This window comes from Camelina sativa, chromosome 9, assembly GCF_030686135.1.
Source record: "Camelina sativa cultivar CO46 ecotype springtype chromosome 9, ASM3068613v1".
Lineage (NCBI taxonomy): Eukaryota > Viridiplantae > Streptophyta > Magnoliopsida > Brassicales > Brassicaceae > Camelina > Camelina sativa.
The window spans coordinates 24,959,774-25,031,862 of record NC_141888.1 but is presented as its reverse complement, the minus strand read 5'-3'; the positions used below and the strand labels follow the sequence as shown (position 1 = coordinate 25,031,862).

Below are 72,089 nucleotides of genomic sequence, written 5' to 3'. Positions count from 1 at the left end.
AAGGTCTGCTTGTTTTGATCCATTTAGATTACCTGTTTTCCCTCGATATGGTTTCTTCTTTCTTCTTTCTTTTTGTTGTCGTGGGGGCATTGTATGATATATTTGTTTTGTTTTTTTATATATCTCAAAGTGTACTCTCCCCCGGTTGATAGTATAGATTAGAGTTGTACTTGATTATATTATATTAAACACGTTTATATACATTACATGGTCTAAAGTTACAATAATATTTTATTTAATTGGCACTTTAATGTTTTTATGGAAAGAAAGGCCGTAAGCGAATGTTTCAAATCTTATAACTATGGCACCGGTCTGCAAATACTAGGGACATAAGGAGTTAAATCCAGGTCCGCCAAAGTAAAAATAACTTCCCCACTCCTCACTGTGTCCCTTCTGTGCGTTGTAACACGTCGGGTGTTTCGTGTACAAGGTAAACTCTTGGACTGGTTGTAGGTATGCGAGGTAGTCAATGATCTTCAGGTTGCGGAAGAAGCTTGCCTTGCCGTAGCCTTCCTCTGCAAAGTGGCCCGAACCCATATGCGTGGTAGTGTGCTGGCCGTAGCTCTGTGTGTTCACAATCTCGCCACCCCACTGTACCAACTCCGCCGGGCCATGAGCTAGATGCGTGAACAGCTTCGCCGGCCAATACCCGATCACCGATGAATCAATGATCAGCCACCAGTTCCCATCGTTAGCATCCTACGATTCCAAAACAAAACATTACAACAACAAACTAAAAACTCTCAAATAGCAAGATGGAGACTAAGTTTCAGGGGACGAGCATTTTAACCGAATAAGAGAACTAACAAAATTGATTTAAATTGGGAAAAGTCATTTACAAACCTTCCATATGAACATTGTTACGTCAAACTGGCTGCCGCCGTAAGAAGAGGTAGGAGAAAATGCACTACCTACTGCAAATTGGTTACTGACTTGTACGAATCCAGAGCATTCAAGATTGAGACACCCTGTCTTTTGATATGTGTCCCGCTGCAAGACATTTACACATTATTGTCAGTTTGTCATAATCATAACATGAGTTATTAAAGAGTCCAACAGTAGTTCCAAATATATTCTCAGACTTGTTGTTTATCAAAAAAAAAAAAAAAAAATTCATAGTTCAAACGGATATGAGATTACAATTTTAGTGTTAAGTGTTTACGGTAAACCACAATAAGTAGAAAATTTGAGTGTTCGTATATGTGAATTGTGAGCCAACTTCAAAGAAGCGTTAGGGAGAAGCTGCTGTTAGAAACAGAGGATCTCATCATAATCTCTCTTATGAAATAAAGAGACACGTGGGGTACACGTGACAAGGGGCTAGGGACAATACGATGCCGTTTCATATAAACGAAGCTTCTTCTACAGGGGAGAGGAGAACGCGACATGTGGGGTACACGTGACAAGGGGCTAGGGACAATAAGATTCTTCTTCTTCGTGAGTGAGTCTAGAGTGAGAGTAGAATGAGAGATTGAAACAGAGCTCTGGTGAGAGAGTTCTGGGTGACAGTTGAAGGAAGAAGAAGGTGGTGACAGTTGAAGGTCGAAGTCACCGGATACGGAGGAGGGAAGATCATCAGAAAGATTTGATCGATTGAGGTGATTTCAGATTGGCTCAAGTTTATGCAACGATGCAAGTTTCCGTCAAAGAACTTGCAGGCGAAGTCGTTACACGCACAGGAAGTGGTAAATTCAGATACGGAGACGAAGACGGTCGTTACAAGAAGTGTTCTTGTATATGTTAGAAGAAATCGTTTTGAGATTGATGTTGGATGAAAGATTTCATAAATTTCAGTTCGATTCAGGTTTAGACTCTGAAGTTACGAAAAGCAGAATCGGTTTAGCATCTTACAAGACTCAATTCTGGAGGAGGAAGTAGTCTATTATTCGCTGCAAATCACGTTTGTGATGTTATTGAGTTTCAAGATTAGAATACAAGAAGATTGATGATTTTAACAAAAGAAAGCTTATATACTCTTTGCTGAGTTTCAGATTGAGTGTAGCTTGTGTATATTTGTTTAAAATCGACTTCAGTTAGTGTTCAAGAGTGATTGAAAGAACTGTGTTGGAAGGTCATAGATTCTGGTTACTAGGGGACGGCTTTGGAGGATGCATCTATGTGTTATGGCATGTTAAAGCATCAGGTTTAAGGTTGAGATTCAAGTAAGGGAATTGCAGGTGGAGCAAAGTAGAAACTGTCGGGTTCAAGACCGTTCTATGACTACGAAGATTTCAGGTTATGAGAAAGATTTGAAGAGCTCTAGGCTACAAGTTTAGTCTTTGGGTTAAGTATCTGGTTTTGAGAATCTGATATGGTTTCAGGCTGTGAGGTCTACGGTTCAACAAGATCTCAGAGTTCTGTCAGTGCAAGTATTGTCAAAATGGAAATTGGCAAGTTACAGCAGTATCGGTTGTTGGGTTTATTAGTGACATTGGAAGTATTTAATTCAGATGGTTTTATGATGGAACAACAAGGGTGATGTTTTCTAAGAAACAAGCCAAGTCAAAAGGTTCCTAAACAAGAAGCATGGAAGAGTACAAGTCAATAAGGAAACTGCTAGAGAAAAGGTTGGCTCAGGCAAGAGCTGCAATATATCTAACTAAGTTCCTGGAAATGATTTAAGATGTTGGACTCTTGATAAAGCTGATAAGGAAAATCAGTTTTACATAAATCAAGCAACAAGACACAGGTTTTTGTTTCTTATGGCTCAAGGTCAGAGAGTCAAAAGAAGAAAAGTGGATCAGCTGGTTATAAAAAAAGGATCTAGACTTGAGGAATAAAGTTTAAAGGTTCTGCTCGATAAGTTACTAAGATTTGTTCGGGTGTTTCTTTGGAATTTTCAGAAATGGTACATTCAAGACAGTGTGAGAATTTCTGCAAGTAAGAAAGAATGGAGCTTTGAGATGGTTGCAGAAGACATTTATTCTGGTGGAATTAACAGTTGGTTAGTTGTTCTATAAGACTAAGGTACACAATCTTATTTCACAAAATCAGATTGGGAGCTTCTGTGGAAGCAAGTGTTTCTTGGAGAGTTTTCTAGAGATTAAAGAGACTGTTGGTGTAGCTACAAAGTGGAAAGAATTATAGATATATCAAGTGACAAGGTTTATACAGTCGAGCACAGATAGATTTATGATTGTGAATCAGAAGAGACAGTGATAAGGAGGTTGTTAGCTCAGCAAGACAGAGAGAAATGTGGAGAGATATAAGTAACGTTGAAGGATTTAAGTTTCAGGTGGAGTTACTTATGTTACGGAAAAACGTAATACATGTTCATGAAGACGGTTTGTGATTTCAGGTGGAGCTACACAGTTAAAGAGTCTCTTGGTTAGCATAAGCGAAAAGACGTGGTCTGAGTAAGTAGGTTTAGAAGCACACCACGTGTGAGTTATGGAAAGAAATCAGTTGCTGTTTGGGTATGATTCAGGTTGGTTAAGTGTGTAAAGAAGACATGGGTTCAAGAACAGGTTTAAGATGTCAGAAAGGTTCAAGCATAATCAGGTTGCAACAAAAGTTAAAAAAGGAAAGTTTTCATGTTTAAAGAATGCTTGATGTTGATGGTGGTTAAGACGTCTGGATCTCAGTTGCAGGATTTTATAAGTTCAGCAAGACCGAGGTACAAGCTTAAGATGAAAGATTATTGAAATGACTCTCTTTGGAGACGGTAAGAGACAAGTGCAAAGTTTTGCAAATTTTCTAGTTCATTCACTTCAAGTACGTGAATTGCAATGCATAAAGCGTGGTATAACAAGGTTCGTCATAAGAGCTGGTATTAGCAACTGAGTAAAGATCCAAGAAAGGATGAGAGTAAAGAAGTAGAACAAGAAGGGTTCTCGTTCACACCTATTTGCTTCATAAGAAGTAACTAAAGGCACAAGTAAGAGGTAAGTTCATGAGGTTTTAAAGATTCAGATTGATCTTTGGTGTTTATAGTGCAAGTGTCAATTTAGGTGAAGACTACAAACATGGAGACGTTTTGCAGGGTTATTTTGCAGCAAAAGGAATGACTTCAAGAATTCTAGAGTGAAGTGTTAAAAGGCTGCAAAGAGGAGTCTCGGGCTTGCTATAAGATTGTGGATGTGAGACAAGTTTAAAAGAGTTGACAGAGGTTTATGTCTGTTGGTTGAAAGGTTCTGTTGGTACATTGTTCAGTTCATTGTCCATTTGTTTAGGGTAGAAAATAAAGTCGTGACTGAAAATTCTAACACTAGTCCATATAGTTAAGATTATTTATCCTAATCCTACAATTCCTGATAACTATTAAATAATTCAAATATGTGCATATATATGTTTATAACTCTATCTGCTTCACTTTATATTAGTAAATTATGAATTTAATGGCAAGTTATAAAAGTAAACCTTACCGTCCAATAGACGAAAAGTCGTGGCTGGCTGTCATGATAATGATCCGGGAATACCTAAACAAAAGTAAAATCAAAACTTACTCACTCATTTATCCGTATTTGCAATGACTAAACAGTGGACAATGATGATATAGAAGAAAAAAAGAAAAAAAAAAAGAAAAGAAAGAATAAAAAACCTGCCAACCCGCTTCAATTGTGTTCAGATCGTCTTTGTTGTAATGTCCCGCGACTAGCCAAATCTGCGACAAGCTAAATTCGTCTGTCCCTCGTTCTACAGAGGGATCCCAAACGTTCATAGTCGCCGCTGTTCCATATATTCCATGGAGATAGCCTAGACCTCCTATGGCGTACTATATTATTTAAATTAAATTAAGTCAGACGTAAAATGTCAAATCTTTATTTTTTTTTTCAGCAAAAGAAATTTATTCAGAATAAAATTTGTCCAAGTACAAAGGTTCCATAATCCATACAGGTGGATTGGAAGAAGCTGAATAAAAATACAAATCTTTATAATAATAACAACTGCAACTAATCTCGATAATAGTCGTGATTTTTCATCGTATGTTTTCATAACATAATTTTAATCTATTATTGTTTTCTAAAAATAATTCTTACGGTGGTGTCTCTCAATCTTTTATCATTCGTATGTTTATAATTTTTTTCATCGTTCGTATGAGATTTCGCTTAAGATCACATTATTTCATAGTAATATTTTTTACTAATAATATCAGTATCAACAATTGTTTATCCTTTACCATAATTTTCATGAATTCTAATATATTTATAATCTTGAAAAATATATTTTTGCTATATTATTTCTATTATTATGATTTTTCATTTCATACTTTTTGACATAGAGTTGTTTTTTCCATAATATATTTTTATCATAAGTTTTCATTTTGATGGTTGTGTTTTTTACAAACAATCATATATGTTAAAATATTTATGTAGTTTTAACCCTTTTATTATTATTATTCTTAACATAATTTTAGTTTTATTTCTATCACATATTTTCAAACTATTTTACTATTTTTAAATTAGTTCATAATATATTAATTCTCAATTCAAATTTAATTTTAAATTCTTGTTTTTAAACTTGTATAAAATATTTTCTAAAAGTAATTAAATAACCTCGTGTCCTTGCTCGGCGGCGTACGGAACTGTTCGGCGATTGATTCGAACGTCTGTCCAGTGACTTTTCTTGAATGGTTTGGCCCCGACCACGGTACGCCGTATGGGTATGGTTTGGTCGGGACAGCTCGTGCCGTTCTGGTTCCAGACCTGCCAAACTCTTCTTTTGTCTGTTTGGTTGATCGTATAAGGTAATCGTGCGGGTGTGTCCTTAATTTGAGAAACAAAAAGAAAGAATTAGTTTCCAAGATAATAATATATGAGTACTAGAATTTGTATCCGTGCATGCGCGGGATTTTAATTTAAATTTTTTCTTATCAATAGAAATTGTTGAGCTCAAATATAATCATTCCAACTTTTGAGTATAAATCTATATAAATACTAAACTTACTTTACTCAGTGATATACAGCATATATATATCTTTGAAGATAATATTTTTTTGGTATATCTATTTGCGATTTTATGTGGTATTTTAGTTAAAAATTTTATCAATAAGAATCATTGAATATAAATATAATTTGAAAATTAAAAGATAAATCCATATAAATGCCATACTTATTTTACTAATGTACAGTATGTGTAACATATATTGTCTAGTGTCGCAATAATATTGTCGACAATCTTCTGACTTTTTATCTTTAAAACAGTTCATTCCATATTTATATCCCATGAAAACATAATTTTCAAAGTTCTAACGTTAATGTCAATCGTTGACCTAATTATAGAGACCATTTAAACGTATCGATATCCTACATTAAATGCAAATATACAAAGTTTCATGAACAGTTTTAGTGCTATGTCGCTACAATGAGGTTGTTCAAATGCATTATCTGCCAAAAAGAATTTCCAACTAAGTCAAGAATGCTTAAATGATGAAACGTTTAAACCCCACAATGAATATCTATTCACTAATCCAAGTTACATATTTTTCTAAAATCTCATATGTTATTTACAGATGTTAATTTTGTGATGCAACCCCAACTTCGTGTTCTAAAAAAAAAAATAGTGTACTTTAAATATGTTTTTTCTAATGTTTTGGGTTAAAATTTTTTTAATAATATATATATATATATATATGTTATATTTGTTATATATGTTTTATACCATGTTATAAAATTGTAGCTCTAGTTGATAATATACCCAATAATATATGCTACACAAATGACATGCCACTTTTTGTAACGGCTTACATATCATTTTTTCTATATTTCCTGACCATTGATTTTATTTTTTTAGTTAGATTATTTTTTTCAAACTTATTTTTCATAGTTTTCCCAAAAAAAAAGTGTGCCCCTTACAATGTTTTTGTTTTAGATCAAAATTTTTAAGTTAAGTTAAGTTAAGTAATTAATCTTTTCTTTCTTATAAATAAAATCTAATAATAAATCTTTATGGTATATGTTTCTTAGAAACTAATGTTTCACTTCAATTTATTTTCACATTTAGATTTTATAAATACAATTACATAACTTGTTTTTGACTCCACCATGCATTAAAATCTTACTTACATTCTAAAACTCATTAAACCATTCGAAATTTTGGAATATAATTTTTTTTGTTTATAATTTTAATAATAACATTATTAATAAAACAAATTTATAGTATTATTTTTACTATTTTAAAATTTTCATTTACTTTTCTTAATTTTTTGATATTTATTATATTTATTATTTACTAAAAATTATATTATTGTTTATACTATTTTAACATTTAATTAATTTTAGTTAATTCGTTATTTAATTATTTTTTTACTATTATTAATTATAAGTAATAAATATGTAATGAATGAATATTATAAATAGTATTTTTTATGCAAAAAAAAATTGATTAGGTGGATGCTGATGTGGAGGAATGAGAAGTGAGCAAAGTTAACTTTATATATATAGATACTAACTACAACAAATACATTTCCTACCAAAAAAAAAACTACAACAAATACATTAGCAAGTTAAGAGACGTCACTGTTTTAAAATTATTACCAAAACCGACTAGAAATACTAAACTATAATTTAAGAAGATTCTTTTTTTGGCGTCGATCGCATTGATAACTGATTTTACAATTCAATAGTAATTTATCAACTCCAGACACTCATACAAAGGAAAAATAAAGAAGATGTATACGATTTCTTCTTTCCAAAAACTTCTCCTTCTAGTGTGTTCTACATAGGTTAAGTGCATTAAGTCATAAAAGATTAATTATATATTCTCGTGGCCTATGAAACCAGGACAGCGATCCCAAAGCTCAACCACACCAATACCGAGTGTTATAGACTTATAGCCTTGATACATATATAAGTTCATAGATTATAAAAAAAAAAGACTAGGGAAGGATGATATAACGAGATCTGTAATAACGGATCAATAGTTTTCCAACTAAGATTGTTTTCCCAGATTTTATAGCGTCGGTTTCAACTATAGTTTACCTTTCTGTTATATATTGGTCACGTCATTTTCTAAATTAAAAGACGAGGATTTTGCCTATTATCTTAGGCATATGGAACTGTACATACCTTAATAACATGACTCTGCATTAGGGGATCATCAAATGCAGGCTGCTCTCTGATATGGACGCAATCAATAATATCACCATCCGGACTCTGTTTGTAAATTATTTTGAAACAAACTATCAATATATTTATCACAAAAATGTATATAAATATAAATGTCAATATAGGCTGATCAATGTGTGAGTCATATTCAACTTCATAATTTGTGTGGCACTTAAGAAATAAAAACAGACTGATTCTTCTTTTAGTTGAGCAAAGGACTATGGAAAAGCCTATAACGATGAGAAAAGATTAACACATAAAACTATAAAACCATCATATGAAATTTGTTTAACTTCTCAGTTTAATTATCACTTTCTTTTTTTTTTTTTTTTTTTTTGAAAAAGGGCTATTAATTATCACTTTCCAGTTATATGTGTTGTTTTGTTTTTTCACATTTACCTTATACATTGGCCATATAAATATACTGTATACTATATAGCATAATTTGTTTTTAACTTAAACGCTATTCACATCTTTTAGACGTTTACTACCAATTCTGTGAACCAAAACATCTTCTTTTAACAAGCAATAACTTCAACCATCTATTTTTCAGAAGCTCTCCTCTCAAAATCTGTTTGTATTTTAAAAAATAAAATATATAATTCATGTATTTTTAACACTTTTAATTGAAATCAAATACCATAATTGTATAATACGTGTATCTGATTAAAATTTAAGATGCCTTCCAAAATTAAAATGATTTTATTCTTTAACAGAGCACATGTCACATTTGTTAGATTCTCACTTTATTTCGTTTATAATGCGGTGTTATTTTATTAGTTGGTGTAGATAAGAACTTCTAATGATATAAGTATCTAGAAATATCAATATTTATTTCGTTTAAAGAAAAACGAAAACGGATTGTCTTACCACATGCTTTCACTTCTTCGTTGCTGAAATGATTATAAAATTCCTAAAATTCCCTTTAAAGTATTATCTATTATTTTCTATTTTTCTTATAAGATATATTTAGCAAAGTGTTCCATATATATGTGATTACAATAGGAATTTTTTAAAATATTAAACAAACACACACACAATGTTGTAGTTTTATTTGATTAAACAAAAAGGCTAGCTACTACAACATATATAAATGCATTGAACAAGTTAAAGAGAAAATAAAATTAGCAATTGTACTATACGTGAAATTATTTACAATACGTGAAATTACAAACTATAAGTAGAATAATACAATACGTGTAATTATTTACAAATATAATATAAGCTAAAAATATTTCTTACCCAAAATAAAGCTTTATTAGTAAATTATTATGGACGATCCTGCTGAATAATATCTATTTTATATTCTCAAATGATAATACTCTAATTAATGTTCGGTTGATTTGACGTTAGTTAATTAGTTTCTTAAACTGAACTCCCTATCAGTATACAGTCTTAAATTTCTTAAGAGTATTAAAGTATCGATTTGATTCTGATGATCTGGGTTCAGTTCCACTAAAAACACTGATGATCACAACATACGATAGGATTGAATAAACCTAAACTAATCGGGTCAAAAATCAGGATTTTATTTATTTTCGTTTGGAAATAGAGTAAAATTAAGAACCCCAGAATTAAAACAAGTTGCTCCAAGTCAATATTATACCAAAGTGGATCGGGTCAATAAAGAAAACTTCTGGATGCAAACTAATAGTTTGTTCTTAATTGGTTATCTTTCTTCTTTGTACGTATACGAAGAAACCCCAAAAATTAAAACCTAGTTAATTCCTGTTAAACAATATATGTAAACCCTAATTCCTGTTAAATAGTCAGAGAATCGTACAATACCTGGATGGTCATCACTGGAGGCTTCTTTGACGTGGAAGCTAGTCCTACGCACAGTGCTAGCGTAAGAAGGCAGAGAAACCGGGACATGTTGAAACTGGTAAAGAGTTTTAGATCTATCACAGCAGTTTTACCTGAAACTAACAAAGCAGAAGATGGCGAATCTAAAATACAAGAAAGAAAAAAAAAGAAAAAAGCAATATAGGATTCAGAAAATGATGCAAAGGAAACAACTTTTGACATGTAAACCGTCTATTTGATGCTTAGTTTTTTGGGGCACGTATCTAATCTTGTGTGTTGTATGTAGTGACTAGTGACTGACATTTAACCAGTTTATATACACCAAAGTTAGATACTTGTCCACTTTGGTCTTAACATTTTCTAGTCCTCCAACCTTTTTTTTTTTAACTGAAAAAGGTTAGAAGATTGGTCGGCTGAAACCGCAAGAACATAATGTTTTGTTTGAGAGAAACAGAGTATAAGAGAGACTGTTTATTAGTATTTCTTAATTTAACTTACGCTTTCGTTGTTTAGCAGTGGAAGATAACAATTAAAAAATATAATTGGAATTAATACGAATTAGTGATCTTTGAAGATACGTATATAAATAAATTTTTAATACAATTAAAAAAGTGAGATGGAAGATGATTAGGGTTTAGATTAATGATATGAGCTAGTACTGTAACATCCGATAAACATCAAAATCTCCGGAAAGGGTAGTTTGAAGTAGAAGCAAACCTGAGATCAAACGTATGCAATCTAGATCTTCGTTTAGTGAACGCTTCGGAACTTGATCGGGGAGAAAGAAAAAGAGGAGAGTTACGTTTGAGACGGAGGAGCAAGAAAAGATAAGGAGTCGAGTGAAAATAAAAACTCTTGGCTTGCTGGTCGAAATAGTGCATACTGCATATATATATAGATTTATTTTTGTGCATGACTAAATTAAAGAGTGTTTTTGGAAAACAAAACCTACGTTTTCTTTACTCCGAAGTCAGAAAGTTTCTATAAATGGATGAAGATATTATTCTCAAACTTTTTGAGAATATCCCAAAACGGAAACTTCGAACAAAGTTCCCACGCATGCAGTGGATGGACGACACATCACACATATGCTTTCTTTTCTCCCTCCAGACAAAATTGATCCAGGTAATGTTTTTTTTTTTTTTTTTTTTTTTTTTTTCTGGGTGTAAATGTTAAGACCATGTAATGTTATTCAGTTTTTGAAAAAAAAAAAAAAATATTCAGTTTTGCAACACCTTACCATATATTTTATCTTTCATATATCTATAATTAAGGGAATCTAGCTAGCGATATCTCTTTAATTATAAGAAAATTAGGGCAACTGATGTTGATGTATTCTGCTTTGATTTTCAAATGACTCATATAGTCAGACAATGAATTTTGATCTCACATACCAAGATAGAAGATTCTTCTCTTTTTTTCCAACACTAATTAACAGTTATTCTTTTCTTGGTTGATGTATTCTTTTCTTCTTCACCATCCATACATAATGTTTTCAACTTTTTGATTTAAATTCAACGTCAATTTCATGGTTGTATGTATCGTTTCATATTGCATTTTATTCAGTTTGGGTTTACATGATTTATATAGTTTCTATTATATATTATTACTTGAATTTTATATGAGTGACTACCAATATATATCGCGATCACTTTTCTAAGACCTATGTGAGGTTATAAATGTCTCTTGGCACATATCAATATATCTGTCTGTAGTGGAGATACAAATACAATTGGAATACGAATTAGTGATCTGTGAAGATGCATACATAAATAAAATTTTAATAAAACACAAAAAAAATTGAGATGGAAAATGATTCGGGTTCACATTTGGATTACCGAAGTTCTCAAAACTACTCAAAATTTTAGTACTCAAATAATAACTACTAGATTAAGACCCGCGGTACACCGCGGAACAAATTATTTATAATTAAAATATTTAAATTATAAATTGTATTTGTTGGTTAAATATGTTATAATTATATAATAATTGTTAATTTTATAGTCTAAAGTTTAGATCATATAATACTGCAATATAATTTTTTTACATAATATTTATTAATTAATTTAATTAAATATGTATATTCTCGGATACCGATAGTGCTAACAAAATAATGAAATGATGTTTTACTCGTTTAACACCAAATTGATGATATTTTAAATTTATATAATTATCGACAAAACATGTCTCACTATATAACTCCGTTTCAAGATATTTTAACTCGCACTATATAATCTTAATTTTAATATTTGTATTATAAATATTAGATTGAGTTAAAATGTTATTTTTTAAGATCGTAACCATTTACATTTTATAAGATTGGCGCTTCTTATAAAATTTAAATATTTATAATACTTGGAATTCTTAAAATGGTTGAGTATTTCTTATATTTGAAGTTTCGTAAAAGTTAAATTATTATTAATATTTTAAATATCTTCTAACTTTTTTAAAAAGTTGAAATATTTATAATATTTAAACTTCTTATAAAGTTTAAATATTTATAATATTTGAAACTTCATAAACGTTTAAATTTTATTAATATTTTTAACATTTTATAAAGTTTAAATTTCTAAAAAATAGAAATATTTATAATATTTATACTTTTTATAAAATAGAAATATTTATAATATTTAAAATTTTAAAAGTTTTAAATATTTATAATATTTAACTTTTTAAAAATCTTTAAAATAAAGAGCAGGAATAAACCAAATAAAAGTTTTTTAAAGTTTGAATGTCTGATAAATCAAGCTTTCTACTCAATTGTATTATGAATCATTTTGGTCTCTTTTATAGTATGACTTTGAACTATTGCCCAATTTTTTTAGGCGATGTGGGATATTGTACCTATATTTTTTTATTCTCTATTGAGTAATATGTGTCCGTTTTTAAAAATTTGTATTACATCATATGCAGTAAAAAAATCACAATTTTTATTAACTAAATGTATTATAGAATAAGTTAAGATAATTTAAATATATATTCAAATAAAAATGAAAGAGAATCAGATATTTATGTTTGGATGAGGTAGAAAGATTTCCTTATTTTTAAAAATCTTATCTATAATTAATTTTGAAAATTTTGGTAACTAATATTAAAGTCAATGCATTAAATGTAAAAACTTTCCAAAAATTATTTTTGAGCAAAAACTGCTGCAAAAATACTAGTATAGATTCAGTATTGCAACACCTTACCATATATTTTATCTTTCATATATCTATAATTAAGGGAATCTAGCTACTATACCATTAGCGATATCTCTTTAATTATAAGAAAATTAGGGCAATTGATGTTGACTCATATAGTCATACAATGAATTTTGATCTCATCATACCAAGATGAAAGATTCTTCTCTTTTTTTCCAACACTAATTAACAGTTATTCTTATCTTCTTCACCATCCATACATAATGTTTTCAACTTTTTGATATAGTTTTAACGTTAATTTCATGGTTGTATGTATCGTTTCATATTGCATTTTTTATTCAGTTTGGATTTACATGATTTATATAGTTTCTATCCCCTATATAATAAAATGGAAGTACACAACTTTTGTTTAAAACTATATAATTTTTATAAGTTGGTTACAAAATAGGTTATAGATTAAATATAGGTTGCTTAAAAAATATTATAAATTAATTGGTCAATCCGTGGGCTATATGAATACACTTAAAAATCCCAAAAATCATTTTAAAGAAAATATTCTAATGATTTATACAATTTTCAAAATAAAATCTTTGTTGTAAACTAAAGGATTCAAAGGCTGAAATCTCTTGTTCTTATTCCATAGAATTGATAGAGGTTACATATATATAGTAAAGTCTATGCCTTATCACAATAGGAAACATAATAACTTAAACCGACATAGTATAAGGAAAGAGGCCGATGGGCCTATGGCCGATGGACCGTAAACACATGGACCGTGCATGGCCTTGCATGGTCGGTTATGGAGTCCACCATCCAGTGTTTTACAACAATATTTAGTATTCCATGTTTTGTTACAAAATATATACTGTTAGGCATAAAAATATACGGTTAGGCGTAAAAAAGGAATAAAATCTTAACAATTTATCACACTTAATCGTGATTTACGAGATTTTATTGCAATTGAAAATAAAATCTTACCTAAGCACGAATCATATTAAAAAAACTTTCACCAAATATGTTCAAAAATTAAAATAAAAACAAACAACAAACATAGCCATTTCTCATACATAAAATTACAAAATTAACAATATAAAACTTACAAAATATATGTTTTTTTCAAGCCATCATATTTAGCATATGATTTTATTGCATAATGTTTTATCAAAAAATCTTTTAAAAATAATCATATTAATTATATTTTTATTCTAAAATTATAATATAAATAAAAAGAATTTCAAGCCGTGCTCTAGCACGGGTCCAAATCTAGTTATATATTATTACTTGAACTTTATATGAGTAACTACCAATATATATCGCTATCACTTTTCTAAGACCTATATGTGAGGTTATAAATGTCTCTTGACACATATCAATACCAGTGGCGTATCCAGGAATTTTTTTTACCCAGGTCAAAACATAGTAAAAAAAAGTTCTTTCATATTAAAAAAAATAAAACATCCTACAAAAGCATTCTACGATCTTTCATGTCCTGAAATCTTTTTATCACAGTCTCGTTTGTAATAGTATTGAATACATCTTTCTCCATAAAACAAACTAAGCAATCATTCAAAAATTGATCCCCCAATTCGATTACGTCGATGCGTCTTTATTATTTTCATGGCTGAAAAACATCTCTCAACAGTTGCAGTAGCAACCGGCAAAATCAAAACCAACTTCAAAAGCCTGTAAACCAAAGGATATGACATATGTTTTCGTGTTTCCACCAACAATCGAGCAAGGTCCCCTAGATTCTTCAAATTAGAAAATCTGTCATCATTTCGTACATTATCAATGTAGATAGATAATTCTTGCTCAAGAGATATGAACTCCCCTGAACTAAAGTCATCTGGATAGAACTTAGATAACCTCAATAACTTTGAGTGATCAAACTCAGAAAATGCATCAATGGGAGATAGAGAAGCAACACAAATAAGCAATTCAGTGTTCACCTCATTAAAGCGGTCGTTAAATTCTTGAAGCTGCATATCCAAGACAGCGTATAAGCAATTGAACTTGTAGTGATGCATATTGGATACTCCTGTTTTTTTTCTTCGTCTCTTTGAGTCAACAAAATCTGCCTCCATCTCAACCGTTTCAAGCTCATGTTTCTCACAAAATGCAGAAACTTTCATCATGAGAGAATTCCACCCATCATCCCTAAACAATTGAAGTTGCCTCTTAGTTGATCCTACCAATGACATAGCATTTAAAATATCTTGATCTTGTCTTTGTAGCGCCATCGATAAGTTCTCTGTCAGTCCTAATAGGTGTATCATCATTTGCAAATAAAACACAAAATCAAAGCTATGCAAATAGTTAAGGAGACCATGTGCTTGACGTCTTTTCAAGTCATCTACACCTTCATCCTCAATGTACTCAAGCACCTCGATGATAGAAGAAAATAACTCAATCAATCGCACAAGAGTTCTGTAGTGAGAATTCCAACGGGTATTTCCTGGTCTTTGAAGAGAGATCTCTTGATTCAACCCTGTTCCAGTACTTCTTTCACCTTTATCAATTTCTTCTTGAATCTTTTTTCTATGACTCTCTCGGATCAGATCTTTTCTTTTGCATGAAGCTCCCACCACATTCAACAACAGAGAAATCATATCAAAAAATTCTCCAACATTAAAATGTTTTTTTGCAACTGCTATAACAACTAATTGAAGTTGATGAGCAAAACAGTGGACATAATATGCTGACGGGCTTTCCCTCATAATTAATGCTCTTAATCCATTGAATTCGCCTTTCATATTGCTAGCTCCATCATATCCTTGCCCTCTCACTTTTTTAAAACTCAATCCATATTTAGCAAACAAATCATCAATAGCAGATTTCAAAGATGTTGCAGATGTCTCACTCACATGTGTAATACTCAAGAATCTCTCTTTGACTATCCCACTTTTATCAACAAATCTAAAAACTACTGCAATTTGTTCTTTATCAGAAACATCAGCAGATTCATCCACCAACAAAGCAAAAACATCATGATCAATCTCCTCAATAATAGATTTGACTACTTCCTCTGCAAAACAATGAACAATATCTTTCTGAATTGTAGGACACTTCATTTGATTATTTCCATGAGCATTACTTAAAATAACCTTACTCACAACTTCATTCTGATCAGCAGTGTACTTTAAAAGTTCCACAAAATTTCCTCTGTTAGCAGATTTTTCAGACTCATCATGACCACGGAAAGGTAATCCTTGTCGCAATAAGTATCTGGAAGCATCAACCGAAGCATTCAATCGAATACAATACTCATTTCTTGTAATATCGTCTTGTTTATGCAAAGCATGCTTAATAGACTGATCTTGTTTCATCAAATTGTCAACATTAAATAAATATATATGTATATGCCAAATGAATTATGATAGACACAACTTTTTTTTTTCTCTACACAATTGATTAACACCAATTTAACCAAAGTCTACACATGATCAAACAACAAATTGGTGTACGTTATCATTATGAAATTGACAACTATTAATATTGAACAGCATATACGAGTTAAATAAAAGAAAAACTTAATTCATTAACTATGATCACAAAAAGTTGGATTATAAATATATAAGAACAAATCGTTTACCTTTTATACAATCACAAATTTTATTGCAATTCTAAGACCTAACTTCTATATATTGATATATATTGAAATTTCAATACAATTTAATTAAATCATTGTAAAAACAGAATTTAGTTTTTATAAACTTACTTGATTAATCGATTGAAGAGGTGGACAACTGGACATGCGGCTGCTCTGTTCTGTTCGTGAGTTGGGAAGAAGAGAATTACAAAACTGAAACACGAATGAGACAAGTTTCTTTTTGTTCTTTTTTTTTTTAAATTCACTTTGGTTTGACAAATATTAATGATTAGGTTAAAATATTGAACAAATTTATTTCTAACTTAAAATAAAAAACTGTTTCATTGTGGGCTGGGCCTTCGATGTCATCATAAAAATTAGGAAGGTCAGATTGCTGAAATATTTTATATTACACTAGATTTAAATACACAAAATCTATGCTATTAAAGAAAATTTCAAAATTTGACCAGGTCAGCTGATCTCCCTTAGCACTACGTAGGTTCGCCACTGATCAATACTAGATTAAGACCCGTGCTAAAGCACGGGTTGAAATTCATTTTATTTATATTGTATTTTTTATATAAAATATAGTTTATGTGATTGTTTTTAAAAGTTTTTTGGATAAAATATTATACAATAAAATCATATGCTAAATATGATAACTTATAAAAAGACACTTATTTTGTAAGTTTTATATTGTTAATGATTCTAGATAAGTATCCCTGCTCTAACACTGATTAATTTTATTTTATATAAAATTTTGTATAATTTCTATTTTAAAATAAAATTTTTATATGTTGTATTAGTTTATGTATGTAAAGTTATTTCAACAATATATATTCTACATCATGACTTGAATGTCATTATAAGACATAATTTTGTGAATTTGGTTTTTAAAAAGCGAGTTACTATATTATGAATAATTTAATATATTGTTATACTTTTTGTTTTAATATACTTGGTTTTTTAAGATTCTTTCATATTATAGTGACATATTATTGACATTGCTATAACAAACAAATTTAGAGTGTTTATAGTTTCTAACTTTTTATATCAAGTTTCAATATTTTAAAAATATTTCAAATAAATTATTTAAAGTTTATAATATTATATAAAATTATAAAATTCAACAAAAAGTATGAAATTGAATTTAATGTTCCTCGTTACTCAGTTAAATTTTTAGTCCAATAGATATTATTTTTAAAGAATAATATTACTAAAACTTGAATATTTTATAGATTGAATCATTTATATTTGTTTTTAAAAATTCAACTTATGGTATATCCGTGGATAAAACTATTTTTAATTATAATAAATAATATGATAATTTATTTGTTTTACAAAATAGACTCATATATAAAAATGAGAGGTGAAATATAATGATAATTAACAAATTAATATGTTAAGTTAAATATCAAAGGATTTTGTTTTTATGAATAATTCAGTAAATGAAATTAATATGGTAAATTAGATGATATCAAATGATTCTTTAGAATATTCTCTATAAAATTTTTGGAAACAATAAATCTAGATTATACAAATAATATAAAACTTAATATATAACATATTTGTAACCAACTTATTAAAATTATATCTTATTATATAAAGTTCAATGACAAAATTTCTTATTAACGAGATCGTGACACGTGTCAAAAATATTGATAAGATGTTGACACGTGTCAAAAATAAATATAGAAACAAATTTGATTTTTACTATTTTACTAATCTACATGAATTAGAAACAAATTTTATTTTTACTATTTCACTAATCTACGTGAATTAGAAACAAAATCTTTACTAAACCTAACAAAATCAAACCTTTATTGGATTTTGCAATTTCAATATCTAACCGTAGGAGATATTTTGCAATTTCAATATCTAACCGTAGGAGATATGTAAGTCCTATTTAATTTGATATTGGCCACGTCAAAAAAATATATTATTTTAATCGTAAGAGCTCTAAATTATATAAAATATATTATTTTATGGATTAATATATTAAAATTTGTAATTTAATTAACTGTTATCCTGTTATTCACATAGATAAAAAATGAGCTGGGCGAATAAGATTAGAAGGCGTTCCTCCATGTATGCATTCTATTGTTGGAAAAACTTATTTATTCGAAATTCAAATTAAAAAGTATGATTTTGATGCATCATATCAAACTTTTATAGTCACAGAGATTATAAACCAAACAAAGGTAAATAACATATATATTATGATGTGTAAAGTTTGCTAAATTCAATAGATTATTTCACTTAACATATACAAATGGTTTGTTTTTATGTGTTTAGACAAGTGAAGACGATGTCAATTGTAGAACCAAACGTGAAACCCGTAAAGAACGTCAAGAACCAATGGATGATCAACGGAAGAAACAAAGAATTGAAGACTGAATTTGATTTTCATTTTTTAATAAGTCTATGCATAACAATAGGTTTTTAAACAATTATTTAAATTTGGTTTTAACTCATTTATAGGATAAGTTTTATTTTTAATATATCAAACATAAGTGATACAAACAATGGGATATCATGATTGTTTAGTTAATAGTTATTTAAATAATATGTTATTTGATAATTAACATTAAAAAAATTATTCTAATTTAAAGCAATAGTAACAATATGTAAAACACACATAAATTTATCTTCTACAATTATTTATAATATATAAATTAGAAACTAAACATAACCCGTGCATCGCACGGGTTCATATCTAGTAATCTATAAAACAATGTTGTGTACTTCCGTTTTATTATATAGGGGATATCTGTCTGTATTGGAGATACAAATATAATTGGAATACGAATTAGTGATCTGTGAAGATGTATACATCAGTAATATTTTGATAAAACTAAAAAAAAAAAATGAGATGGAAGATGATTCGGGTTCAGATTCGGATTACTTCAAAACTCAAAATTTTAGTACTCAAATAGTAATTATTCAGTATTGCAACACCTTATCATATATATATATATATATATATATATATATATATATATATATATATATATTATCTTTCATATATCTATAATTAAGGGAATATTCTAGTTACTATTCCATTAGCGATTTCTCTTTAATTATAAGAAAATTCGGGCAACTGAAGTTGATGTATTCTGCTTTGGTTTTCAAATGACTCATATAGTCAGACAATGAATTTTGATCTCACATACCATGATGGAAGATTATTCTCGTTTTTTTCCAACACTAATTAACAGTTATTCTTTTCTTCTTCACCATCCATACACAATGTTTTCAATTTTTTTATTTAATTTAAAGTTAATTTCATGGTTGTATGTATCGTTTCATATTACATTTTATTCAGTTTGGGTTTACATGATTTTTGGGTTTACATGATTTATATAGTTTCTATTATATATTATTACTTGAATTTTATATGCGTGACTACCAATATATATCGCCATCACTTTTCTAAGACCTATGTGAGGTTATAAATGTCTCTTGGCACATATAAATATATCTGTCTTTATTGGAGTTACAAATATAATTGGAATATGAATTACTGATCTGTGAAGATATGTAGACAAATAAAATTTTAATAAAACTATTAAAAAATTGAGATGGAAGGATAAGAAAAATGATTTGGTGTCGGATTCGGATTACCGAAGTTTTCAAACTCAAAATTTTAGTACTCAAATTTGTCTAAATTATTCAAAAATACTAAATCTATCTAAAAACTTAAAGTATTTTTTTTTATCTAAATTTACTCAAATGTAGTTTAAATCGGATTTGGGTTCGGGTTTTCGAATTTAGAGATTTGGAACCTGTTCGGATATTTTAAAATTTTGGATACGGACTTAGACCGGGTATTTTGCCCTGGCATGAGGAACCCACTTATCACTTTCCCATTTTCCCTGCGATTTAGGAATCACGATTGTTTCCATTTGTTATTTGCTTCTATATAAACGAGAAAAGCCAAAAGAAAAGGCAGAGAAATTTGTACGTAGAATTAGATATCAAACTGGCTTGCTTTATTGATTAACAATGACTTGATATTTATACAGACCGGACTGAACACAAGATAGACTTTAAGTCCTAAGATAACAAGACCTAAACCTTATCAAAATAGGACTTTAAACATAATACACATTGATACGATGTTATCCTTCAATATTCTCCGTAATACTCCCCCTCACATTGTAGTGTGAAGGTCCTGAACACCCAACTTGGACATTATGTATAGGAACTGAGGTCGACCAAGAGCCTTTGTCAAAATGTCAGCTAGTTGCTCACGCCACATGCTTAGTGACAATAATACCATCATGAACGGCATCACGAATAGCATGACAATCATTTTCTATATGATTTGTGCGCTCATGGAAAACCGGATTTGCAGCGATGTGGAGAGCTGCCTTGTTATCACCAAACAAATGGGCAGGCATAGATTGTTCAATACCTAATTCTGTTAATAACTTATGAAGCCATTGTATCTCACGAAGAGCCACAGACATGGCGTGATATTCAGCTTCAGCGGAAGAATGTGATACCATTTTTTGTTTCTTGGTTTTCCAGTTGATAGGTGAGCCACCAAGAAGCACCACAAAGGCGCTAAGAGAGCGACGGGTGATCGGACATGACGACCAGTCCGAATCACAATATACCATGAGAGATAAATCAGAATCTGCCCGAAGGAGAATCCCTTGCCCTGGCAATCCTTTGAAAAACTTCACAACACGCAATGTTGCGTCCCAATGAACTTCACGCGGCTCCTGCATAAACTAAAACAACACATGGACGGAGTAGCTGAGCTCATGGCGAGTATGTAGAAGATACAACAAGCAGAAAACCAGGCGAAGATATGGAGTGGGATCAGTCAATAACGGACCATCATTGTCATCGAAATGATGGTTCTGTTCTAAAGGAGTATCAGCCGGTCGTGAACCAAGATTGCCACTATCAGAAACAATGTCTAACGCATACTTGCGTTGAGACAAAAATTGCCATTGGATCCCCGGGACACTTCAATACGGAGGTAATTTTTCAGTTTCCCTAAATCTTTCATAGAGAAACACTTCCCTAAGTAGTCCTTGAATTTCTAAAGCATGTAGCTATCATTACCACAAATAAGAAGGTCATCAACATAGATCAACACACGGATGTCAATATTTTTGTGAGAATACGAGAAGAATAATCATCATAGGCTTGTAAAAAACCAAAACGAAGCCAGGCTTCGGAAAGCTTTTTATACCAACACCGAGGAGCTAGATCAAGACCCGCAGGACAAATTTTTATATTATTTTTTATAAATTTAATCTATATAGTATTAAAATAGAATTTGTGTCTAAGTTTGTTGTGTAAATATTTTCAAGAATTGATATATCTCTTATCATAATATTGAATTAATAATATGTGTATAAGTGAATGATATTATGTTTCCCTTGTTATACATAATTTTTTTCCTAATTTATGTCTCTCTAGTAATCAGTTTTTACTTAAAACATAAGTATAATTTATAAGTTTAAAATTATGAATATTTTTTGACCGAGAAAAAGAATTAAAAAACGCTTAAGTAAAAGGAATAATATCCTTTTAAGTTATTGTTCGTATGGCTTTGTTTGAGAAACTAAATTATCCTTTTAAATTCTAGCTGATGAAAATAATACATTAACTATAATAAATGTCTCTTCGAATCTCTTTGTATTTGATTGATTCAATACTAGAGTAAGGAAGATGCAGCGATGATTGTTAAGGTAAGTATAAATCATGTCTATTCACGCCGTATCATGAACTTACTATAGTAGAGGAAGGTGTATATACAGTGATGGTAACTAAGGTAAGACCATTAAATGTCTCTTCTAATCTCTTTGTATTTGATTTTTCTAAAAATCGTTTATATTGCAATCTAAATTTTTCTACAATCTGGGCCTCGATTTTCCTACAACCTAGACATACAGAGGCCCATGAAAATATGGACTTCGATCAGTATCAAACAGAGGCTTATAAAATGAATAGGAGATTGATAGAATTCAATGACATTAAATGCAAAAACTTACCATAAATGTATATTTGAGCAAAAATACTAGTATATTATGAATAATTTAATAACTTAATATCATTGTTATACTTTTTGTTTTAATATACTTGGTTTTTTGAAATTCTTTCATATTATAGTGATATATTATTGACATTGCTATAACAAACCAATTCAGAGTGTTTATAGTTTCTAACTTTTATATCAAGTTTTAATATTTTAAAAATATTTCAAAATAAATTATTTAAAGTTTATTATGTATACATAAGAAAAAACACACATAGAAAACTTATAAAAACAAAACATATATGATGAAGATAGTAAAAAAAAACTTTAAAATATATATTAACGTTATAAAAATCTTAAATTAAAAAAAAGATAAATTTTAAAAATAAGAAATTTCATTATCATACGTACTCTTCAAAAATATATATATATATATATATATATGTTACTCTATAAAAGAAAATCGTTATACACTTAAAATTCTGGGAGAAATAACATTTGATTTGATGAAATATAATTTTTATCTTATATTAAAAAACCAAATTTATTTTTTCTAAAACCAAGTCCTTAAAACAAAATAAAAATATTTGAAAATGAAAAGAATAAGATTTTTTGGAAAGCAAAAGATCTATGCTCCTTATCCTTAAAAAAACTCATATGATGGACAAAATTTGGTGATGTATTCTATATCTCATAACATAAAAAATAAGAAAAATCAGTTATTTAGAAGGGAAAAAAAAAATAACATGAAAGATAAAAAAAAATAAGAGAAGTTTTGATATAGACAAAAAAGATGATGTTCATGTAAGAAAAATATTTAAAACCAAAATGATAGTCTTTTTGGTTTAGCTGGTAAAGAAATCTGTAGCATAATAAAAAAAAAAAATCAGGTGGACATACCTTTTGATGCACCAATCCCACTCTTATTGCCATGATTACAATTGAGCTGCCAAAAAACAATAAGAAGTATGTATTAGTGATGCAAATTGTGAAGAAATCTACTATTTTCTAGCATAGATGAATTGAAAAAAAAAAAAAACTAATAACATAGTACAAATAAGGTTATTTGGTAGATTGACGTTCATTGGTTATTTATAGTGTTAGTGTGATATCAAATTGAGTAAATATTGGTGAGCAATTAAAAAGATTTGATGAAATAATTCAAAATATTTAATATTTACATAAGGAATATCTAATTTAATAGTCGTGTGTGTGTTTTAGTTAGTTTCTATTTGCAGTATTTTAGGATTTTGTAGAGATATTGTAGAAATATCTAGTTATTATGATTTTGATTATTATTATCTTTTTCACTAAAACATTTAAATCTTTTAAGTTAAAAAAGAAAACATAAACTGATTTCCTAAAAATATTTTAGTGTTGTAAAACACTTGGAGTAGACTTCCATAACCGGCCTGTTAAATGTCTTAGTGTGTAAGGCCTATGGCTGATGGCCCATTTACTATTTCCTATTTCTAGTCGGTTTTATACTAAGGGTTTATCTATCCCTATATATATGTAACATTCTCTAGTTTACAACATTTAGGAATAATTGAGTTTAGGAATATTTTAGTTATTGTGAGAGATAATTTAGGAACTTAATTGATTTTATATAGTTATTGTGATCGATTAGGAATATTTAATTAGTGTGATCGATTTTGATTTTTCATATTTAACTTAATGTTATTTTGTGTAAATATGTATGGATCAGTTTTGTAAATAGATTTTTAAATAAGTTAAACTTTAAGGATAGATACCAAAACGTACTTAAAAAATGTATATATAAATTAATGTTATTTTGTGCAAATATGTAGGGATCAGTTTTGTAAATAGACTTTTAAATAAATTAAACTTTAAGGATAGAACCCAAAACGTATTTAAAAAATGTATATATAAATTATTACTTGATTTTTATATGAATGACCAAAATATATCTCTATCAATTTTCGGTTATTATAAATGTCTCTTGTCAGTACTAATGATAAATTTACGATAGGAATACGAATTAGCGACTTAATTAGTGAAGTTACATAGAAAAAAAAATTAGTGACTTAATGAAAATACTTACATTAAATAAATAATTTAATAAAATAAAGTCAGGTTTTGGTTCTTGGATTAATGAGCTAGTGACTGTAACCGTTTCTAAAGTCATTAACCAATCAAATCGCTTCTTCTTTTTTTGAGTTGTTTTGAGACGGTTTATTGTTAACCGATCATCAACAAATTGGTTAGAAGCTATTTTAATCACTAAAATGTTAGTATTATTTGTTGACAAAAAAAAAAATGTTAGTATTAATTAGAACATATTTCTATATTAATATTTTTTAAGTATATTTTGTGTTATGCCCTATTAGTTATAGTTATTTAAAAAATTATTTACAGTCTTAACCCCTAAAAATTTCCTAAAATAACAGTTACATCAGATTTTGTTTCCTAATTATTTTACACTAGGGATTAGACCCGCATGTACGTACGGGGTTTTTTATTTAAAATTTTCTTGTTCAAGATTTTGGAATTGATATTCCAGAATTATGATTTATTTGAGAAATCATTTTTCAAGATTTTGAAATTCATATCTACTATTGAACTGTTAGATAAATCATATATATAAAAGTAGAGTTTCAGTCTCTCCTTATTGGTCCACTTGGCAACGCAATTTTAACAAAAAAAAAATTATATTAAAACACAAATTTAAAACAATTAATTTTCACATTTAACTCACATAATATAAAACTGAAATTTTTATAGTTTCTCCCTATAAATTATGCATTAACTTTATTTCTCCACTAAGTTGTATTAATCAATTGTATTAAAACAAAACAATAAATTAGAATTGTAACTCTCATTTTTCTAAATATAATTTTTCATCATTTCTCTTCCTATAAATACTCATTATCTTATTCTCTTAGTCTATCACTATTTCATTCTCTCATCTTCTTCCACTACTCTCAAATCTCTTTTTTTGTTTTGTTTTGTTTTGTTTTGTATTTTTTTGTTATTGTTGTTGTATGGGTTATAAAAAATCAAATCAAATATCATTGTAAAAGCTTAGTTTTAGAGTTTGTATGATATGTATATATTATATATTTATTTTAATCTTTTAAAATGTTTATCTCCATTTTCTATTTTATATTAACATCTTATAAGTCATTATTTTCATACTTCTTTACAATATTCACCACACAATAAGATCATAAAGTTGAAATGAACCATATGTAATTATCTATTATGTCTCTGGTTATCTCACATATTCATGTATCATTTTTAATAATTTATAAAGATCAATATAATATTAAAGATCAATATAATTATCCATTTATCCATTTATAAAGACTATTTTGTTTTGTGATCCAATTGTTAAATCTGCAGAGATCAATATAATATATATATTTTTTATGATTTGAGGTTTTTGAAAACAAAAAGAACATAATTAAACAATTGGTTTTTTGTATCTTTAATCAAAATAAAAAATGATCCAAAAAATAAAACATATTCAACTGGAACTTAAATATAAAAATAAAATATAATTTTAAAAATATCATTTCACTAAATTCTTTAAAGATGAAACCATTAGTATGAAATCTAGCACTATAAATTAAATTGATGAGTGAAAACCAAAAAAATATAAGTTATCCTTGGGATTTTAAAAATTATTGAGATTGAAGAATTCATATAATTTTATAAGAAAACTAATTTAGTTTGTCACTTAAAAAGTAATATTTTTATTTTTGAAATATTATGTGTAAGTGTTGAGTTTATATCAACAAACAACCAAATCATGTGAATTTTGATTCAGCCACTTGGTATTCCTTTTATTTTAGGTTATAAAAAATTAAAATATTTATTTATAATTAAAGACATGTAACTCCATTTAACTCAAATGTAACTCCTATCCAATAATTGTACATTAATTCATTCCTCCTACTAACTTATTATCTTTCAAGAGAAATTATTTTTGGTTAAATTTTAATATTTTTTATTTATTTTGGTTGGCTAAACTTATATTCATATTTTGGTTGGCTAAATTAATATATTTCTCATGTAAAATTATTTTTTATAATATATTTCTCATTTCAAAGTTTAAAGCAATATATCATATATATAAAAGTAAGGTTTTGGTCTCTCCTTATTGGTTGATTTTCATTTAATGTTTTCTAATTTTTTGTTTTTATTTGCTTTCTAATTGCTTTAAATAATATTTAAGATCCAATAAACACAATACATTTAACTCACACATTAAAATAAAATTATAACTGAAAATAAAATAAATTATGCATTAATCATATTCTACCACTCAATTCTATTCAAACACAATAAATTACTATTGTAACTCCATAGTTCTAAATGTAACTTCCATCATTTCTTATCATATAAATAAGCATTCTCTCAATCTATCATTCTCTCATACTGACATTCTTTTACTATCTCATTTTCACATTCTCTCATTCTCTTCTACAATTCCTCAAATCATTTTTCGTTTTTTTTTGTTATTTTTGATTTCTTATTTTTGTTATATGGGTTGTAAAAAAAAAATGAAATATCATTGTAAATTGTTAATGCTAAATTTTAATTTTAGAGACTACATGATATATATTTTACATTGTTCTTATTTTAAAAGATTTATCTCCTTTATCTAATTTGGATTATTATCTTATAAGTAATCATTCTTTCTTCCTCTCCCACCAATATCAAATGTTGTTATATCTCATATGTGTTGTAAGAGTTTGATTCTATATTTTAATTTAGAAAGTATTATATATATATATAGATATTACATTGTTCTATTTTTTAAAGATTCATCTCCATTATCTAATTTGGATTACCATCTTATAGTAAACATTCTCTCCTCCTCTCCTACCAATATCAAATGTTGTTATATTTCATATGTGTTGTAACTTGTAAGAGTTTGATTCTATATTTTAATGTAGAAAGTATTATATATATTTAACATTGTTTTCAATTTTTATTTTATTTATATAAAAAAATATTTCTTTTATATTTCTTGCCTTTCTAATCTATTCATATTTATTTTTAAAATTTGCATAGTTAAATTTAAATTCACATATGTTGGTTTTAACAAAACAATCAACTTTATTTGAGATTTAGATGTTCCTATTCATTTTTAAACAATCAATGTGTAACATATAAGCTTTTTGTCTTGCAATCACAAGTTCCATTTCCATTGCTTAACTCCATGGTTAAACTATAATATATGTTGTCCTATTTGTAGGAATAACAACATACTTATTTAATTTATTTAAAAGAGCATATGATTAAACGAAATAAACATTTCTCCAAATTTTATAATTCAATCAGTGAGTGTACTTATTACTTTGAAAAACTTTTATATTGAAGTTCATAAAATCATATAAGAAAACTAAAATACTATATCACTTCAAATTTGGAAGGAAACACTTGGTATTCCTTTTTTAAAAAGTCAAGACACATATAAAAATTTATTAATATTTAACTCACTTTAAAGACATTAAAGGTCATTTAACTCAAAAATAACTTCTATCCAATAATTTCATACATTCCTCCCACAAATAAAAATATATATATATATATATATTTATGTTCAAGATTGTATTTAAATATTACATAATTTTTTAGTTAGCTAAATTTATAGTCACATATATACAATATATATACATAAGAATTTATATTCCTTATTAACACCATAATTCGACCCATTATTTGCTTAATTCAATATTGGTTTCAAAGCCAACTAAAGAAAAACAGAAACGATCTTATTGATATTAGATCAAAACATGGGCATACAAACATAATCACTTACACGGAAAATATTTTTAAAAAATAACTTATTATTGCAACATCAACGTATGAAGGGTTTACATAAGCAGTTAATTAGAAAATCTATAATACAATAAATGTATTGGAAACAATATCAGTCAATGATAAGATTGGATCCTCAAAAGCAAGAAACAACATCTTCATAATTCATAAAAAGTAAATGCCACAATTATACACATCTGAACGAAATGGTATAAACATATAGTGTATAAATAAAAGTGACGGCAAAGCCCGTATATGCCTAATTAAAACGAAATAATACAAAAGAGAAAACAAAAAAGACCAAAAAAAAACCAAAAAAGTACCAACTACACCACAACCCACGCGTTGCGTGGGGAAGCACCTAGTATCTTTAAAAGTTAAGAATACCAACTTATATGGGCGGATTGTTTTCAATTGATATGAGCCGTAGTGTTATTGTTTTTGTTTGTATTGTTTTGAACTTTGTTGGGAGGAAAAAAAAAACAAAAAACAAAAACCGAAAAGAAATATAAAGTCAAAATATCTGATTAGCATTAGCCAATCCAGATTGATCATTTAAATTTATGTCATACTTATAAACTATCAAACAGGACAAAAAATTGCTTAAATAAATTAAAACATTGTGAACTGGATAACCTAAATAGAGATCTAAAAGGGATCAACCCCCGACACGTTATACCAGTCCCACGAATTTAAAATCTTTTGACTCTAAAATATCCGTTTCGCAAGATCTACAGTAGTAAATAGTTCCACATATTCGAATTGAAGACATGATTATAATAACAATTTTTTTCAGACAATAACCCGTTCTTCGGTTAGTTATGATGATCTATTTTTCTTAACAGAATTTCGAACTGAGAGTCAAAATTAGGCTTGGGAATTCGGTTAACTATTTGGTTTTGGTTGGGTTGCATTAGGTTTTGGTTAATTTGGATATATTAATATAATAACCATTCTGATATTTTAGAAATATTGGTTTGGTTTGGGTATTTAGTAGATAACCGTAACTAACCAAAGTGACCCAAATATAACCCAAAAAAAATACAAAAAGTAATCATATTAAAACGGAAAATAGAAAAATTCAAATTGGTTTGATTTTGCAAAAGAGTATTTAATATTTACAAACTAACAACATTTGGATATATTATTAATTATTTAAAGTATTTGATTTTTGTGAGTTTATAATTTATAGTTTTAGGTATTATGAAAATAAATATATCTCAAAATAAAATAATTTGGCTAACTTTTTATGAGACGTTCTAAAAATTTATAATACTTTTATAGTTTCATACTATTACAATTTTGATTAGTACGATATATTTTTAAAGCTTAATATTATTTTAGTTCTAATTAAAAATGTAAAATATTCTGCTTTACTAAAACGAATCTAACGCCTTCAACATACAATTAAGGTTGTTATGCCGTTTGAGACAAAGAAAAAGACATACATGTTAACCCACTATAGAGGTCCTCACAATTATTTTCCCCAAATTTTAGGATTGATTTGAGAGGGTTATAATATTCTGCATTTATGCCACTCTAATACTCTTTCTAATCTTTTGTGATGATGATGCACGTTTATAGTCTCCAAATTTTGTTTCCACTTACATTTTCTAGCTGTCAATTATAATTGACTTTAAAATAGGATAATGATGGAACCATTATAATCTTGCTCGGCAATGTTAAAAGAGAGAGACATCGGCTTAAGAGATGTATATGATCGAAGCAACTGATTTTGTGAGCTATTTTCAACAAAAGTAAATTCTGTTATTTGATCATCTTGAATGTTTGTTTAGAGGTATTATATATTAGACACTTAAGTTACATATAAGTGTACATGATAATTTTATAACCAACTAGCAATCGATCCGCGCTACGCGCGTTAGTTAGATTAAGGTGTATTCCAGATTTTGTTGTGTATATTTTTTTTGGTTTTTGTACATTCATCTTTACGTTTGTTTTTTTATTTAATTTTGGTTGCTTATGTTATTTTGTTGGATATTTTAATAAAAATATGTTTTGCAGTAAGTATAATATTGTGTGTTTATAATGCTTTAAAAAAAAAAATTATTAGAAATTAACATTGTTTAGTTGAAGTTGTTGTCTTGCTGTAGTTGTTAGTTGTCATTAATTCATTATTATTTTCCATTTTGTGGTTGGATTGTTATTTAATATTTTCATATGTATTTTGTAAACTGTTGGAGTAATTTTTTTTGTCAATGTTTTAGTGTTTCGAGTGAAAAGATTGTAGATTTTATTAAGAAAAATAAATAAAATCAATAACTCACGTTCCTCTTTTCTGGGCTGTTTTTGTTTGTTTCATTCGGGCCCAATTTCTCTGTAAGCTTTATAATTTGTGGGTTTATTGGGCCATTATTTATATGTTATTGAGTTGAAATTGATTTGTTATTTTTCAAAATCCGATGTCCTCGTGAACGGATAGGAGAAGAGTAGTTTTCCGATCTAGAGGTGTATGTTTGAGGATTGAACTTATGTCTTTGATTCTCTTAATCGTTTTTTCAGTCATTCGTGTCGTAATCGTTATCTCCTGTTGATTTTGTTAAAGGTGAATGTCAATTGAGTTGCAAATTTGTTTATATGAAAATATGTTGGCTTCTTTAGGTTTCCTGATTAAGTTGTGAGTTGTTTTGTGTTCTTGGTTGTAAATTTTTTTTTCCTTTGTCTTGTGAGTGGTTTTTTCGATTCGATGTGAGTTGTTTTTTGGGGAAAATTATATTTCTTGTTTATCTTGCTGTAATTTTATAAAGTTCGGGTTGTTTTTTTGTTTTCACGGTTGTTTTTTTCATATAAATTTGTGTTATGGTTATCTGATTGTGGCATTCATATATCTGAATCTTTTTAGTTTATTAAATGTGTGTTCATATTTTTGCGTCTTTGTCTTTGGTGATGGATTTGTGAAGTGTTGCCAAATAATTTTAATTGATTTCTAGTTGTACTTGCTTGATTCTTTGAAAGTATTGCTTGGTTGCCTTGTTTTGATATTTGAAATTTTAAATTATGATCAGTTTAATAGAAAATTTTAACTACATTATTACCACTAATGAAAAATTATAGTATTGTTTTCTTATTTTAATATTTAATTTATTTTAAATAATTATTTTTTATTTAAACTTTTGATTAATTATATTTAACAAAAAACATGCACTAAATGAATATTTTAAATTTATATTAAAATTAAAAATTGAATTCATAGGATTTAAAAATAGTGATGGGTCTAGAGACTTTCATTGAAATAGTATTGGGCCTACAGATTTTGGATGAAATTTAGTTGATCAGTTTGTCATTTGTATGATTGTTTAAAGGGCTTATTAAAATCTGTAAAGCTCACAAAATTAAGTAAAAAGTGGCTGAGGTGGCAGCTGGGGTGGCAGCACCAGAAGTGAGAAAAGCTAACTTTATATATATAGATTATAATTTTCTTAAGAACACAAGATTTTCCGGAACTTTTCTCCATGTCTACAACACACAAAAGAAAAGGCTTAGATGAATTTTGTAAAAGCTCTGTAAAGGTTAAAAAACTGAATCAATTCTACCACTAAATAAAAGTTAGCAAATTAGTAAGAGTTAGGATCATCATGACATGATATTAGTAGTTTCTAAATAAAATCATGAAATTTTCCCATAGACTCTTCTCCTCTTAATGTTTTCTACCTACACTGAAATTAAAAGAACCATCTAGTAAAATTACATTGTGAATGATAAACAAAAAACCAAAAGAAAGAGTAGAAAGGTTGTTTCTATTCTACGTACCTTTTATCATTAGAAAATTCCAAAATTCAGAATAAACCTGTTAAATTTTGAAAATCAGGAAATAACACAGTTACAAAATCCATTTTAAATGGATGGACAGTAGTAAACAATGAATGTGAATTCGTGAATGTTTTTTTTACCTTTTTAGTAATACTTAAATGTCTGGCTTTCTCTAAACATTTAGGTTTTACGCTAAAACCTGAAAATAAGAAACATCATCTGTTATCAACGATTTCAGTTATGAATGACAAATAAAGGAATTTGATGTTTTTTTTTTGTTAAAAAAAAGAATTTTATATCCAGGAAAATATATAATGTTACCTTGTAACAGCAATTATCTCCAACATCACAAGCTAAACCTTGTGATGATCATAATATTGTTAAGAATATATTTGATGAATTAGTTAAACCTTTCTTTAACTTTCGTATTATATTATCCATATTGAACAATCTAATCAATTTATTTCATAAATTTAAAATTCAAAGATTCATAACAATTCAATATGAAAGATCAGTATTTCCGGTAAAATAGGTATAATTGAATGAATATTCCGAAATTAGAAAAACTCATTAACTGATAAATTTGGTTAGTTGTGTGTTTGTGTGTTTTGAATGCATATTCCGAAATCTAACTATCCATCTTTAAAACCCATTATAAGAGTTAATCATTTATTTCCTTAATAATTGTTACCATTGTTTTAGGGATTTTTTTTTTTTTTTTTTTTTTTTTTTTTTTTTTTTTTAATTATGTAGGTAAGTTGGTCTGTTTGGCAACATGGATGGATATATATTATGTTTTTTTTTTTTTTTTTTTAATCTCTATGTGTGCTCCCCAATTAATAGTATAGATTCCATTCCTACTAGAAATGTAATAAAATGCAATCAATATTTTATGGAAACAGAAGCTATACTATATTAATGACACCTTCTATTGTTTTTTTAAGATATTCTATCTTTAAATTCTTTGCAAACAAAGAAAACAACAATTTAATTCATATTTTGTTTTTCAAAACATGTTAGCTTTGATCCTTAATGTAGATAAAAATGTTAATATAGATAAAAACTTTGATTCTCATTTTTTAAATCATATTTTGATATATATAAACTTAATAAAAAAATTTAAAATATTATAAATAAAAGCTTATAAAAAGTTTAAAATACTATACAATGTTGTTATATAGTTTGACGGGTATAAAGAAGACATGTTGAAATTAATAAAATATCATTATATTTGTGCATAAACACGGGTTAAATACTTATTTTACTATTTGTCAACACTACTAATATTAGAATATTTGAAATATCAAATAAACTTACTTTAACTAAGATTTTGTAAAATAATTATATCATTATGAAAATATGACTTAATCACAGCTTATAAATTACTTATTATGTATTTAACTCCTTTATTTTTTGTTCTAATAACTAAAAAACCAAATAGAATCTCAAACAATAAATAAAACAAATTAAATTTAACAAAAAAATAGTCACACAGTGTACCGCATGTTAAAATTAGTATTAACATTTTAGCCATTTGAATGACTGAAAATTTTAATTATTCCTTACGCGGCTGAAAATTTTAGTTATTCCTTTATTTACAAAACAACCACAATTTAACAAGCAAATACAATATAAATTATATATAATAATAAAAATTATAACTCGTGGTGTATCACGGGTTAAAATCTAGTTAGTATTACTTTTAGTTACTGAATAGCCTCTTAACTGAAAGAATCCACAAAAACGTTACTCAAATATTTGTTATTTTTCGAATAAAGTATAAATACAGAAAGAATAATAATATTAATAAATAAAAATGAGTAGCACTAAAATTAAATAGATTTCTTGGTGGAAAAGAAAGGAAGAAAAAAAAAACGCAGAGAAAGAAGATGGCGAGCTTAGCGTCAGGTCCCGACGGAGGAAAACGCCGCGTGAGCTACTTCTACGAGCCAAAGATCGGCGACTACTACTGTGGCGTCAACCAGCCAACGAAACCTCAACGGATCCGTGTCACTCACAACCTCGTCCTCAGCTATAACCTCCACCGCTACATGGAAATCAACCGCCCAGACCTTGCCGCTGCTTCCGATTTCGAGAAATACCACTCGCCGGAATATGTCGAGTTCCTTAAATCCGTCACGCCGGAAACCTTAGACGATCCTTCCGTCTCTCAAAACCTCAAGCGCTTCAACGTCGATGTTGATTGGGATGGTCCTGTCTTCCATAACCTCTTCGATTACTGCCGCGCTTACGCTGGTGGTTCTATTAGCGCCGCCGCGAAACTGAACCGTCAGGAAGCTGATATCGCCATCAACTGGGCCGGTGGGATGCACCATGCGAAGAAAGATAAGGCTTCTGGCTTTGCCTATGTCAATGATGTTGTTCTTGGGATTCTCGAGTTGCTCAAGGCTTTCAAGGTAACTGTTTCTTTTGCTTTTCGAGATGCATTGATCTTTGAATCTTGATGCATTTAAGATAGAGACTGAATGCTTTGTTGATTTTGACAGAGAGTTCTGTACATAGATATTGGCTTTGGTCATGGGGATGGAGTGGAAGAAGCATTTAAGGACACTGATAGAGTTATGACTGTTTCTTTCCACAAAACTGGGGACACCGGAGACATATGTGACTTTGGGGAAGGGAAAGGACAATACTTTTCTCTGAATGCGCCACTAAAGGATGGTTTGGATGATTTCAGTCTTCGTAGTTTGTTCGTACCTGTTATCCACAGGGCTATGGAAATCTATCAGCCAGAAGTAATTGTTTTTCAGAGTGGTACTGATTCATTAGTTGGTGATCCGTTGTGTACATTCAACTTGTCTATCAAGGGTCATGGTGATTGCCTACAGTACGTGAGATCTTTGAATGTTCCTCTCTTGGTCTTGGGTGGTGGAGGTTCTACTATTCCAAATGTTGCCCGTTGCTGGTGCTATGAGGTCCTCTTTTCTTCTCTTTTGTTAACTTCGGCTATGTGTTTTCATATATCATACAAGTCTTTGTTCTGAAAAGGTGTTTTTGTCTTGTTGCCTTGTTGCAGACAGCTATTGCGGTTGGAGAACAGCTTGACAATGATATCCCAGCCAATGAGTACATGAAGTATTACCGTCCAGATTACAAGCTTCACATATTGCCAACCAACAGGCAGAATTTAAACACACCAGGAGATATTATGACAATGAGGTAACCTTCTTCTAATAAGACTGGTCAATTTGGTGCCAATAATAGTTCAGATGTTCACAGCTTTTGCTTTCTAAACCATCTTTGTCAATCCTCGGCCTTCTGTTATATCTAATTATGGAGCTACTCTAAGACTTGAAACTATTTGTGCGTTCAATGATAGGGACAAATTACTAGCGCAACTTTCACAAGTGATGCACGCACCTAGTGTACAGTTTCATGACACTCCATCATCAAGCAGTCAAGCCACTGAAGCGGTAAAATCCACAATCATTCATTCATTGCTGCTTCTATTTTTCTCATTTCCGGGTGTGTTTTGTTTGTCTTATGAGGCTAATTAAGATTCGCATATATGTCATATCTGTAGGCTGAAGTAGACATGGAGAAGAGACAGAATCCACTCATTTTGAGTGGCAATCCATGTTATGAATCAGATTGTAACGAGGATTAGCAGCATTTTCTGGTAAAGTGTCACAGGGGGAGGATTCTTCATATTCGAATTTCACCCTTTTTTTTTCTTCTAAGTTTGTTCTAAAAAAAACATGTACATAAAGAACGATAGGTGTATATAAGAAATCAACATTGTAGATAAGCGTGATTACAGTAACGATCAAATATCATAGGAGATTCAAGCAACAAATTATTCTTGACAAAAATTGTATTCTTTGAAAGAGTAAAACAGAGTTCCACCTTTGTTTCTTACCCTGTGACAAGTTAGTATCAGTATACTGTATATTCAATTTGAATGTCATAATTGTCACTGGTTTTATTCAATTCTTGAACCATCTCTTTATTATGAGCCAGGGCTCATATGTGTAATTAACATATAAATGTTGTATATTTGGGTTATTTCCATACTTTCAGTTTAGGTTAAATATTGTAATCATATATAAGGCATTGCCTACACAACTTGAGAAATAAGAAAACCTTTTATATCGAACAAGGTTTTTGACATTATATCAGAGCAAAACCTAAATTTTTAGGCTATTCGATCCTCTATACCCATACTTGTTTAAGTCTTTTTCTTCGATTTTCCTTTGTTCTTGACCTTAGTATCTCCAATCCTTCTGTTGGTATACATCTCTTTAAATCATGTCAGAAGACGAATCTACTACGAAGAACGGTTCGTCTCTGTCTTCCGGAGCTAAGGTACGGGTCGAATCGGCACGACGTCGGATCGATCCCTATGATCTCTCTGCTGGAGATAATCCCGGATCTGTGATTTCTCAACCACAACTTTGTGGTCCTAACTATGATGAGTGGACAATGAATCTTCGACTTGCTTTGTGGGCAAGAAAGAAATTTGGTTTTGTGGATGGTACTATCCCTAAACCTGATGATGATTCCGATGACCTTGAAGATTGGTGGGCAAATAATGTGATGGTGGTCTCTTGGATCCGCCTTACGGTAGCACCGGATTTGAGTAGCTCTTTGTCTCATCATGAAATCGGTCATGACCTATGGTCTCAAATACAAAAGCGATTTTCTGTAAAGAATGGACAAAGAGTACAGCGTCTCAAAACTGAATTGGCAAATTGTTAACAAAAAGGATCTGCAGTTGAGGCGTATTATGGGAAGCTAACAAAATTATGTATGGGCGAGTCTTGCGGATTTCAAACGTGCCAAGACAGTTGCAGAAATTGCTAAAGAGCGGGAAGAAGATAAGCTGCATCAATTTTTGATGGGGCTTGATGAAAGTACTTTTGGTGCAGTTAAGTCCTCTCTTCTCTCCCGTGATCCCCTTCCATCTGTCGATGAAGCATATCAGGCTGTTTCACAAGATGAGGAGTCTAAGCGTGCTAGTCAGTTGTTGGAAGCACGTAATGAAGGCGCTAGTTTTGCTGTTCAATTTGCTCCTCGTCCGACTTCGTCGCCACAACTGCGTGATCCGTCTGCGTTATCTACAAGCTGTGGCCGGAAAGGACATTTAGCTGACCACTGTTTTCGTAAGATTGGTTATCCGTGGTGGTGGGGTGATCGTCCACGTTCCAAACTTCCTCCTCCAATGCAAGGAAGTTCTGGAAGTGCGAGTGTTGATCCTCGTGTTGTATCTGTTCCGCCGAAGCATGTTGACACGGCGCAAGCTCATCATGTCGATACTTCGACACCAGTTTTTGTGGGCTCTGCATCGACTACAGAGGCTGATCGTGGTGGGGTTTAGTGGCTTTAATGATCAAGAGTGGAGAAAGCTGAAGGATATGCTTAATACAAGAAAAGCGAGTACTCAGGATCATCTCTCGGGTAAGTTTTTCATTGAATCTTGGATCATTGCCACTGCTGGTGCATCGAATCACATGACGGGTTGTCTTGATTTTCTCTTGGATGTTTGTGATATGGCACCTATGTTCATCAAGTTGTCAGATGGTCGATTTACTATTTCTACTAAGCAAGGGAAAGTTTCTCTTGGGTCTCATCTTCGGTTACTGAATGTGTTTTTTGTTGATGGTTTGCAATGTCATCTTATATCGGTTTCTCAGTTAACCAGAGATAGGAGCTGTATCTTCCAGATATCTGATAAGATTTGTGTTGTTCAGGACCGCATCACACAGACGGTGATTGGAGCGGGTGAACAAGACAATGGTCTGTACTTTTTCAGAGGGATGGCGACTGCAGCGGTGACACGCGTTTTGGACCGGCAGCCTAAAGATGTGTGGCATCGTCGTTTGGGATATCCCTCATCCACAACAATGGAGCTGTTTCAGTTTTCAGATTCTAGTAGTAGTAGTAGTAGTGGTTTTGATTCTAAAACATGTGACGTTTATATTCGTTCCAAGCAAACACGCGAGACTTTTCCTTTGAGCATTAATACAACTTCGGCGGTTTTTGATCTTGTTCATTGTGATTTATGGGGTCCGTATAGGACAACAGCAATGTGTGGTTCTCGTTTCTTTCTAACAATTGTTGATGATTACTCTCGCGCTGTGTGGATTTATTTGCTGCCGAATAAGTCTAAAACTGCTTCTACTTTGCGTGAATATATCTCTATGTTTGAACGGCAGTTCGATAAGAAAGTAAAGACTATCCGCAGTGATAATGGTTCTGGGTTCCTCAGCCTTGGTGGATATTTTCGAGAACATGGCACACTTCACGAGACTTCTTCTGTCGGTACTCCCCAACAAAATGGGAGAGTTGAACGTATCGTCACATACTTAATGTTGCATGAGCTTTGCGTTGTCAAGCTCATCTTCCGGTGGAATTTTGGAGCTTTTGTGTTCTTACGGCGGGCAATCTGATCAATAGAACGCCAACGTTGGTGTTAAAGGATAAGACGCCTTTTGAGATGCTCTATCAGCGTCAACCGCCTATGAACCATTTAAGAGTGTTTGGTTGCTTATGCTATACTCATAATCAACGCCATGGTGGTGATAAGTTTGCTTCTCGGAGCAATCGCTCTGTTTTTCTTGGTTATCCTTATGGGAAAAAGGGTTGGAAGGTTTATGATCTTGAAAGTGGTGTTGTTTCCACCTCTCGCGATGTGATCTTTATCGAGACTGAGTATCCATTCGCTCAGGCTGTATTGGAGTATCCACCATCGCTGATTACACTGTCTCCTCGTCCTTACATACAAGATGACGAGGATATTTTTGTCGAAGAAGTTTTGGTTCCTTCTCTGCCGTCTGTACCTGCTGCAACTCCTCTTGTTGCGGATTCGGAGATTGAAGTTGATCCTGTTGTACCAGATGTCCCTTCTCCACCTTCTCCTCTTGTGAGTCCTATGCTGTCTTCACTGGAGGGTGTGGTTTCCCCTTCGTCGCCGATTTTGTTGTCTCCGTCTCCTCATCTTTCTGCTGAGACATATGAGTGTATTATCTCGTCTGTTGTTGATGATGATGATGATGCTCCGATGGGTAAAGGATGCCGCCAAAAGTTTAAATCTAAACGTCTTGATGGTTATGTGACAAATACAACTCATTTGGAGTCTGATGGTGTTTTTCTTGATTCGAGCTGATATCCCATTGACTCTTATATCAATTGTTCCCAGTTCTCGGAACATCATCGTGCCTTCCTTGCTGCGATAACTGCGGGTGTGATTCCTCGCACATATGCTGAGGCATTAGCTGATGAGAATTGGCGCGAAGCGGTTCTTGTTGAGATTATTGCTCTTGAAGATCAAGGTACTTGGACAGTTGAAACTTTACCTCTGGGAAAGAAGGCTCTTGGTTGTAAATGGGTGTTTACTTTGAAGTACCGTTCTGATGGAACACTTGAACGCTACAAGGCTCGTCTGGTCGTTCTTGGCAATAATCAGACTGAGGGTCTTGATTACAAGGAGACTTTTGCACCTGTTTGTAAAATGACGATGGTGCGTTCGTTTTTGGAGGTTGCGGTCTCTCGGGATTGGGAAGTGCACCAAATGGATGTCCATAATGCCTTTCTTCATGGTGATTTGGAAGAAGAGGTTTTCATTCGACTTCCTCCGGATTTTTGTACTGCTGATAATACACAGGTTTGCCGTCTCCACAAGTCTCTGTATGGTCTTAAACAGGCGCCTCGTTGCTGGTTTTCAAAGCTTTCTACAGCTCTTAAGGGCTATGGGTTTCAACAGAGTTTAAAGGACTATTCTCTGTTCACGTTTGCTAATGACGACAGCCGCATTCATGTGCTTGTTTACGTTGATGATCTCATTGTTACGGGGAACTCTACTAAGGTCATTACCGAGTTTAAAGATTACTTGAGCTCTTGTTTTCATATGAAGGATCTTCGTATATCTAAGTATATTTTGGGCATTGAGGTTGCTCGAAATTCGACAGGCATGTATCTCTCACAACGCAAGTATACGCTTGATATTCTTTCCGACACGGGTTTACTTGGCGCCAAACCAGTCTCTCATCTGATAGAACAGAATCATCACTTGGCTATGGTTGATGATGAGCTGTTACCTGACCCTTTTCGTTATCGACGTTTAGTTGGCCGTCTCATTTATCTTGCTGTTATTCGACCGGATCTCTCCTATGCAATCCATATCTTGTCACAGTTCATGAATATTCCAAAGGTGGAACATTGGCAGGCAGCTTGTCGTGTTGTTTGTTACCTCAAGGGTAATCCAGGTCAGGGTATTTTACTCCGATCTGGAACTGATCTTCCTCTCTCTGCTTGGTGTGATGCCGATTATAACAGTTGTCCGCTGCAACGGTGATCACTAACTGCCTGGTTTATCCAATTGGGTGGATCTCCGATTTCTTGGAAGACACGGAAACAGGATGTGGTCTCTCGCTCTTTGGCTGAAGCAGAGTACCATGCCATGTCGGAGACTGTTTGTAAGAGTAAAACAGAGTTCCACCTTTGTTTCTTACCCTGTGACAAGTTAGTATCAGTATACTGTATATTCAATTTGAATGTCATAATTGTCACTGGTTTTATTCAATTCTTGAACCATCTCTTTATTATGAGCCAGGGCTCATATGTGTAATTAACATATAAATGTTGTATATTTGGGTTATTTCCATACTTTCGGTTTAGGTTAAATATTGTAATCATATATAAGGCATTGCCTACACAACTTGAGAAATAAGAAAACCTTTTATATCGAACAAGGTTTTTGACACTCTTTGATGTCATCCTTGCACGTTGACTATAATTGTAAACTTAAATTTGTCGCATAATTTTGACGGTTTCAGTGCAACCATAAATCGTCATAAATAAAAAAACAGTAATTGATTTTTTTTATAAACGATTGTTGCATATATATATTATGATGATGATCAAATCAAAGCAAAACAGTTGCAAATATTGATAATGCAATATGTGTAATTATGAGCCCGGGCTCATATGTGTAATTAACATATAAATGTTGTATATTTGGGTTATTTCCATACTTTCGGTTTAGGTTAAATATTGTAATCATATATAAGGCATTGCCTACACAACTTGAGAAGTAAGAAAACCTTTTACAGTAAAACCTCTATAAATTAATAAGGTCGGGACCATGAAATTTTATTAATTTATAGAGGTTTTAATTTATCGATAAATTAATAATTATTAAATTATCGATAAATTAATATTTTATTAATTTATGAAGAGATTTTTTAATTTTCATAATTTAAAAAAATTATATTATAAAATAAGATATTTTGTAATCATTCATAATATTAAATAATTTTCTTAATTTATAATCTTGGCTATTGTAATTGTTAAGTTTAGAGTTTAGGTAAAAATTTATGATAAATGTTAGAAATTTAGAGTTAAGAAGAAATTGCTACTATAATTCATGGTAATGACGAAGTCAAAGAAGATATTGCGGTAATTTTAGAACCAATTACATGTAAAAATAGAAATTATCGCATTAAGGATACTCCATAATTTTTGGATGCGATTTGAGAAGACGGCAATGAAAAAGATTAGAGATGAACTCCAATAAAAATGCAAATTCAAGAATATGCAAGCAACAATAGAGTCATATTTCACTAGATTTTCTTATATATATATATATATATATATATTAATATTACCTTTATTATTAATTTATGATATTGATAGGACCATATTCTTACATAGGATTTCTGAAAAAATATTATCTTATTAATTTATCGAAATATGTTATTTTTTACACTGACCCAACTCGGAACCAGAAGAATTTATTAATTTATAGCGAGTATTAATTTAAAGAGTATTAATTTATAGAGGTTCCACTGTATATCGAACAAGGTTTTTGACACTCTTTGATGTCATCCTTGCACGTTGACTATGATTGTAAACTTAAATTTGTCGCATAATTTTGACGGTTTCAGTGCAACCATAAATCGTCATAAATAAAAAAACAGTAATTGATTTTTTTTTTTTATAAACGATTGTTGCATATATATATTATGATGATGATCAAATCAAAACAAAACAGTTGCAAATATTGATAATGCAATTCTTTATCACATTACGACAAATATATAGTCGTAATTCCATTATATATTCGTAAGATTGCAATTCATTTTGCAACATTTTAATCTCTTAATTTTGGCACATTAGCTATTTATTTACAATAAAAAGCTATTTATTTACAATTGTTTATTTATTTTTTTCTTAAAATAAAAAATATATTCTGATGATAAAAATATAGTTGTAATATCATTATATATTCGTAAAGATTGCAATTCATTTTGCAACATTAATTTTAATCTCTGAATATTGGCACATTAGCAATTTATTTACAAAAAAAAGATATTTATTTACAATTGTTTATTTTTTTTTTCTTATAATAAAAATATACTCTGATGATAAAAAATAACAACTTATTTTATTAAACAATCAAATATTAAAATATCATAACTTTGGCATATGAATGTGAATCCGATCAATGCTTATGAGGTCTCAAACTATTTCGATCAAACATCCGGTTCTTGGAAGGTTTTTTGGCTTCTCTCCTTGCTTTTTTGGCTTTACCAGTGTAGTTAATAATTTTGATACCGATCAGGAAAGTTAGACGGAATTATTATTTACACATATGATGCAAATAATTGTTTCTAAAAAATGAGTTTTAAAATATTTTTATTTCTTCTTACCACAACGTTTTATTCAGTCTTGGATCTTGATAGATTATTAAGAACACCTAAAACAGTCGGAGAGCCTTCTCAAGTATTTTCCATAGGATTCATCAGAACTTATATCACTTAACGACAAAAAAACTATATTGTTAAATGCTAATCAGGTCTTATAACAAAACTGGGTAACGAAGAACTTTGTTTACCGTTGGAGAAAGAATATTGCTTACGAACGTGTTGTATTGATAGAAGCAGATTCTTAACCTATTACATATATACTCGATGATAACCCGCACTGTACAGTGCGGGGAAATATTTACATAAATTTTGATTTATTAGTTACAAAATAATAGTATTATCTTTATTTGATTTATTTTATGTATTTTATAATTTATAAATTTAATTTACTTAGTTTTATATTTTGGTTTCGACTATAGTCAGTACAATAGACTTAATGACTTACCATTATTAGGTTTTGGATATAATTGGTTAATTTTTTTTAAATTGATAGAATCAAGAAAACTCTTATTTACTCGTGATCCGATTTACAATTTGTAGCAGTATTGAGTCAACGTAAAAACTAAATTAAAACGCAAGAAAATTATATAAGTGGGAGGTAGAATGGAGTATAACAAAATATTTTTGTTACTAAAACTCATTGATCACAGTGCAAAATCATAAAATCTGAATATTTATAAGTATAAAATAAGTTAACCCGTAAAATATATATATTCTGAATAGTGTGACAGGACAATATATTACCTATCGTACGATAGAGAATTTAGTCGATTTGTTAATCATCTCATTATATTAAATTATATATATATAATCCTCTCAAATTTTGAATTAATTTGTGAATGAGCGAAATATTTTAGAAAATAAGATCATCAATTGTAAAAATTTGCTAAAAAAATTGTAATCCGCACTCTTTAGATAGTGGAGGTTTAATAGTTTTCTGTGGATAATTATTTTTATTTTTATTTCGAATGATCAAAATAATTATTTAAAGAAAAATAATATTATGATTGATCATAATTATTATTTATGATTTTCTAGTAAAATAATTTGTGTAGATATTTTTGAAAAACTAAGGTTAAAATTATGTGTAAGAAAGATTGGATTTCTAGTTATTCAAATATCATATGTTATAATCTAATATTAATGTTATGAATAATTGTTTTATTGATACTATTGACGAAAGTAGGTTTTTTATTTTAATTGATTAAAATATCTTTATTATAAAATTGAGATTTTCTGAGTTGATTTATGAATAAATGTATTCTGATTTTTTTTTGGTACAATTATATTAAGTTCAAAATAAAAAGCATTATCTTATGTAAATTGGAAACACTATACTTTTGATACCTTGTTATGATTTTGATAAGTTTTAATCAAGAAAAGGAAAAAATCAGTTGATATCATGATTTAAGCCTTTTCATTATTTAAAAGTTAAACAATTCTTATATTATATAAGTAATGTTTTGGAAAAAAAAAAAGAAAAACAATTAAAAAAGCAACTATATGAGTATATCACATGGAATTGTATAGATAGTTACTCGTGCTATACATTTTATAATCTTTTACATTTCATTTACTTAGTTTCATACTCTGATTTCAATCTGTTTTGGGCTACATGATACAATGTTCAAATCCGTGAATCATATAAATTTGGTAATATCCTAAAAATAAAACAAAACCTATATTGAAGCGGTCATGTTTAGAAATTTTGATTTAACTTTTTGATTTATTTTTTAGTTATATAAATTATATTAAATAAAATATAATATTTGTGATTTCTTAGATTTTAATAAAATGTCTCTGCGACGATGTACAGTGCAAACAAATATTTAATAAGTTAAATATAATATTTTATATTTTAAAAATATAAGCAATGTTGTATCTTAGTTTTGACCCATATGCGTGGTAGTGTGCTGACCGTAGCTGTGTGTGTTCACAATCTCGCCACCCCACTGTACCCACTTCGCCGGGCCATGAGCTAGATGCGTGAACAGCTTCACCGGCCAATACCCGATCAACTATGAATCAATGATCAGCCACCATTTCCCATCGTTAGCATCCTACGATTCCAAAACAATACATTACAACAAGAAATTAAAAACTCTCAAATAGCAAGATCGAGACTAAGTTTCAGGGGACGAGCATTTTAACCGAATAAGAGAACTAACAAATTTGATTTAAATTGGGAAAAGTCTAATGTACACAAACCTTCCAAATGAACATTGTTACGTCAAACTGGCTGTCACCGTAAGAAGAGGTAGGAGAAAATGCACTACCTACTGCAAATTGGTTACTGACTTGTACGAACCCAGAATATTCAAGATTAAGACACCCTGTCTTCTGATATGTGTCCCGCTGCAAGACATTTACACATTATTGTCAATTTGTCATAATCATAACATGAGTAATTTGAGATTCCTACAGTGTTCCAAATATATTCTCAGACTTGTTGTTTATCAAAAAGAAAACAAAAATTTTCATAGTTCAAACGGACATGAGATTACAATTATAGTGTTGTGTTTACGGTATACCACAATAACTAGAAAAATTGAGTGTTCGTCAAGTATATGTGGATTGTGAGCCAACTTAGCGGGCCATTAATTTCTGCTTTTTTTTTCCTTAGGTTTTGCTTATGTTTTACTTATCTTTTTCTTATTATTTGCTTAATTTTTCACTTTAATTATTTTTCTTGTTATTTAAAATTTGTTAATAAATTTAATGTATTGAACATATTAAGAGGATACAAATTGCAAAGCTTGAAAGCCACAACTTATGGTGTGATTTGACTAATGCTTTTTTACGTTGTTGGTCCGATATATGAATATAATAAATAAATGTTCTCTTAGTCAAATTTTCTTAACCAATTATTTTTAACTCTTCCACATGAATACCCTTTATGATCATATCAACCACACGGAAAAAGAAGAAGTTGGTAGTAGGTGTGGAACCATAACGGCTCGAGCTGTCTGACCAAACTATACCCATAAGGTGTAACATGGTCAGGATTAAACCATTAAAAATTATTGGACAGACGGTCGAGTTAATCAAAGGACACAAGCTTAATTATTTTTAATAAACATTATTAGAATAATATTGTTTGGTAGGCTTCTTCGACGTGGAAGCTAGTCCTAAGCACAGTGCGAGCGTAACAAGGCAGAGAAATGACTTCATCATACTCACTACAGGAAAAAGATTATGTTGAATCACTTAAATGTAGAATAATGAAATTCCGTAGAGAATTTATTCATAACATGAATTTTGGTCTCACTTACTAAGATGGAAGATTCTTCTCTTTTTTTCCAACACTAATTAACAGTTATGCTTTTCTTCTTCACCATCCAATGTTTTCAACTTTTAGATTTAATTTTAACGTTAATTTCATAGTTGTATGTATCGTTTCATATTGCATTTTATTCAGTTTGGGTTTACATGATTTATATAGTTTCTATTATATATTATTACTTGAATTTTAAATGAGTGACTGCCAATATATATCGCTATCACTTTTCTAAGACCTATGTGAGGATATAAATGTCTCTTGGCACATATCAATATTCTGTCTGTATTGGAGATACAAATATAATTGGAATACGAATTAGTGACCTGTGAAGATACATACATAAACAAAATTTTAATAAAACTAAAAAAATATTGAGATGTAAGATGATTTGGGTTCGGATTCGGATTACCGAAGTTCTCAAAACTCAAAATTTTAGTATTCAAATTTGTCTAAATCATTCTAAAATAGTAAATTTATCTAAAAACTTAGAGTATTTTTTTTAATCCAAATTTACTTAAAAATAGTTTAAATACTAAAAATATAAAAAATATCCAAAAATTTGAATATTTTAGACACTTAGATAATTAAAATTATAAATATTACTAATATATTACTACTATATAATAATATTGTGGATATAAACAAGAAAAGCCAAAAAGAAAAGGCAGAGAAATTTGCCGAAAAAACTTGTGTTGTGTGTTTTATCTTTGCACAAGTTTTTAAACAGTTGCAGGTAGTAGATTATATAGTAGATTCGTTACAAACATTGTAGTGTAGTTGATGCTTGCGCTTCAAGAAGACATATGTTGGATAATCAATTGTTCAAAAGTAACTCTAATTCAAATAAGAATAGGATAATCAGTTGTTCAAAATTTGGGAGAAAATAAGATAAAATAAATAAAAAAGCAAACCTCATTAAAATACGAATTATTTATTTTAATTTTCTTATTTTTCCAGTTGATGATATACTTATATAGATGAGTATACTTATCACTTATGCGTACATTAGCCGATTAAAATCTTTAAATATTTTTGGGATGGAGACAGAGGAGAAGAATATGAAGAAGAAGAAGGAGATGAGTTTCTTCATAACAGAGGATCTATGGGCAATGATACTAGCGAGATTACCGATAAAAATCATCACCACTTCCAAACTAGTTTGCAAGCAATGGAACTCACTCGTGGAGTCTCCTTTATTCCGCAAACTTTTCATGTCTCTCCATCAAAACTCGCATTCTTCATGGTCACTCATGTGCAGAGTCCTACCGGAACCGGATGATGAAGTCGTGGCTCACTACGGATGCGAGACTTGGGGTCTTCAACGATCTCTTAGCTCTTACATCTCTTCTTTCTTAACCCACAGATTCAATACTCAATACCCTATTATTACACTCGTCGAGGCTTACACCCATGTTGGCTTGATTTTGATCACTTCTGGTGTAACAGACACTTACTATGTGGCTAATCCGATTTCAAGACAATGTGTCGAAATCCCTCATCCTCCTCCTCCTACACGTGGTCTTTTCTTCACCTCTGGACTTGTCACACAAATTGAGAACGACGTTTTTTTAGGTTACAAAGTTGTTTTGATGGATACAAGTAACGTGTCTGTCCTGAGTTTACTGATATATTCATCCGAGACTGGCTTATGGAGTTTCAAAACACTCCAATCTCATCTCCTTTTGTCTTCTCTGAATGGTTTCAACCCCATTAGCTTGAACGGAAGCCTTTACTGGATCGGCGACTATGGAGAGGTTCTTGTATCCCATGATTTCTACGCTACTGGTAATGAATCTGATCGATGTCAAGCTACAGCTTTCCCTGACGTTGGAACCAAAACAAATTTAAGAAGAGTTTGCACAACATCTCAAGGATTTATCATGTACATGAACATGGTCTCCCAAGTCAAAGATGATGGACATGTAGAGCATAAGTTACGTGTATGGAGGCTAAATAGCCCGGAATGGCTATTAGTATCTGAAATATCTCCAGTTTGTTGTGAGACCGGTTTCAATTACATTCCACTGACGATAAACCCTTTTGATGCTAATACAATGTACATGATGTGCACGATGCATCAATGTTTGGGGTCTACTAACTTCCATGAAGACAAGTTTGGGCGTCACAATAGCTTGGATTGTTGTAATGACTATCAAACTCTGAGTTTTGTAGGCCTTTACCCCTCATACATTTCCATGTTTGTTCTCCCGCGTTGGCTGCACAAGATCCCTTCCTCGCCTTCATGAGCAAGGTGAGAGTAATTTCATGGCTTTTCTGGTTATATTGTTATCCTCTTATGCAAGAGAGCGAGTTGGAGAATGGTGTTTGATTTATTTTTGAGTATTTGGTCACAATTAAGATACAATATATTGTTGTGGCCTTCTTTAATAATTGGTAGTTTTGATTGACTGGTGATTGTCAACTATTAAGTATGATAACAGAACATAGCACCTGCCAACATTTAGAAAAGTATAATAACCGCCACCACCCATGAAGACCATGAGAGGAACATAAAAAGACCTTTCAAAATGGAGGCAATCATCGTGACCCTTGAATCCATGATTGTCAAGCTGAATGTGCAGCTTGTTGCACATATACGTCTAATAGAGATGATGGAGCTCGCAGGGTTAGATTCTTATCAATTTGCAGCTAGTTGCAGCTAAGTTTGTTACGGGACCTTCGGGTCAAATGCCCAGGTTCTCTGATAAGAGCATAAGGCCAATGGTAAATTGTCATATGCGAAGGATTCTTGCATTCTTCATACTCAAATTACACCTTTTTGTGATAACGAAGAACGATAGATGTATAAGCATAGCCACCCACACTAGTAACGAAATCAACATTGTGCGTGAGCGTGATTACAAAAAAACAGTCAAATATTATAAGAAATTCAAACAACGGATTGTTGTTGACAACAGTTTCCAAAACTCCCTCATCACTCCTAGATGCTTGTGAAGAGTAAAACAGAGCTCCACCTTCATTTCTTCCCCTGTAACAAGAGAAATCACTATTTAAGTGGTCTGTTAAATACTATCGGCTCCATGCGATCAGTTAATTATATAGTCCAGTTGTTATGAAGATAGGTTCTGCTATCCTACCTTTTGAATTTGAAGCAATAGTATCTAAGATATATTTTGAATTTGGTTTGGTGTTGTAACAATTAGAAGACAATGAGTATTCAGTACCTTAAGGCGAGAAGAACGCCGAGTGGCAGAGGTGGATACTGGAGACAGGAGTGGTGAATCGCTAGCTCTTTTCTGTCGCCGATTCACTTGAACCTTAGATCTCCTGTTCTCTGGAGTTGAAATGTTTGTATCAGTGGAAAATGATATAGCTGGAGCTGAAGCAGATATGACAGAGGTTTCCTGTTGCAGATGTTCTGAATGTGTTGGCAGCTCTAAGAAATCCAATAAACACACAAGTCTTGGTCATATTCAACATTATATATATCGAAAACAATATTTCAGACTTTTGAGATTGAGGTTATGAAAAGATATGCGTGAGACTATTTACCAGATAAAGTGGATTTCAGAAACGTCTCCCTCATCAGACGAACAAATCTGAAAAGGTCATTGGTTTTATTCAACTCTTGAACCATCCCTTTGATTTCATCCAATTGCAGGTCGCAATCCAATACTGATATAAGACAATGGTTGCAACAGTATCATGTTACAAGATTCTTTATAAACAATAAAATTGTAGTTGATGCTATCTTCAAAGAAAAATATATACCCACTATACTCACGTGTGTACATTTCATTTCCATAGTGAACTGTGAATGAAAATTCGCGTGTCGGCCTTTTTGCATCAATGTTGGTGAATGTGAATTTAACTCCTGCAAGAAAAGTTGAAACAACAAGATCTTTTAGGGTCAAAGTTCAGAACTAAAGAACTAGGACTGTTACAAACTCAATTCTCTCTTATTATACCATGTCCAGCTTCAACATGAAAACCGAGAGCCTGATTGTACCAAGAGATGGCTCCGCTAATATCTGTTTTGTCTTCAGAATTATCCTCAGACGTTGACAAAGCTTTACCGGAAAGATAAATAGAAATATGTTAGCCTGGTCTTCAGTAAATCATGTGATCTCTTACAAGTAAAATTGAAGAGTACATTTCCTAGATCTTCACTTTACAAAGTCCCAAAAGCATGTAGCTAACTCATGAAACTTCTATGTAATACCTTGCAACTGTTGGGAGATAATTCTCACAGACTCTTCCTTCTTTGACTTCTGTAACTGCAAAGTTCTTCTAAGAACTTCAATCCTAGACTGTGTAGCAGAAATGGAATCCCTTATCCCCATTTGCCGTGCCTCTTTACGGGTCTTCACTATACATCATCGAAACATCCCAAAGCGGTAAGATATCCAAACTCAGCAAAACATGATACTGATGTTCTAACAAAAGCAAAATCTAGTAATATATACACCAAGGAGAGAATCTTGTGATTTAAACATCTTATTTAAGAAACTGAAAGAACAAGTTCAAAGTTTAAAGCTTTTGAGGTAATGAGATGTGAAGGTGGGTGATGATACCTGCCAACACTTTAACGAACTCATCCTCTGCTTCTCTCAGATCTGCTTTCATACTTGCTAGTTCCGCTATAAGAATCAAATACAAATTCCACAAAACCGCTCAATTTCACCAGTCCGATTCAAATTAGAAAACCCTAATTTCACAGAGACAGAACCTAAACCCAAAAATGTTTAAAATTTACGAGTTGGGTCATACGAAATTGAGTGGGTACTATACGAATTTTGAAATTTTACCTTGGCTTTGTGCAGTGGCTTGAACTCGCTCTAGTAAAGAGTCCATCGATCTCTGGAAAGGAGAAGCGATGAAGGAATCGATTTTACTACGCTGTTCATCTAAATCTTTCTCACACATGAGTCCCAGAGACGCCATAGTCTTCATCGTCGTTGTATCTCCACCAGCTATGCCACTAATCTGTTAAATCAGCATAGAAAGAGAGAGAGAGGGACTACTCAATCGAAGATTTTAGCCCGCCATTTGAATTTGATTTTGAGTTTCGAAATGCTTCAAAAACGCTAACCACGGAGATTGTAGATGAGAACCTCGAAACGACACCGTTTTTTAGAGTTGCTAAAATCCAAACTCATTGGGCTCATAGCTATTATCCTCAAAAGGCCCATTTGTGTATGTTTTTTTTTTTAATAAATCAACGTAAAATAATATTATTTTGATAGATAAAATAATCTTAAAAAGGGTCTTTGACTCCATTCAACTCACACATTAGAGAGAGTCAAAGACCCTTTTTAAGTGCATTAACTACGTACGTTTCGTTTATGCAGTGCATTGTTTTGTTCGTCTCCACTTTTTCATTTGCGACATAGGTTGTTACCATTCAAGATCTAAAAAGCTCTATCATAAATATTTTACTAGCAGCATTCATGAATCTAAAGAAAGGGACTTTTCATTAATCTTAATTATTGGTGGATTTTTTTCATACACAACATTAAAATACTAATACATTAGAACATTTGCCGATCTACCCTCTAATGTTTCTCATTCCTACAGTCTTCACCGGCCTGCAATGTCGCCGTAAATATAAATCATTATTCAACACAAATTAAAATATACGCATGATCCATATACGCAATATATATATATATATAAGAGGTTATGAGTTGCATATTACAAATGAGGTGGAGAGCCACACTTCTCGTGGAGACATTTACGGAGACAAGGTGATTCAGGGACAGTGATGCGGCCACCACATTGGTCGATGCACATTTGTTTGCATGTCCATCTTAATCTTACTGCTTCTCCTTCTCTTATGGTTATGGAGGCCATCACCATCACGATCACTATCATCATCATACTCTTTTTCGTCATCTCCATCTTTTTAAGTTTTTTTCTTTTGATTTAGATAGAAGATTATGTACGTTTTTTTCTTCTTTGTTGGTCATAGTTGTGTGTGTAATATATATATATAGATATATGAATGGCCAAAAAGTTAATATAAAATTTAAAGTTTGACTAAACGATAGAAATAAGAAATATTCACTTTTATATTATCCTTTATAAGTTTTATTTATATATACGAAAAGTACATGCATGAGATTGTGCTAGAAAATAAAGAAATCTAGTTGGACAATTGAAGTTTAATATTGTAGACTACAAACGAGATGGAGAAACAAGTATATATACTTTAGCAAAAAAAAATATTGGTTTTGATGTTAAACCGTACCTTTATCAAATAATTTGAGGTAACGTTGGATGATTAAGTGGATTTTGTGAAATTAAATGTTGTGGAGACGCAAAGTGTGTGTGTGTATATCAATGACGAAAATACGACAAGATCAGAGTGCACTAGCTAGTTTTTAATTGGCCTCGGCAACTCAAGATTTGAGAAAACAGTCAAACCGATCCTGGATTTGGGTTACACTTCAACTATTCAAAAAAAACGCATTTGAATGTAATATTTAAAGTTGGTAATTTAATTCAACTTGGTCAAATACTTGAATGCTTGAACAATGCATGCTACTTTTTAGTTCATATGTATTTTTGTTTGAACAATGCATGCTATTGTGTGATTTAGTTTTAGTTTTTTTTTTTTAAATGTGTGATTTAGATTTTTATAAAATTATGTAGTAAAAATGAATTATGATAATTTTTTAAGTAACGGTGGTTACTTTTTGTACGTGAGAGTTAGTTGGTCTAATCAAATATTTTAAATCCTCTATATATTAAAGAGAATCATTCTTAAAAAAAGCTCACATGTCGTCGCCAGAGAGTTTTGTGCCCAATTTATTACTTGTCCTTAATATTCTATAATATTACATAAAACTATCATTGCTATTCAATTAATTTATATACACAATATTTTGTTCCTATAAATTATAAAACTGGTAAATATTATTTCCCTACTAATAAATATTATCCTCTACATGTTTTCGAAATTTCAAAACCTATGTATTATAATATAATAAAAAATATAACATGAGATGTAAAAATACATATTTAAATCATGTTTTCTTTAATATAAATAATATTATTTCTTATTGTTTAAAATTTTTTGACCTGAAATAATAGATATTGGAAAATCTTTAAAAAACAATTTGACGGCATCATAATTTATTTTAAACTATAAAAGATTTAAACTTATGCAAATCCAAATTTTCAGTTTTCCATATAAAAAATTTATGATATATAAGACTAACATATATTAGAGATTCTCTAATTTCAAAATTAACATATTAAAAAATATAAAATCTTATATATATTTTAATAATATTTCTTAAAGATTTCGACAGACGGGTTTTTATAAATAAAAAAATATTATACCTCTTATAGAGTACTAGATAAGGCCCGCGTTATTACCCGGGTAAAAATAAAAAAAAATTGAGAATAATTAAGTAGTAATATACATGTTTTTAGATTTTATCTTGTAGCATTTTAATATTGAATATGAACCTTTCATATTTCATTTTAACAATCCCTCAGTTCCATTATATAAGAGTTTAAAGACATTTTTGCTCTATTTTATAATAATTTCTCAAATTTCTATGTATAATATTTATTAATATAACAATTTATGACTATTTGAACTATGCAGTATATTTTTCTATTGGTTGAAGTTTTATAAATGACATAATATTTACTGTTTATTAATCTTTGTGTTTTTACCCAAAAACTCTTATAGGACAGGGAGTGCCATTTAAATATCTATATCATCATAATTAAACATATTTTAAGGTTAATTATATATTAATCTTATGCAGAGAACTAAATATTTTATATCAAACACAATTAATACATCATATCAAACCTATATCTTAGTAAGAATTGAAAATACGAATAAAAATTTATAAAATGTAATTCGCAAAAATATGAATCAACATTATTTAATATTTATTTGTTATATTGTTATCTCATAAGTACTAATTTTACCTCATGTCATAATCAATTTTAAATGAGTGAAATTTATAAAATAAAAACATATATAAAGATATAGAGACATTCTCATCAAATAACTGAAGATCCATTCCTATAAATTATAATCTATTTCGAATTATCTTATGTTTTAACATATGAATTACAAAAATACATGTTTTGAGATTATAAAATCAAACATAAAAAATATTACTAATATTCTTAAATGATACATATTAATATTTGAAAATTTTTAAATCTGGAATAAATTCCATCGTTAGACATTCAGTTTAGTAATCATATGGGGCATTCTCAAAAATACCCCTTTTTCCATACCCCTTTTTAAAAATATCCCTTCATGTTGACTATTTTTTAAAATACCCCTCTTTATATACAAAATGACCAAATTACTCTTTTTGAGTGACAGCAAGAATGTACAGTCATCAAAATCGAAAATATTTTCCCGCCAAAAAAGTTTCCCGCTAAAATTTTTTTTTTCCCGCCAAAAATCGAAAATTTTTCCCGAAAAAAAATATTTTTTTCCGCCAAAAAAAAAAATTTCCCGCCAAAATCGAAAATTTTTCCCGCCAAAAATATTAAAATTTATACCTTTTAAAAACATTGTAAATGCTTTTAAAAAACTTTTAAAAGCGTTTACAAGGTTTTTAAACACATTGTAAACACTTTTAAAAACCTTGTAAATGCTTTTAAAAAGCTTGTAAATGCTTTTAAAAAGCTTGTAAATGCTTTTAAAAGGTTTTTAAACACCTTGTAAACGCTTTTAAAAGCATTTACAAGGTGTTTAAAACCTTTTAAAACCCTTTTAAAAATCTTATAAAAACTTTTACAAGGTTTTTAAAAACATTGTAAAAGCGTTTACAAGATGTTTAAAAACCTTTTAAAAATCTTTTTAAAAACTATTTGAGAACCTTTTAAAAACCTTTTAAAAATCTTGTAAAAGCGTTTACAAGTTGTTTAAAAAACCTTTTAAAACTCTTTAAAATATCTTGTAAAAGTCTTTACAAGGTGTTTATAAGGCTTTTATAAGGTAGAAACCTTATAAAACCTTTTAAAAACCTTGTAAATTTTTTTTGGCGGGAAAAATTTTGGCGGAAAATTTTTTATCAAAAGTTTTTTGACAACAAAATTTTTGGCGGGAAAATTTTTTCGAAAATTTTTTGGCGGGAAAATATGTCGGAAATTTTTTGGCAGAAAAATTTTGTTTTTCTTTTTATTGAATAAAATAATTTTTATCTAAGGGTAAAATGGTCATTAAAAATTAAAAGAGAGCAAAAATAAAAATGGCCAGAAAAGAGGGTATTTTTGAAAAGGGGTATATCAAAAGGGGTATTTTTAGCAAATTCTCTTTAACTATCTATTTCATCGTAAAACCATAATTCACTTCTTCATGGATTAGAGTTAAAATTTTAATAAAAATAAAATAACATGATCATCATATGAGATTATATGTATATTGGTTAGTATTTAACTTTAATGATAAAAATAATCAGTAAGAAAATCAGTTAACATCCACAAAAATTTTGGAAATCCAAATGTATCATAAATATTATTCTTTTATATGTTCTAATTTCATAAGTAATACTTTTGTCAATTTTCATCAATTAACCAAAAATTCATTCCTACAAACTCATTTTTTTTTCAGGCTTCTCATATTACTACATGCAGTAAAATCTTTAAAATAAAATATGTAAAACTATACTAATACACATCATGTATTGAAATTTTTTTTTTTTAAGTTCATTACTCTTTTAAGGTTTTGTGTGCTTACTAACAATAAAAATTTTATATTACAATGATTAATACAATTTATCTCTGACTTAAATTATGTGAAATAACTTATGGTATTCTTTCTAACTTTATTATTTATTATTTATTGATTAATATACATGCTTTATTAATTTTGTTTTTGCTTACACATGTAAAATTTTATTGGGAACACATGCATAAAATAATTAGCATACAATGGAAAATATATTGATTTTGTTAGTTTTCCTTTTTGTTAAAAAAATATATTTTTAAAATAAAAACATGTAAAATACTGTAAATATAATTAACTGTCCTAATATGTCTACAACAAAAATTTTTTTTTGACATGTGTCAACATCTAATTAATATATTTGACATGTGTCACGATCTCGTTAATTAGTAATTTTGACATCAAACTTTATATAATAAGATGGCTACCGGGATGGGTTTGAAGAATTTAGGTCATTCGTTTCGAGAAGTTCTCGTTAATTAGTAATTTTGACATCAAACTTTATATAATAAGATGGCTACCGGGATGGGTTTGAAGAATTTAGGTCATTCGTTTCGAGAAGTTTTAATCTTTTTGATGGTTTTTATCTGTTTCATAATTTACAAGTTTTATACAATTCTGATTAATCACTAATTCGGTAGACGTTAGATTCGAGTATGTTGTTTTGTGAATCTTAATTTTATGCTGAAACTTTTATTATTTCAAAAATAACAACTGAATGAAACCAAACTAATATAAGCTTGAACTGTAGATGATTTTACAAATAATTTCTATAAATATAACTCTATGTGTACATAATATATGACAAGCCTTAGAGTAAACATAGTTTTTGAAATCAATCACGCACGTATGTGCGGGTCCATACCTAGTCTGTAGTTAAAATGGATTACCGAAACTATATAAATAGTGCCCTTGTATTTTAGTTTATTTTTTGAAGAGATTACAAATGGATACATTAAGGTGAAAAAGCAAAAATCTACCTTGTTATATGTAAATGATTAAACGCATAGCAATTAAATAAATTTCAACAATGTCTTTAAATCTTGTGACATTTTGATTTGATATATATATAATTTTCCTAAAAAACTCAAACAATAAATCGGTGGAACCAATAACTGAATCGTTGTAAACTTGTATATTAAAATCAGTAGCAACAAACAAGCCAATAACTCATCTAAACATCAAAGTGCTTATAAAGCAAGATTTTTATCTTTAATATCTATATATGTTTTTGGTCTAAATATCTAAAATAATCTATTCTCTGATTCCGTGATTCTGTGGAGCCTTCATCCTGCTTATATAGGAAACAAAAAGTAAAAAGACCATGTCAATTTGATTATAAATAATTATATCCAAATAAGCAAATCTATATGAAAACAAAAAGAATAGTAGGAGTATATTACTTAGAACGTTAAACATTGGTAGGAAGAGAAGGAGGACCGCAGTTAAAAAAGATGCATTGGCGAACGCAATTCTTATCAGGGTTATCAAAGCACCTGTGTACACACCGTTTCACACAATCCTCATGTGAGTAATCCTCAGCCTTGATCTCATCTATTATGGTTCCGACCAACACCATCATCATCACAACCATCAACGTTACCTTCATCATCCTCATCACTTCTTCTTCTTGTAACTTTTTTTTTGGTGTTATTATGTATTTGTGTTATGAATTTATTAGAGTATAGAGTGAATGACCCCTTTATTTATAGTCTTAAACCACCAATCAGTTATTGATTCTCAGTCATAGATATCGTATTTAGTAAGTTGACCAAACGAATGTAGTATTATTTTGGGGTCAAATATATATAATGTTTTCTTTATCTGTATTAATATAAAAGTAATAATACCATTTTGAGAAACGTATATATCATGAATTAAATTATCTAATTAATTAAAAAAAAAACAACCTCCATATAGAATCAGATAGTCTACACCAACAGTCCAAAAATGTTGGCTTGGAAAATGAATAAAAATACGAAGCTTTTCAATATTCTTAGTCAATATTTATTATTTTATCTACCAGTCTAAAACTTTTTTTTTTCAAGTTTTGATTGAAAATTTTCCAATAATGTACAGTGGAAAACTTTAAATTTAAATTCACATAAAATTATTAGTAGTCATTTTCCACAGTAACAAGAAATTTGAAACATAAGAGAAATAACGTTCTTTGTAGTTGTAACCTACTTAATGCTCAATACTTGATCTTATTAGAAAAAAGTTTAGTTTTCTTAGAAAAAGAAAGAAATCATAGGCAACATATATATATAAATATATATAGGGAATAATATTTACAATTTTTTTGTCGTTATCTTTGATCCATTTGAACGTTTTGACTGTTCATAACGAGGATAAAATGATATATTTACCCCTGATCCCTTTTCAAATTATTTTAGCAAAAAACTATGGTGTTTCACATGCTACAAAATCCAAAATCCAAACTACTAAAGTGCAGAAGTTAAACATGTGTTGCATAATGAATATTATAATGATACGCAGTTGAGTTTTTACATGATTAAATGACGTCGATCGGTGGCATAAAATTTTGTTTTTATACTCGTAGACAGTTTAACCACACTCATCATTTCATACCATTATATTTTTTTTGTGAATTTAATGTTAAATTATATTTAAAAGAAAATTAGTTTTTTACCACAAGTGCATCATATAGTTGATAGGTTTTTGATGAAAGTTCAAAAGCTGAAAATAAAGATCTTGATGAGAACTAAAGTTACAACCCTTGTTCATATCTTCTATCACCTAGGAGGAAAAGAGATAGGAACCGGTCTCGAATCTCTCTGTCCACCATTAAAATTATCCGAGATGCTGCGTTGGATGAGTGTCCATGACGTCTCGAGTTTCGCTCACGCCAAATGGTGTAGATGGCAGTTTGAGAAAGGTAACGTGCCTTGAAGCACTCAAGACGATCATGCCTTTACCCGCAAATTGAGTTAAGAAGGGAGGACCAGTTCGTTGTTTACTTTGATTTGAGGATGTTTCTTGCGGTAGCTCCCCAAACCTCTGAGCCAAAGCTACATGAGAAGAAAAGATGGTTTCTAGATTCTAAAGCACTATTGCAGAGGAAACATGTACCTAAAGATCTAGTATTCCATTTGAGTATGCGGTTCCCTGTTGATAGTCTGTCTTGCACAGCAAGCCAAGTACGAAAAGAGAACTTTGGTGTGGCGTGCATGAAGCAAACCCCATGATGCCAAGGCACAATCGTTGCTCTTGTGCGTATATGATTCCATGTATCCCCTATATATTAAAGAGAAGCATTCTTGAAGAAAAGCTGACGTATCATCGCCAGAGAGCTTTGTGCCTAATTTATTACTTGCCCTTAATATTTTATAATAATACATAAAACTACCATTTCTATTCAATTTATTTATATATACAATATTTTGTTCCTATAAATTAAAAACTTGGTAAATATTATTCAATTATTAATAAATATTATCCCCTACATGTTTTTGAAATTTCAAAACCTATGTATTATAATATAATAAAAAATATAACATGAGATGTAAAATATATATATTTAAATCATAGTTTCAAAAATATAAATAATATTATTTCTTATTGTTTAAATTTTTTTACCAAAAAAAATTGTAATTAATTTTGAATAATAGATATTGGAAAATGTTTTAAAGACAATTTGATGGCATCTTAAATTTATTTTAAATTATAAAATATTTAAACTTATGCAAATTCTACTTTTCAGTTTTTTCATATAGAAAATTTATGATATATAAGACTAATGTATATTAAAGATTCCTTAATTTCAAAATTAACATATTAAAAAATATAAAATCTTATATATGTATATTAATATTATTTCTTAAAGATTTCGAGAGACGAGTTTTTATAAATAAAAAAATATTATACCCCTTATGGAGTATGGCTACCGGGACGGGTTTGACCTGCTTAAGAATTTAGGTCATTCGTTTCGAGAAGTTTTAATCTTTTTGATGGTTTTTATCCGTTTCATAATTAACAAGTTTTATACAATTCTGAATAATCACTAATTCGGTAAACGTTAGATTCGGGTATGTTGTTTTGTGAATCTTAATTTTATGCTGAAACCTTTATTATTTCAAAAATCACAAACTGAATGAAACCAAACTAATATAAGTTTGAACTGTAGATGATTTTACGAATAATTATATCTATAAATATAACTCTATGTGTATATAATATATTACAAACCTTATAGTAAATATAGTTTTTGAAATTAATCACGCACGCAGAGGGGGGTTCATAACTAGTGTGTAGTTAAAATGGATTACCAAAACTATATAAATATTGCGATTGTATTTTTGTTTATTTTTTGAAGTGATCACAAATGGATACATTAAGGTGAAAAGCAAAAATCAACCTTGTTATATGTAAATGATTAAAAGCATAGCAATTAAATAAATTTCAACAGTGTCTTTAGATCTTGTGACATTTTGATTTGATATATATATATATATATATATATATATATATATATAACTTTTCTAAAAAACTCAAACAATAAATCGGTGGAACCAATAACTGAATCATTGTAAACTTGTATATTAAAATCAGTAGCAACAAACAAGCCAATAACTCATCTAAACATCAAAGTGCTTATAAAGCAAGATTTTTATCTTTCATATCTATATATGTTTTTGGTCTAAATAATCTATTCTCTGATTCCGTGATTCTGTGCAGCCTTCATCCTGCTTATATAGGAAACAAAAAGTAAAAAGACCATGTCAATTTGATTATAAATAATTATATCCAAATTAGCAAATCTATATGAAAACAAAAAGAATAGTAGGAGTATATTACTTCGAACGATAAACATTGGTAGGAAGAGAAGGAGGACCGCAATTAAAAAAGATGCATTGGCGAACACAATTCTTATCCTCAGGCTTTTCATGAGCGCAATACTGCACACACCGTTTCAAACAAATCTCATGTGCCTCATCAGCCTTGACCTCACCTATTATGGTTCCGAGCAACACCATCATCATCACAACCATCAACGTTACCTTCATCATCCTCATCACTTCTTCTTCTTTTAACTTTTTTTTGGGGTTATTATGTATTTGTGTTATGAATTTATTAGAGAATAGAGTGAATGACCCCTTTATTTATAGTCTTAAACCACCAATCAGTTATTGATTCTCAGTCATAGATATCGTATTTAGTAAGTTGACCAAACGAATGTAGTATTATTTTGGGGTCAAATATATATAATGTTTTCTTTATCTGTATTAATATAAAAGTAATAATACCATTTTGAGAAACGTATATATCATGTATTAAATTATATAATTTTGTTTAGAAAAAAAACAACCTCCATATATAATCAGATAGTCTACACCAACATTCCAAAAATGTTGGCTTGGAAATTGAATAAAAATACGAAGCTTTTCAATATTCTTATTCAATATTTATTATTTTATCTACCAGTCTAAAAATTGTTTTCTTTTCAAGTTTTGACTGAAAATTTTCTAATAATGTACAGTGGAAAACTTTAAATTTAAATTCATAAGAAAATTATTAGTAGTCATTTTCCAAAGTAACAAGAAATTTGAAACATAAGAGAAATAACGTTCTTTGTAGTTGTAACCTACTTAATGCTCAATACTTGATCTTAGTAGAAAAAAGTTTGATTTTCTTAGAAAAAGAAAGAAATCATAGGCAACATATATATATATAGGGAATAATATTTACAATTTTTTTTGTCGTTGATCCATTTGAACGTTTTGACTGCTCATAACTAGGATAACATGATATATTTACCCCTGATCCCTTTTCAAATTATTTTAGCAAAAAAACTAAAGTAGAACCTCTATAAATTAATACTCGGTAAATTAATAATCTCTAAAAATAATATTTTTTTTGAAACTCTTTTATAAATATATGGTACCATCAATAATATAAATTAATAATTATTTAAAATTATCTATATATATATATATATATATATCTACACATTATTTTTTATTGGAGTTTATTTTTAATATTTTTACTATATAAAATTTTTTGAGTGCTATCTTCAAAACATGATAATTGTTATTTTCATTGTAATTGATTTTATGAAAATATTAGTTATAAAGATTAAATCTTATATTTAATAATTTTTACCAAATTAGGAAAGTTTCTTTATAAATTAATAATTATTAATTTATCGATAAATTAAAACCTGTATAAATTAATAAAATTTCTTGATCCCGACTTTATTAATTTATAGAGGTTTTACTGTATGGTGTTTCACATGCTACAAAATCCAAACTACTAAAGTGCAGAAGTTAAACATGTTTTGCATAATGAATATTATAACGATACGCAGTTGAGTTTTTACATGATTAAATGACGTCGATCGGTGGCATAAAATTTTGTTTTTATACTCGTAGATAGTTTAACCACACTCATCATTCTTACCATTATAATTTTTTGTGAATTTAATGTTAAATTATATTTAAAAGAAAATTAGTTTTTACCAGAAGTGCATCATATAGTTGATAGGTTTTTGATGAAAGTTCAAAAGCTTAAAGCGTAATCTGAAAATAAAGATCTTGATGAGAACTAAAGTTACAACCCTTGTTCATATCTTCTATCACCTAGGAGGAGAAGAGATAGAAACCGGTCTCGCATCTCTCTGTCCACCATTGAAATTATCCGATGCTGCGTTGGATGAGTGTCCATGACGTCTGGAGTTTCGCTCACGCAAAATGGTGTAGATGGAAGTTTGAAAAAGGTAACGTGCCGTGAAGCACTCAAGACAATCATGCCATTACTCGCAAATTGAGTTAAGAAGGGAAGACCAGTTCGTTGTGTACTTCGATTTGAGGATGTTTCTTGCGGTAGCTCCCCAAACCTCTGAGCCAAAGCTACATGAGAAGAAAAGATGGTTTCTAGATTCCAGAGCACTATTGCAGAGGACACATGTACCTAAAGATCTAGTATTCCATTTGAGTATGCAGTCCCCTGTTGATAGTCTGTCTTGCACAGCAAGCCAAGTACAAAAAGAGAACTTTAGTGTGGCGTGCATGAAGCAAACCCCATGATGCCAAGGCACAATCGTTGCTCTTGTGCGTATATGATTCCATGTATTCCCTGTATATTAAAGAGAAGCATTTTTGAAGAAAGACTGACGTGTCATCGCCAGAGAGCTTTGTGCCCAATTTTTTACTTGTTCTTAATATTCTATAATATTACATAAAACTACTATTTCTATTCAATTTATTTACATATACAATATTTTGTTCCTATAAATTAAAAAATTGGTAAATATTATCCCCTATATGTTTTTGAAATTTCAAAACCTATGTATTATAATATAATAAAAAATATAACATGAGATGTAAAAATTATATATTTAAATCATAGTTTCGAAAATATAAATAATATTATTTCTTATTGTTTAAAATTTTTGACCAAAAAAAATTGTAATTAATTTTGAATAATAGATATTGGAAAATCTTTTAAAGACAATTTGATGGCATCTTAAATTTATTTTAAATGATAAATTATTTAAACTTATGCAAATTCTACTTTTCAGTTTTTCATATAGAAAATTTATGATATATATGACTAACGTATATTAAAAATTTCTTAATTTCAAAATTAACATATTAAAAAATATAAAATCTTATGTATATATTAATATTATTTCTTAAAGATTTCGAGGGACGAATTTTTATAGATAAAAATATATTATACCCCTTATGGAGTATGGCTACCGGGACGGGTTTGACCCGCTTAAGAATTTAGGTCATTCGTTTCGAGAATTTTTAATCATTTTGATGGTTTTTATCCGTTTCATAATTTACAAGTTTTATACAATTCTGAAAAATCACTAATTCGGTAAACGTTAGATTCAGGTATGTTGTTTTTTGAATTTTAATTTTATGCTGAAACCTTTATTATTTCAAAAATCACAAGCTGAATGAAACCAAACTAATATAAGTTTGAACTGTAGATGATTTTACAAATAATTATATCTATAAATATAACTCTATGTGTACATAATATATTGCAAACCTTATAGTAAATATAGTTTTTGAAATCAATCACGCACATATGTACGGGTCCATAACTATTGTGTAGTTAAAGTGGATTACCGAAACTATATAAATAGTGCGATTGTATTTTTGTTTATTTTTTGAAGAGATCACAAATGGATACATTAAGGTGAAAAAGCAAAATTCTACCTTGTTATATGTAAATGATTAAAAGCATAGTAATTAAATAAATTTCAACAATGTCTTTAGATCTTGTGACATTTTGATTTGATATATATATAATTTTCCTAAAAAACTCAAACAATAAATCGGTGGAACCAATAACTGAATCGTTGTAAACTTGTATATTAAAATCAGTAGCAACAAACAAGCCAATAACTCATCTAAACATCAAAGTGCTTATAAAGCAAGATTTTTATCTTTAATATCTATATATGTTTTTGGTCTAAATATCTAAAATAATCTATTCTCTGATTCCGTGATTCTGTGGAGCCTTCATCCTGCTTATATAGGAAACAAAAAGTAAAAAGACCATGTCAATTTGATTATAAATAATTATATCCAAATAAGCAAATCTATATGAAAACAAAAAGAATAGTAGGAGTATATTACTTAGAACGATAAACATTGGTAGGAAGAGAAGGAGGACCGCAGTTAAAAAAGATGCATTGGCGAACGCAATTCTTATCAGGGTTATCAAAGCACCTGTGTACACACCGTTTCACACAATCCTCATGTGAGTACTCCTCAGCCTTGATCTCATCTATTATGGTTCCGACCAACACCATCATCATCACAACCATCAACGTTACCTTCATCATCCTCATCACTTCTTCTTCTTTTAACTTTTTTTTTGGGTGTTATTATGTATTTGTGTTATGAATTTATTAGAGTATAGAGTGAATGACCCCTTTATTTATAGTCTTAAACCACCAATCAGTTATTGATTCTCAGTCATAGATATCGTATTTAGTAAGTTGACCAAACGAATGTAGTATTATTTTGGGGTCAAATATATATAATGTTTTCTTTATCTGTATTAATATAAAAGTAATAATACCATTTTGAGAAACGTATATATCATGTATTAAATTATATAATTTTGTTTAGAAAAAAAACAACCTCCATATATAATCAGATAGTCTACACCAACATTCCAAAAATGTTGGCTTGGAAATTGAATAAAAATACGAAGCTTTTCAATATTCTTATTCAATATTTATTATTTTATCTACCAGTCTAAAAATTGTTTTCTTTTCAAGTTTTGACTGAAAATTTTCTAATAATGTACAGTGGAAAACTTTAAATTTAAATTCATAAGAAAATTATTAGTAGTCATTTTCCAAAGTAACAAGAAATTTGAAACATAAGAGAAATAACGTTCTTTGTAGTTGTAACCTACTTAATGCTCAATACTTGATCTTAGTAGAAAAAAGTTTGATTTTCTTAGAAAAAGAAAGAAATCATAGGCAACATATATATATATAGGGAATAATATTTACAATTTTTTTTTGTCGTTGATCCATTTGAACGTTTTGACTGCTCATAACTAGGATAACATGATATATTTACCCCTGATCCCTTTTCAAATTATTTTAGCAAAAAAACTAAAGTAGAACCTCTATAAATTAATACTCGGTAAATTAATAATCTTTAAAAATAATATTTTTTTTGAAACTCTTTTATAAATATATGGTACCATCAATAATATAAATTAATAATTATTTAAAATTATCTATATATATATATATATATATCAGTTATTGATTCTCAGTCATAGATATCGTATTTAGTAAGTTGACCAAACGAATGTAGTATTATTTTGGGGTCAAATATATATAATGTTTTCTTTATCTGTATTAATATAAAAGTAATAATACCATTTTGAGAAACGTATATATTATGAATTAAATTATCTAATTAATTAAAAAAAAACAACCTCCATATAGAATCAGATAGTCTACACCAACAGTCCAAAAATGTTGGCTTGGAAAATGAATAAAAATACGAAGCTTTTCAATATTCTTATTCAATATTTATTATTTTATCTACCAGTCTAAAACTTTTTTTCTTTTCATGTTTTGATTGAAAATTTTTCAATAATGTACAGTGGAAAATTTTAAATTTAAATTCATAGAAAATTATTAGTAGTCATTTTCCAAAGTAACAAGAAATTTGAAACATAAGAGAAATAACGTTTTTCGTAGTTGTAACCTACTTAATGCTCAATACTTGATCTTAGCAGAAAAAAGTTTGGTTTTCTTAGAAAAAGAAAAAAATCATAGGCAACATATATATATATATATATATATATATATAGGGAATTTACAATTTTTTGTCGTTTTCTTTGATCCTTTTGAACGTTTTGACTGCTCATAACTAGGATAGCATGATGTAATGATGGATTCTCTCTGCCTCAAAGGCGATTTTTTGGGCGAATCTCATCTCTCGATTCGTCCCCCTCCTTCTCCGATTTGGAGTTTCTTTCCGACAAATCTTTTCTGTTTTTCTGTGGGATTTGGCGGTTTCTGTCTGTTACAGTTAGCGGGTAACAGTTTCTCTTCCCCGATTTTTTGGGTCGATAACCGCCATAAGAAACCGCCATGGGCGATCGCATATATATATATATACGATGTTGGGTTTCTGTTTTCCGACAACACTGCAACAATTCGCAGTTCCCCTATTTCAGAATTTCGTTGCAATGAGTGATAACATCAGAAAGAATCTTCAAAATTTGGATTTGGGAATCAATGATGCCCCGGTCCCTCTTCCGCCGGAACTATGTGGTCACGCTGCAAATCTCAATCGATTCTCTCTAATTGTCTCTCCGGTGAATCCCCAGAAGCAGAATGTTCGCGCAATCATGGCGCAGATGCCAAAAATATGGGGTTTCGCTAACGCTTGCCGTGGTCGTGTTCTTGGTAATGGGAAGATTTTGTTTATCTTTCAATCTGAGGAAACGCTTAATCTAGTCCTGAAGCGTGGACCCTGGGCCTTCAATGACTGGATGCTAACGGTTCATCGTTGGTATCCAAACATCACGGATGAAACGATGAAAATCATCCCTTTTTGGATTCAAGTGCGTGGAATACCGGTTCAATTCCTGACTACTATGATGGTCAACTACATTGGTGAGAGAATTGGTGATGTTGCTGCTGTTGACTTCGACGAGAATGCTAATTTAGTGGAGTTCGTGCGCATTTGTATCAACTGGAATGTTGACACACCGTTACGTTTCCAAAGAAATTTTCAATACGCGGGAGGAGAGAACACGATTCTGAAGTTCCGTTATGAACGTCTGAGAAACTTCTGCACAAAATGCGGAGCCCTGACTCACGACTCAAAGGAATGCCCTTTAACCTTTGATGATGCACCAGATGATGATGACAACCGTCCAAATGATGTCAATGATGGTGACGAAGATCATGACGAATATGATCCTTACTGTGGGTACAATCAGGAAACTTATGCCTCGGAGACACACACCTTGCAAACAATTGCTCCGGATGGTGAAATTCCTGGCCTGAAACGTGTTAATCATGAAAAGGAGTTTCTCATTAATGACTCTGATGACTCCTCTGTCCCAAGTGTTTTTGAAGACACTGAATTGACTGCAGAGCGACTAAGATATCTTTTGACAAAGTTTGCCAAGGGAAAGGGTCATCTCCTTGATGAAGGTACGTCTAACAGAATGCCGTTTGCTGTTGACAGGGACACGATCAATAACAAAAGGAAGATGACAACGATGGAAGGCTACTACCAACAAAAGGAAGCTGAGGAGGATCTGATGGTCATGAATCAGATCCGTAAGAAGGGAAGAGTGGAGTCTGCGGGTTCTTGTAGCGGTATTGGATTCGACGGAGCCGCGGGGGGGCCGGTTCCCCCAATGCCTCCATGAAGATACTCTCCTGGAACTGCCAAGGGCTCTGCTCATCTCAAACACAGAGTCGTTTAAAACGTTTATGTCATATTATTAAACCTAATGTTGTTTTCTTGTGTGAAACTATGAATGCTTGCTCTACTGTATTTGATTTTGCTTCTGTTTTAGGATTCAATAATGTAATAACTGAACCCCCTCTTGGTCGGAGTGGTGGTCTAGCTTTACTTTGGGCAAACGATGTCACGTTATCCACCTTGTCTCAGGATGAACGTATGATCGATGTTCATATTATGTTTAATAATAAGGGTTTCTACTTTTCTGGTGTCTATGGTAATCCAAATGCGAGTTTGAGAAATCTATTTTGGAACCAATTGGAATCTATACACTCAACTCGTAATGGTCCATGGCTTCTAGCTGGTGATTTCAACGAAATCATTGATAATTCTGAAAAAATTGGAGGTCCTATAAGGGATGAATACACCTTTAGGGATTTCAGGCATATGCTCTCTGTGTGTGATTTGTCTGACTTAAAATCAAAAGGTGATCGTTTCTCCTAGGTGGGAGAGAGAAGAGACTATACAGTTAAATGTTGCCTCGACCGAGTGATGAAAAATTCAGAATGGACTGCTCAGTTTCCAACTGCAGAGGCTGAATTCCTCGAATTTGATGGTTCAGACCACAAACCAATTCTCACAACAGTCCAACCTCGTGTTTCTTATACAACAAAAGCTTTCCGTTTTGACAAACGACTAACTGACATAGAAAACTTTGATAAAACTGTTGCACACGGATGGAATTCTTGTAAAAGCCTTAGTCACTACACGATAAGTGACCAAATCAACAACTGTCGAAGAGAGATGGCAAAAGAAAAACACAGAGCTAACCTAAACTCAGCAAAACGTATTGATCATTTTCAATACTTACTAAACCGAGCAATGGAGAGCACAAGCAAGGGAATCCGTCAACAAATACCATACTTGCAACGTGAACTTAATAAAGCATACACTGATGAAGAGTATTATTGGCACAATAAAAGTCGAAATAGATGGCTAAACCTTGGAGATCGAAATACAAGCTTCTATCATGCTAGTACAAAAACGAGATATGCTAGAAATTACATATCTACTATTCGTGATTCAAGAAACATTGATTACACGGGTGATCATCAGATTGGTGCTCATGCCCAAGATTTCTTTACTGCTATGTATACATCCAGCAGAGTTCCAGTATCACCAATCGATTTTGGCGATTTCCCCCCTACTGTAACTCCTGCTATCAATGATGAGCTTGAGAGGGAGTTTACTGCAGAAGAAATTTATGAGGCAATCTCTTCCATTGGAGATGATCGAGCACCTGGAGCGGATTGGCTAACTGCAAGATTTTATAAACATTATTGGCACATAATAGGACAGGATATAATTGCTGAGGTTAGAGAGTTTTTTGAGACATCACATATGAAATCGGGTATGAATCACACAAATATTTGCATGATCCCTAAGATAGAAAAACCCCAAACCCTATCTGATTATAGGCCTATAGCTTTATGTAATGTTCTATACAAAATCATCTCCAAATGCATGGTAGCCAGGCTAAAAAAACATTTGGATCATATAGTATCAGATTCTCAAGCTGCCTTCATTCCTGGAAGACAAATTACAGACAATGTAATGATTGCACATGAAGCGATGCACTCTCTCAAATCAAGAAAGCGAGTGTCAACAAACTATATGGCGATTAAAACTGATGTCACTAAAGCATATGATAGGGTTGAATGGAACTTCTTGGAGGTTACAATGTATCTCTTTGGCTTTTCAAAAAAATGGATTGATTGGGTTATGGCATCTGTGCGGTCTGTAAGCTACTCTGTTTTGATTAATGGTACACCATATGGTAATATTGTTCCCCAAAGGGGTATAAGACAAGGTGATCCTCTCTCACCTTATCTTTTTATTCTATGTGCTGACATTATGAGTCACCTAATTAGAACAAGAGTAAGATCCGGAGATATCAGAGGCATACGTATTGGTAATGGAGTCCCTCCTATCACCCATCTTCAATTCGCGGATGATTCTCTGTTTTTCTGTCAAGCAAATGCCCGAAATTGCAAAGCCATCAAAGAAGCCTTTGAAGTGTATGAATACTACTCAGGACAACAAATCAACACAAGTAAATCTCTTATTACTTTTGGTTCTCGCGTGAATGGTCAGCTACAGACTAGCCTTAAAACTATCCTTGCAATACCAAACAATGGTGGAGGGGGAAAATATCTTGGTTTACCTGAGCAGTTCGATAAAAAAAAGAGTGAAATGTTTCAATACATAATTGACAATGTCAAACAACGAACAGCTTCATGGAAAGGACGTCATCTCTCACCTGCAGGAAAAGAAATTCTCATCAAATCGGTTGCTCTTGCCATGCCGGTATACTCCATGTCTTGTTTTAAAATTCCTCTTGGTGTCATCTCTGAAATAGAGTCAGTCATCCAAAGATTCTGGTGGGAGAAGAGTAATCATGACAGGGGTCTACCTTGGATCGCATGGAAACGTTTACAATATTCAAAGGCAGATGGTGGATTGGGTTTTAAAAATCTTGAGCACTTTAACGATGCTCTACTTGCGAAACAAGCTTGGAGACTGATCCAGTACCCGAAATCCTTATTCGCTAGAGTTTTTAAAGCTAGATATTATAAGGATGATTGTGTATTAGATGCAAAAAAGAGAACAAATCAGTCATATGGTTGGTCATCTATCTTGGTTGGTCTGGAGTTAATCAAAAATGGATCGAGATATATTATTGGGAATGGTGAGTCAGTTCGTGTAAATTTGGATAACATCACAGTAACTAATCCTCCAAAACCTGTTCGAAGTATCACTCCGGACAAAAATTTCAAGATTTCAAAACTCATTTCTTCAAATCCGGCACATCAATACTGGGACAACAACAAGATAATGGATCATATTACACCTGCAGATCAAAACAAGGTTCTTAATATGTATATCCCTCAGAAACAAAGACCAGACAAGCTCATTTGGCATTATAATAAAACAGGGGATTACACTGTTCGATCCGGCTACTGGTTCTCAATGAATAACCCGGAAAAACCATGTGACTTGCCACCAAAACCTCATGGATCAGTACATTTAAAAAGACGAATTTGGAAATTAAACATCTTACCAAAGGTAAAACACTTTCTATGGAGATTGCTCTCACGCTCTTTGCCCACGACTACACGTCTTATCTCTAGGGGAATGAATATTGATCCTATATGCTCGAGATGTTTACGAGATGATGAGACAATTGAACACATCCTATTTTTATGTCCATATGCTGAATCCGTTTGGGAATTAGCAAATATACCGATACAGGCCCTGTATTTGCCTTCTATCTCTAGTGAATTCTTCTTAGAAGCGGTCTTTGCATTGCAAAATGATAATGAGGTTCCATTGGAAATGAAGCTACTACCTTTTTGGACTCTTTGGCATATCTGGAAGACAAGAAACAATTTCATTTTTGATGAAAAATCGGAAGACCCAAACCATATAGTATGGCGAGCTAGAGCGGATGTTCGAGAATGGTGTCGAGTTGTTTTACTTCCTCATGACCCTCCACCCTTGATATCAAAACCAACACACTGGAACAGGCCTCCTCAAACTATGCTTAAGTGCAATTTCGATGCGAGTTTTGATCCCATAACATATGAGACTCGAGGTGGGTGGATTTTACGTGATTACAGAGGAATATCTAATGGTTGGGGAGCTGCGAATATGAGATATGCTTCATCGCCTTTGGAAGCTGAGGGGAAGGCGCTACTGAATGCAATGCAACAAACATGGATACGGGGAATAAGACATGTCATATTCGAGGGTGATTGCGAGTTGCTTATTAAGATGATGAATAAATCAATATACATTGCTTCAATCGATGGTGTCTATCAAGATATATTACACTGGTCTCTGAAATTTGACAATACTGAATTTGTTTACACTCCAAGAAACTGTAATAGAACAGCTCATGTATTAGCAAAATTCGGTTGTAGTACTGATCTCTTTTATTCTTCTTGTTTCCATCCCCCTGTTTGGTTAACAGAAACTCTTTGTAACGATTACATTTTATCATCTATATAAATTCCTTTTTGATGAAAAAAAAAAAAAAAAAACTAGGATAACATGATATATTTACCCCTGATCCCTTTTCAAATTATTTTAGCAAAAAACTATGGTGTTTTACATGCTACAAAATCCAAAATCCAAACTACTAAAGTGCAGAAGTTACACATGTGTTGCATAATGAATATTATAATGATACGCAGTTGAGTTTTTACATGATTAAATGACAGTCGATCGGTTGCATAAAATTTTGTTTTTATACTCGTAGATAGATTAACCACACTCATCATTCTTACCAAATTTAATTTATGGTGAATTTAATGTTAAATTATATT

The 72,089-nt window shown here is 30.4% G+C and overlaps 7 protein-coding genes, 1 long non-coding RNA gene and 3 pseudogenes across 8 annotated transcripts; 5 read left to right on the top strand and 6 right to left on the bottom strand.

Moving 5' to 3' along the window:
* Positions 1–149: 149 nt before the first annotated feature.
* LOC104715398 (carboxyl-terminal peptidase (DUF239)) lies at positions 150–10,208 on the bottom strand. The gene is made up of 8 exons (XM_087465730.1): positions 10,187–10,208; positions 9,834–9,994; positions 8,007–8,093; positions 5,496–5,705; positions 4,541–4,714; positions 4,365–4,418; positions 844–990; positions 150–699 (listed from the first exon to the last, which is right to left on the bottom strand). The coding sequence occupies exons 1-8, from the start codon at positions 10,206–10,208 to the stop codon at positions 322–324; spliced, it is 1,233 nt and encodes a 410-aa protein (XP_087321856.1). The 3' UTR covers positions 150–321.
* Positions 1,375–4,268, top strand: LOC147938703 (uncharacterized). Its single transcript, XR_015565001.1, has 2 exons — positions 1,375–3,884; positions 3,983–4,268. It is a non-coding gene; the product is annotated as an uncharacterized LOC147938703 (long non-coding RNA).
* Positions 10,209–14,453: 4,245 nt separating the features above from the next.
* On the bottom strand, positions 14,454–16,148 carry LOC109126575 (uncharacterized; annotated as a pseudogene).
* Positions 16,149–34,013: 17,865 nt separating this feature from the next.
* LOC104711301 (histone deacetylase 7) lies at positions 34,014–36,062 on the top strand. The gene is made up of 5 exons (XM_010427991.2): positions 34,014–34,562; positions 34,653–35,081; positions 35,183–35,325; positions 35,486–35,579; positions 35,690–36,062. The coding sequence occupies exons 1-5, from the start codon at positions 34,035–34,037 to the stop codon at positions 35,771–35,773; spliced, it is 1,278 nt and encodes a 425-aa protein (XP_010426293.1). The 5' UTR covers positions 34,014–34,034; the 3' UTR covers positions 35,774–36,062.
* Positions 36,063–36,702: 640 nt separating this feature from the next.
* LOC147938702 (uncharacterized) lies at positions 36,703–37,891 on the top strand (annotated as a pseudogene).
* Positions 37,892–47,288: 9,397 nt separating this feature from the next.
* LOC104715397 (F-box protein At3g28330 pseudogene) lies at positions 47,289–48,338 on the top strand (annotated as a pseudogene).
* Positions 48,339–48,829: 491 nt separating this feature from the next.
* On the bottom strand, positions 48,830–51,170 carry LOC104711300 (kinetochore protein SPC25 homolog). Its single transcript, XM_010427990.3, has 8 exons — positions 50,862–51,170; positions 50,628–50,693; positions 50,276–50,422; positions 50,022–50,123; positions 49,838–49,927; positions 49,606–49,728; positions 49,278–49,489; positions 48,830–49,081 (listed from the first exon to the last, which is right to left on the bottom strand). Exons 1-8 carry the CDS (start codon positions 51,004–51,006, stop codon positions 49,070–49,072), a joined length of 897 nt encoding a protein of 298 aa, XP_010426292.1. The 5' UTR covers positions 51,007–51,170; the 3' UTR covers positions 48,830–49,069.
* A 340-nt stretch (positions 51,171–51,510) lies between these two features.
* Positions 51,511–52,005, bottom strand: LOC109126573 (uncharacterized). The gene is made up of 2 exons (XM_019230256.2): positions 51,752–52,005; positions 51,511–51,641 (listed from the first exon to the last, which is right to left on the bottom strand). Exons 1-2 carry the CDS (start codon positions 51,952–51,954, stop codon positions 51,602–51,604), a joined length of 243 nt encoding a protein of 80 aa, XP_019085801.1. The 5' UTR covers positions 51,955–52,005; the 3' UTR covers positions 51,511–51,601.
* Positions 52,006–60,301: 8,296 nt separating this feature from the next.
* Positions 60,302–60,855, bottom strand: LOC109126610 (uncharacterized). Its single transcript, XM_019230310.2, has 2 exons — positions 60,584–60,855; positions 60,302–60,474 (listed from the first exon to the last, which is right to left on the bottom strand). The coding sequence occupies exons 1-2, from the start codon at positions 60,799–60,801 to the stop codon at positions 60,435–60,437; spliced, it is 258 nt and encodes an 85-aa protein (XP_019085855.1). The 5' UTR covers positions 60,802–60,855; the 3' UTR covers positions 60,302–60,434.
* A 3,225-nt stretch (positions 60,856–64,080) lies between these two features.
* Positions 64,081–64,630, bottom strand: LOC147938701 (uncharacterized). Its single transcript, XM_087464029.1, has 2 exons — positions 64,381–64,630; positions 64,081–64,271 (listed from the first exon to the last, which is right to left on the bottom strand). Exons 1-2 carry the CDS (start codon positions 64,593–64,595, stop codon positions 64,232–64,234), a joined length of 255 nt encoding a protein of 84 aa, XP_087320155.1. The 5' UTR covers positions 64,596–64,630; the 3' UTR covers positions 64,081–64,231.
* A 3,623-nt stretch (positions 64,631–68,253) lies between these two features.
* LOC147938700 (uncharacterized) lies at positions 68,254–71,772 on the top strand. The gene has a single exon (XM_087465729.1). It carries the CDS (start codon positions 68,254–68,256, stop codon positions 71,770–71,772), a length of 3,519 nt encoding a protein of 1,172 aa, XP_087321855.1.
* Positions 71,773–72,089: the final 317 nt, after the last annotated feature.

What these genes read in the sequence shown, in the direction of transcription:
- LOC104711301 (XM_010427991.2), top strand. Translation starts at nt 34,035, where the DNA reads ATGGCGAGCTTAGCGTCAGGTCCCGACGGAGGAAAACGCCGCGTGAGC. An exon ending in GGAGATATTATGACAATGAG is followed by an intron (nt 35,326 to 35,485) that starts GTAACCTTCTTC and finishes GTTCAATGATAG; the next exon opens with GGACAAATTACTAGCGCAAC. An exon ending in GCAGTCAAGCCACTGAAGCG is followed by an intron (nt 35,580 to 35,689) that starts GTAAAATCCACA and finishes TCATATCTGTAG; the next exon opens with GCTGAAGTAGACATGGAGAA.
- LOC147938701 (XM_087464029.1), bottom strand. Translation starts at nt 64,595, where the DNA reads ATGAGGATGATGAAGGTAACGTTGATGGTTGTGATGATGATGGTGTTG. An exon ending in ACCAATGTTTATCGTTCTAA is followed by an intron (nt 64,272 to 64,380) that starts GTAATATACTCC and finishes TTCCTATATAAG; the next exon opens with CAGGATGAAGGCTCCACAGA.
- LOC147938700 (XM_087465729.1), top strand. Translation starts at nt 68,254, where the DNA reads ATGAAAAATTCAGAATGGACTGCTCAGTTTCCAACTGCAGAGGCTGAA.
- LOC109126610 (XM_019230310.2), bottom strand. Translation starts at nt 60,801, where the DNA reads ATGAGGATGATGAAGGTAACGTTGATGGTTGTGATGATGATGGTGTTG. An exon ending in ACCAATGTTTATCGTTCGAA is followed by an intron (nt 60,475 to 60,583) that starts GTAATATACTCC and finishes TTCCTATATAAG; the next exon opens with CAGGATGAAGGCTGCACAGA.
- LOC104711300 (XM_010427990.3), bottom strand. Translation starts at nt 51,006, where the DNA reads ATGAAGACTATGGCGTCTCTGGGACTCATGTGTGAGAAAGATTTAGAT. An exon ending in GTTCGTTAAAGTGTTGGCAG is followed by an intron (nt 50,423 to 50,627) that starts GTATCATCACCC and finishes GATGATGTATAG; the next exon opens with TGAAGACCCGTAAAGAGGCA. An exon ending in TCTGAAATCCACTTTATCTG is followed by an intron (nt 49,490 to 49,605) that starts GTAAATAGTCTC and finishes TGGATTTCTTAG; the next exon opens with AGCTGCCAACACATTCAGAA.
- LOC104715398 (XM_087465730.1), bottom strand. Translation starts at nt 10,208, where the DNA reads ATGTTAAGACCAAAGTGGACAA. An exon ending in CTCCAGTGATGACCATCCAG is followed by an intron (nt 8,094 to 9,833) that starts GTATTGTACGAT and finishes ATTTACAAACAG; the next exon opens with AGTCCGGATGGTGATATTAT. An exon ending in GACTTTTCGTCTATTGGACG is followed by an intron (nt 991 to 4,364) that starts GTAAGGTTTACT and finishes AATGTCTTGCAG; the next exon opens with CGGGACACATATCAAAAGAC.
- LOC109126573 (XM_019230256.2), bottom strand. Translation starts at nt 51,954, where the DNA reads ATGGAGATGACGAAAAAGAGTATGATGATGATAGTGATCGTGATGGTG. An exon ending in TGTGGCTCTCCACCTCATTT is followed by an intron (nt 51,642 to 51,751) that starts GTAATATGCAAC and finishes GCGACATTGCAG; the next exon opens with GCCGGTGAAGACTGTAGGAA.